Source organism: Parambassis ranga, chromosome 2 (genome assembly GCF_900634625.1).
Source record: "Parambassis ranga chromosome 2, fParRan2.1, whole genome shotgun sequence".
NCBI classification, from domain to species: domain Eukaryota; kingdom Metazoa; phylum Chordata; class Actinopteri; family Ambassidae; genus Parambassis; species Parambassis ranga.
In genome coordinates this window covers 27,221,558-27,293,646 of record NC_041023.1, presented here as the reverse complement: position 1 = coordinate 27,293,646, position 72,089 = coordinate 27,221,558, and the positions used below count along the sequence as shown (strand labels likewise).

The 72,089-nt window shown below is 40.4% G+C and overlaps 2 protein-coding genes across 3 annotated transcripts; one reads left to right on the top strand and one right to left on the bottom strand.

Moving 5' to 3' along the window:
* Positions 1–3,363: 3,363 nt before the first annotated feature.
* Positions 3,364–4,620, top strand: mgst1.2 (microsomal glutathione S-transferase 1.2). 2 transcript variants are annotated; one of them, XM_028399243.1, is made up of 4 exons: positions 3,364–3,436; positions 3,781–3,897; positions 3,988–4,079; positions 4,169–4,620. In XM_028399243.1, exons 2-4 carry the CDS (start codon positions 3,781–3,783, stop codon positions 4,413–4,415), a joined length of 456 nt encoding a protein of 151 aa, XP_028255044.1. In that variant the 5' UTR covers positions 3,364–3,436; the 3' UTR covers positions 4,416–4,620. The 2 variants fall into 2 exon arrangements, with proteins under 2 accessions (XP_028255044.1, XP_028255045.1); XM_028399244.1 differs by lacking the exon at positions 3,364–3,436 and adding an exon at positions 3,488–3,643.
* Positions 4,621–19,837: 15,217 nt separating this feature from the next.
* Positions 19,838–52,274, bottom strand: lmo3 (LIM domain only 3). The gene is made up of 5 exons (XM_028399219.1): positions 52,025–52,274; positions 49,531–49,636; positions 46,870–47,083; positions 29,235–29,360; positions 19,838–20,277 (listed from the first exon to the last, which is right to left on the bottom strand). The coding sequence occupies exons 2-5, from the start codon at positions 49,553–49,555 to the stop codon at positions 20,172–20,174; spliced, it is 471 nt and encodes a 156-aa protein (XP_028255020.1). The 5' UTR covers positions 49,556–49,636; positions 52,025–52,274; the 3' UTR covers positions 19,838–20,171.
* Positions 52,275–72,089: the final 19,815 nt, after the last annotated feature.

The window sequence follows — 72,089 nt, the reverse complement described above, 5'->3', positions numbered from 1 at the left end:
CTTTTCTTCTTCTAACCTCACACATGGCAGCAGTACTTTAATGCACATTAAACATAGTGACAGAAGGCTAACTAATGATTGTTTGCTTCCCTGTAAGTTCAATTTGATGTGAGCTTGATGCTCATATCAATTTAAAACAGATGTCTGGTGAAGTATGTATATGTGTGCACCTTTTACAATGGAGGGACCGATACAGTCATTATAGACGGAAAAAAGTTTCTCAGACTTTCTTTTTCTCTTTTTCTTTTTTCCCCTTCCCTGACACATAAATCTAGAGAGCAATCTGGGTGAGAAATTTTACATAGAAGAAGTTCTTTAATTTCATCAGCGCTCTTTGACTGACAAGCATCATTATGGATAAAATTATCTTGGTAATTATCCTGCCCAAAGGAGATTTATATTCCTTTGTGAAGGCTGAGAGGGAAAGCATGGGACATGAAGCTGTGGTAGCATGTCTCTCTGCAGCGAAAAGAGAGAAAGTGCTTTGTCAAAATAGTGCCCTAATGAGGCACACCCACCCCTCCTGCACAGAAGGCTCATCTGACTTGATCAACCAGTATGCAGTGGTTTTGTTCTGCACCGGATAGAAGATAGCAGATAACAGCTCCTGACTGCTCACTACACTGTACTGTATGCAATTATATCTGTAAAGGTGATTAATTATCCAGAATAGAAAAATGAAAAGGAAGATGCCGTAAGAGCTATATATTTGTATTTTTTCTTGTTTTTGGTTGTTTCCTGTTTTATTTTGAAAGTACTCTTGTGTTTCTCCATTTGTTTTACTTCCTCTTGTGTCTCCCTCCTTGATAACTGCTTTGCCCGCTGTAAGTGTTTCTTGGTTGGTTGGTTGGTTGGATGGATGGATGGATGGATGGATAGATGGTTGGATGGATGGATGGATGGATGGATGGTTGGATGGATGGATGGATGGATGGATGGATCCCGAGGCGTTCCCATAGTCATAGTCTCTCCACTGCATCCTGGGTCTCCCCCAGGTCTCCTCCGGGGCTGAACACCTCTCCAGGAAAGCGTCCAGGTGGCATCCTAAACAAATGCCCGAGCCACCTCAGCTGGCTCCTCTTGATATGGAGGAGCAATGGTTCTCTCTAAAGGAGCACCCAGCCACCCTTCTAAAAAGATCACATTCTTTCACTTTCTTTCACTGCACAGAGCCGATGATCATAGGTGAGAGTAGGAACGGAGATTGACCGGTAAATTGAGAGTTTAGCCTTTCAGCTCAGCTCCTTCTCCTACTTTAATAATAATAATAATACTAATAATAATAATGCATTGGCTTATATTGCGCTTTTGTGCTCTGTTGGACTGGCACTCAAAGCGCTTTACATTGAGATGCATTATTCAGTCATACCACATTCACACAGTGGCAGTGGTAAACTACAGATGCAGCCACAGCTCCTCAGGGGGAGACTGACAGAGACATGGCTGCCAAGGTGCACCTATGGCCTCTCTGACCACCACCGATTCAATCATACGCATTCAAACACAAACACTGTGCACTGGAGGCAATGTGGGTAACGTGCCTTGCCTAAAGACACACAACAATGACCAGGAGGAGCTGGTCATAACCTTCCGGTTATTGGACAACCCTGCTCTACCACTGAGCCACTGCTGCCCACTTTGATCGTATTACTGCAGAAGCTGCATCAATCCACATGTCAATCTTACATTCCGTCCTTCCCTCACACCTCAAGATCCACAAACTCCTCCACTTGGGGCAGGGGCTCACCTCTAACCCAGAGACAACAGGCCATCTTTTTCAGGTCGAGAACCATGTGCTCAGACTTGGAGGTGCTGATTCTCATCCCTGCCGCTTCACACAGCTGCAAACCATCCCAGTGCACATTAGAGGTCCTGGCTCGATGATGCCAACAGGACAACATCATCTGCAAAAAGCAAAGATGAAATCCTGTGGTCCCTCGCTGCACCTAGAAATTCTGTCCATAAACATTATGAACAGAACCTATGATGAAGGGTAGCCCTGTTGGAGTCCAGGATGCTCCGGGAAAAGGTCTGCCGGCAATGCGAACCTAACTCCTGCTCTAGTCATACAGGGACCAGACAGCCCTTAGCAAAGCCCTCCAGACTTTAGGTACTCAGGGCAGATCTCATCCACCCCCTGGTGCCTTGCTGCCGTGGAGCTTTTTAACTACTTCAACAACTTCAGCCTGGGTGTAGAATGAGTCTACCTCTGCTTCCTCAATGGAAGGCGTGTTGGTAGGAGGTCCTCAAAGTATTCCTTCCACCATCCAACAGCATCCCCAGTCGAGGTCAACAGCTCCCCCATCCACTGTAAACAGTGTTAGTGAAGTACTGTTTTCCCCTTTCTAAGGTGCTGAACAGTTTCCCAGAATCTTTTTGAGGCCGACCTCCTTCATGGCCTCTCCAAACTCCTCCCAGGTCCGGATTTTTGCCTCCACAACCACCCTAGCCGCAGCTTGCTTGGCCTGCTGATACTGCCGATCAACTGCTTCAAGAGCCGACCAGGCACTCACCATAATATACATAGATCTATAAGTGTAATGAACGATATAAATGTGATAAGTTATCTGCCACAGCATTTACCATTAGTCAAAAAATGTGTTTTTTGTTGTACCCCATTATGCAACTCATGCTCTCCTGCTGTCATCGATTGTGTGTAATCAAATATTGCTTCTGATCAATACAAATGTACAGCCAATAACTTGGGAGGCATTCTGTAAAAAATAAAATCAATAGTTGTGCTTAGCTTATGACACTATCATCATTGGCGAGGTTGTTATTTGGTCATTGTTGTGTGTTGTATTTAACCTGACTCTCTGTAATCAATGCCAGCAGATAACGCAGCCAGCATCCTAATTACTGACAGGTCTGACAAGGGATCAATGCAGCCCCCCCCCCCCCCCCCCCCCCCGCCAAAAAAAAAAACTCATTAAAATTAATGCATTGTACATCTGAAATATATAATATATTAAGTAGTATTAAGTTTTAAGATTGAAATTAAATATATGGATTATACACATATATGTGACTTTTTCAGATTAAACAAAGAAACCATCTTTCATCTATTTTTCCAATTGCAATCATATATTCACTTTATTTTGGACCAATATGCAATATTTTATAGACAAATAAATGTATTTGATGTGTTATCATATTTAGTAAATGATAATCTAAACAAAATGTCAGATCCTTATTATTCTTGAGAAATATTATAACTCAGAGAAACAAAAGGTCACAGGGACTTTTAAAATACTTAAAGAACTCTTAAAAATGTAGCTTTTAGCCCTGGCATGTATGTTCTGTTCAGTATGTTTATAAAATAAAGTTTTTTTAAAAAAAAAAGAAAAGAAAAAAAAGTTGCCACACCTCTTGAGCAAGCTTTAGATTTTTTTTTTTCATTCCAGTCTCACTCCACTTCTGCAGAGTCAACAGGAAAGTAAGTTGAGCTCTTTGACTGTGAATGATTGTTGTTGACACATTTGAAGCTTCCTTTCTGTTTTAGGCTGCTTTTTGAAACAGCCTCAGTTACTTTGCAGCAGCGTAACACATGTTGCGTGCACTTACAAAGCGAAAGTGATTTGATCTGTGAGACTCTGTAGCACAAATTCCTGTTTAACTGCTGCTGTTTGCACATACAGGTTTGGTGAGTTTATACTTCATACAGCACTATTATACACTGTATACTGACTCATATTGTACTTTGTGTAAATAATTTTTTATTTCGTATTGTGTGACATGTGAGTCATGTGAGATAACACATTGAACTGGATTTAAAACTAGATGGCGTCGCTTCTTGAAAATGAGGTATTTATGGCTTATACCACCTATGCTGCTGTGGTCACTCTGAAGATGATGCTGATGGGGCCAATGACTTCATACTTTCGAATAACCAGAAGTGTGAGTAACAAAAGTTCCCCCCACCCAACCCCCTCTGTAACCCATTGCATTATGATTGTCTTAGACTTCTTATGTTATCTCTCCTGTTAGTCTTTCTCCAATGAGGAGGATGTGCTTGGAAAATCTCCAGAGGAGAAGAAGAAATGTATGAAAAGCCATCCGGATGTGGAACGAGTTAAAAGGTGAGATGATGAAGGTGTGACTGCTGCTTTTTTCCCCTTAACCTGATGAATAATCACATGATTCTCAATGGATGGGTCTTTTTTTCCAGGTGTCACCAGAATGACCTGGAGAATGTTATTCCGTTTGTGGTCATTGGTCTGCTCTATGCTGCGACTTCACCCGAGCTATCCTCTGCTTTACTTCACTTCCGACTCTTTGCTGGAGCTCGTATTTTTCACACCATCGCCTATATCTGTGTTCTTCCTCAGCCCAGCAGGGCTCTTTCCTGGATGTTGGGCATGCTGGTCACCTTTTCCATGGCTTACAACGTGCTTACAGCAGCTGCCTATTTTTGATATAACACATGGCTTGTAGAGCCTGATGTCTTCATCTGTTACTCTGTGCTTTCAGTTAGTTTTACTACAATAGTTGCAAAATCAGGAAGGACATAGTGGTGGTGGTGGTTGGGCAATAAAGAATCTGACTATGCATTGCTTGACAACTTTTGCCCCACTGGAAATACAGATGAATATATACTATTAAAAAAAGACTTTACTCTCATTTCTGAGTGCTTATTCTTTGTTTTGAATGTTCTGGCTCCGCCCACTGTTTACCTAAGAATCAATAGAATTGTGACATGTGTTCACTGTGACTCTGAAAATTGCAAGGTGAGCGTCAGCTGTTGCACATTGATGGATCAGAATCAGTTGTGCTCTGTATATAGTGGGCAATAAAAAACATTTTTTGACACCATTAAAGGTGTAACCACATTATTATTATTAATTTCTGACTAATGTCAGAATGAATGACTTCTTATAATTTGGTGCCAATACAGCCAAGTGGAACATTTGGGAGTTATTACGAGAGCTACAGATTGTGTTCTGTATGTGTGCACGTCTGCCTTCCACTAGAGGGAGACATTTTAAAAGACACAACCAAGACACCCCTTGGTAGGACTCACTTATGGAGCAGCTTAAGGTGCAGCAGGTCCACAAATGGTATGTTTCACCTAAAGCAGTTAGCCTCATTGTTTTGCTGAAAGCATACCCACAATGCAGGTTTATGTTAATCCTTTTAACTCAGGCACTGCTGGTTTTTGATATTTAGCATTTTATGCAGAATTTAAACACACTACTAATTTCACATTTTGTCAACATCTGCCTCACATTTGTGAAGTGTCTGCTGATATGATGAATGCTGCATGTTGCACATGAAGGTGACTGGCTCCTACACAGAGCCGTGACACCCATGGGTGGGCACTGTAAATAGTTGAATGAAATTACCATGAAGGCTGCTTTGGGCGGCTGCTGGTCTGCATTGTGTCCCGTCCTTGTGTATTTAGAAAAGTTTTATGGGAGCTCATTTGTTTAGAACCCTTGGCCCGTCAGGGTCTCTCATTTCTCAGACAAGTCATGCATTTCGCAGTTTTAGGTGGAGGGGAAGGAAAGTTCTGACCATTGTTTGAAACTAACACTAACAAGTCTCAGGCACGCCTTACACTACATGCTGGACTTAAGTCTTTTGGCAATGTGTTTAAACAACTATTCTTAGATTTTTTTTTTATCTAAAAGTAATTCAAACATAGGCCTGTATATATTTAAAATTCAATATCTACTTAAAGTAAATGGAATAAGATGATATATATGTATATATGTATATACATATATATCCCTCCTAATTTTGTAAGTTTGCCCACAAACCTAACACATTTGAAGGGAACCAGATTTTAAAGCAGCTTCGTATTTAACTCTTTGTTTTGGTTGTTATTCTGGAACATCTGTCTTCCTTTTGTTTTTTTCCGGTCTTTTCCTGTTTTATTTTGAAAGTCTTCCCTGTGTATTCCCACATGTTTCTGTTTCCCCTCCTTGTTAATTACCTGCCCCACCCTTATCTGTTTCACCAGTGTCTTGTAATCCCTTATGTGCCCCCCTTGTCTTTGTCTGTTAGTTACTGTGTGACCCAGTGTTTCCTGGGTTGTTTCAGTTTGCTTTGGACTGTTTTGTCTGTACTTATCTTATTTTTTGGATCCCCCCCCCCCCCCCCCCCGTCTTCGTGTCCGCTTTTAGATCCCCTACTCTAACACACATAACAGGGAGAAACACAGCAATGTGATATATGCAGTCCAGTGCAGTGAGGAATGCTCTGATCTGTACATTAGAGAAACTAAACAACCACTTCACAGAAGAATGGCTCAGCACAGGAGAGCCTCAGGACAAGACTCAGCTGTTCACCTCCACCTCAAAGAGAAAGGACACTCCTTTGAGAACAACAATGTTAACAGCCAGATAATCACAGGTAATTATGGAAACATTTAGTGCTTTTGTTTGTAAGTTTTATCCAGACCCACCCACTGAGGTCTGTAACCACATATAAACCATGTTTCCCCACCAAACAGTAAGAACTGATGAAGCTGCTTGGATGAGCAGTGAAACGTCTTCAAGAAAACTCTACAAGTCCAGACGCCTTGCTTCAATCTTCTTGTTAGGATTCTGTGTTTCTCGATTTGTTTTCTGTTTAGTTTTCATTCCTGCCCTGAGTCTGTGTGTTTGCAGTTGTGTCTTGTGTTTTCTGTTTTATTTTGAAAGTCCATGTTTCCCCTTGTGTTCCTGTGTGTTTGACTTCCTTGTGTTTCCCACCTTTAGGATTGCTTGCCCCGCCCTGATGTTTTCTCACCTGTGTCTTGTTACCCTTCTGTATTTAAGTCCTGTGCTCCCCTTTGTTTTTGTGGGTCCGTCCGTTTATCCATGGTGTGTTACCATCCTCCCTTTTGGATCGCCGTTAGGTTTGGTTTGTTTTTTTACTAGTTTGTTCTTGTTGGATTAGTTAGTTGCTTTTTACACCTTTGATTTGTACTTGGTATTTTGGGATTTTATGTTTTTTGACCTTTTTGGCTTTATTAAAAGCTCACTTTTAGTTCACCTCAGCCTTTGTGTCTGCATTTGGGTCCAAACTCCCCCATAACACAACACTTCTCTACGTATTATGACCTGGATGACTGAGAATCTTCATCAACACATAACAGTTCATTTAACCTCTGATATCTGAGTAGAAGTTTTACTACTACTAGAGAGAAAACCCATAGTCTTTCTTTTCTCTGGTTTGCAGATTTTCAGATTATCTGGACTGTGTAGACACATTTATGTACATATAGATGTACAAATCTAGGTCACATCTACTTTATACATTTCAATCCATGGGAGAGAACGACTCGGGTCAGCAGAATGCTTATGCTGATCCCAGTGATTGGAGTGTTAGTAATTACCATAAGCAATTTAAATGTTATTGATTTTTAACCTCCCACATGCTGTAATTGAACACCTGGCTAAGCACCTTTTTTTATTTCATTGCAAGTCTTTCTTTTGGTTATTAATCCCCACCCCCCAACTCCTATAACTAAAGATCCTCTCTATCCTCAGACCCATAAATGTGGAAGTGGAATTATCAATACCCAATCAATAGGCAGAGTCTGTGATGGTAACAATAAGAATGTTCAATTAAAACCAAATGTGGACAATGTAGACTGTCATTGTTAGTACTTACAGAGGAGAGAGAGAGGGACAGTGTGTGTTGCATTCATAAGAATCATTTTCTGATAATTTCGCTTTTCAATAGACCATAATTACTAATCATTAAATTTAACACAAAAACCCAATTTCTTACTTAATTATAATTTTGCTGTTTTTAGATAACAATGACAGGGTGATTGTAAATTACAGAGTGGAATTGACAAAATAGATGATACTAGCAATTCTTTCATTAAAATATTCCCAAATCTGTTTCGTATCTCCTTCATTATGCTGAGCCATAATGAAAGACTAGATTCAGCAGCCAGATCAATTAATAAATGGACCAAACTCCACCTGGGAGTCACACACACACGCGCGCATTCTCCATTTTTCATCATGCACCGACTATTCCTCACGAGGGATCACTGCTTTCTTGTTTTAATATTTTAGTGTTCTAACTTAAGCTTCTCAATTCTCTCCAGGTAGCCCACTAGATCATCTTGGCATTTCAAAGTACAGAAACCTTTGAAATAAAGTGTTTTTTTTATTATTAAATTCTATTAATTCAATTTATGTATGTCAGGCACTCTACCTCAGAGGTGGTTTTGGGGGCTGTGAAGACACTCAAGTGCCATATTTCATTCTCGGGCCCTCTCAGATGCAGGTGGGGGGTGGCTGCTGTAAGACACATGACACAGTGGTGATGATTGGTGCAAGAGACAAACTGCCCAGAACGAAGTGTCATTTTTCACTTTTGTCATAAACCATAAGGATGGGTCTGGGGCGGGGGGGATTAATATGTAACTCTTACATATCACAAGAATTTATCAAAGACAGTCCAGCCATGAAGGAGTTAAACATCATTGTTCAAATTGCATAACCCAAAATGACGTTGAGTTCTGCAGATCTTGACCATACCTGTAAAACAGCATATGCTATGTTCAACCCACCAAGCTACAAATTCTTTTCAACTTTATTTATACCGCACTTTAAAAACAACACCGTTGCTGTCACCTCTCAGCTTCCTCTTTGTCTTTATAACAATGACTGATCTGCAGACGGCGGCGCGCATGCAGTGGTTAGCCTTACAGCAAGAAGGTTCCTGGTTCGATTCTGACTAGGGAGGAGTTTGCACGTTCTTCCTGTGCTTGCGTGGGTTTTCTCCAGGCACTCCGGCTTCCTCCCGCATTCTAAAAACATGCTTGTTAGGTCAATTGGTCACACTAAATTGCCCGTAGGTGTGCGTGTGAGTGTGAATGGTTGTTTGTCTGTATATGGCCCTGTGATGGGCAACTGGTGGCCTGTCCAGTGTGTACCCTGCCCTCTCACCCATAGATACCTGAGATAGGCTCCAGCCCCCTATGATCCTGCACTGCAGGATGAAGTGGGTTGAGATAATGGATGGATGAATGGATGGATGATCTGCCAACCAAAGAGAACCTGAGGGAACACACTACAAATTTTTTTACCCATGAAAGTCTGCAGCAGTCTGCGCTAGTTGGGGATCGTCATATGTGGTCAGCACAAAATCTGTTAGTATTTGAGGGGAACAGACCCGACCCTGACCTCAGCCGCAGTCAATCAAACATGTTCGAATTTTTCAGGCCGAGTCAGGACACAGTCGTCTAGTGTGAAATCGATCACTGATCCGACTACAAACCCGTGTTAAAAGGGCGGGACAGAGGAAATAGTGTCAGGAATGGTGGAACATTCTGTCTTGTTTCAAATGAAAACTACCTATCATCATTTAACACCTAAATAAAAATCTTAAGTGCATATGGATCAATGAGTTCTCAAAGTGCTTCATTAGAGCAGATTTTATTCATCCGTAACAAACTGTTGAACTCTGGTTTTAGATTTCAAACAGTCTCCTTCAGTATAACATGAGGTCAAGACATCACGATTGGAATCCTGATCTGACCCTGAACAGTCAAACCACTTTAAAGACACTGAGCCTTACAAATACAAATGTCTAGTTTCAAGTAGAAAGTAGACCGTCACCACAAATTTTTAGGTGAAAAATGCTAGGGGTGTTCACTAGTGATGTGTTGGTTGTGAACGAAACGGAAGCCAAAGATCGGAACCGGCTCCTGCCCGTGTACAGAAACAACACAAGCGCAAGTAAACTGACAACAACAGGAGGGGCAAATGATAAATCAGGACACTAGCTAGCAAACAAATCAGGACTCATCACTGGTGTTATGACTGTGAGGCCATTGAGTGTGATTAAAGGATTGTAAAAATTAAAGGGGAAGATCCATTTTTGACATCATATCTTTAAGCCGTTTAATTTCACTTCCCTGAACATTCTGTCTTACGTGACATACTGTCTGTCCTTTGTATTGAGGGGGAATTAGGAGACGGGCTGTGATGTAAAGCCACCCATGGGGTGCTAAGAATTTTTTCCCTCCATTACTTTTGGTCTCTCTTTCACTCTCATGTGGCTGAGGTGCTTCTGTATGAAATGCTGATGTGATCCCCCAACTGCCCCCCCCCAGGTTTTTCTTCTCCATCTCTTCCCTGTGGCAATAGATCAGATTTTCTCCTGGGAAATCATTACTTGGCATCATTACCATTCCCAACACTTTTATCTACTACCCCTTGTTTCCTCACTCCATCACCTGATTAAGTTTAGGAAGAAAGGTGCGGGTTGGGGGGGTGGGGGGCTTGCGGAGTGCAGATGTAGGAGGGGGGGTACTATACTTGATATGCAAGCCCCAATAAATGGGTCTTAGTGAAGTGTGTACCACTAACCCCACATTTACACCACAAGAGTAACGTAAGCATAGCGGCAACCGCTTACATTATAATCAGTGAGTCAGTATTCACACCAGACGCGTAGTGCGTTTCAAAAGCGTAGCTACGTGCTGCTCTGTTCTATTTTGGAGCTGTGTCATGCCAAAGACACGTCAATTTGCACCAACCACATCAAATAGACAGAAAGTCAAGCACCAAAACACCAGCGAGTTTCCAGTAGAGTTGCAAAATAAAACACAGTTTTAATTAACAGGACTCTTGCTGATGTGACATCGCAACCGGCAGAGAAAGACAGCCACAGCCATGTACGAGGAGAGATTCAGTTTGGAAGTGTCAGGTTTCCTCATGACTTTTGTTTTATTTTTAAAATGTTCAGTTTTCTTCACAGTTTCAGGTGTCATGTCTTCCCCTTCCTTGTGTGTCTCCACCCTCCACTGATTACCTGCCCCGCCCTAATGTGAGCCACCTGTCTAACCTACTTTTGGATTTTTACCTCAGCAATGCCCCCTTTGGATACCGTTGCCAGTGTGGTTGCATTTTTAGATCTTCAACTTTCACCTTTTCAGAGTGGAAGGTGAGAAGCTGCCCTGTAACGTGCTGTGTAACCTAGCCTGATACATGTAGAGAGGACATTTAACCATCAGTGCATGATTTTGTGAATCTCGCGGGAGTTTGGAACATACGCTACACTTCAGAAACGTGTCTGGTGGGAATTGATGTCGTATGTCGATGCAATAAAACTGCGCCGCTTACATTACGCTTTCATAATGCTTCTGGTGTAAATCCGGGGTTAGAATGCTCCTGTGGGACACCTCCATCCAAAATACTCAACAATAAAAGCAAAGCCAATTTCCTGCTAATGTTAAAGATGAACTGCAGCGGGGGATTTTGGTCAGCCTTAATTAACAAGGGTCATGAATTTAATATGCTGCTGACTAGGTAGACTTGGTGAAGAGAGTGAGTAACAGTAACTACAGTTTACAATGTGTTGTAATAGTATAATATGGGTCAGACATACAGTGCCAGCATTCTGCAGAATATTATTTAAAAAATACTGTAAGCGACATGATTGTCTGTCTTGCTCCACTCTTATATGGTTCCCCCTTTTGTGCCACATATATTCATAATTCATACTTACAGTTTTGGGGAGCTTGTCCCTGCAGGCAGTCCCAGTGCCTCAGTATTCTTGTAAAGGACTGGGGGGGAGGCCCTGGGGTAGCACCTTGGGAAATATCTTTTACCCCACCACTCTCTAGAAACAGTCCTGCTCTGATCTCTTTTTACACAAACTTCTCCACCAGCAGCCCTCTTTGCACTCTGTCACACTCTGCTAAGAGATTCACATGCTTTTTTTTTTACACCCTACAATGGTTATATATGTGGGGGGGGGGGGGGGGGGCTGCAGGCTCATAGTTGTTAGCCAGTTACACACACTTGACAGTCAGAATAACCAACACAGGTACGGACTGAGACATTTAGAGCTACTGTCGTCTGAGTTTTACACTGCTCCACCCACTGAGGTCTTCAACCAGTCAACATGTCAGTTGCCTCACACAAAGCTCTTTGAGTGGCCTGGATGAGTAACATTTTCTTTTACATCTCATGGTTAGTGTGGATAACTTACCTGGGATAATACACCAGGAGGCTCAATCTCAATCTTTGAAGGCGGTGGCCTTTTTCAGAATGATCATGTGCCTACAAAGCAAAAAATAATGGATCAGGAGAAGTCTGAAAGCCAGACAGTGATCTCAGGATCTTGACAATTTCTTTTTTAAGATGTTTCAATTTCTGTGAAATGACCACACTTCTGCAAGTCAAATCTGCAAGCCTCTGTGGGCCACCTTGACCTTTCAGGCTGGAGCTTGCCCTGGTATTAGGGGTTGTCAGGTTTTATGATGCACCAATGTCAGAGAGACAGCATGTGACTGGCAGGAGGAGCACTACAGTCTCCAGAGGACCCATTAGGAGGGAGGCCTAACGTTCTGATCAGGCCAACCTCTGTGCACTACCACTGCACGATTATAGTTTGGCAACGTCAATTTGCGGTGCTCGCACTCGTTCGCATCACCTCAGTCTACAGCCTCCCTAATAACGCACTGAGTAGTGAGAACTTGCAGACCAACAGTCCAGGAGGGTCAGACGTGAATGGTGAGTTAATGACGGTGGAGGGGTTGTTGTAGTTGTGCATTAAATGTGATTGGTATAGAGGTCCTGACCTTCTGGTGCACTGGAACTGAAAACATGTCTGCAGTCTTCATAATTGCTTTGGCTTTATATAGATTTGTCCAGTAAATCCCACTGTTTTACTGGAGAACAGAAGTTTCTGCTGAAAACTTGAGGCGTTATGTGTTTGCTTACATGGTTTCATATTAATTGCATTTGTTTACAATGATGCACTGTGTGGTGAAAACAATATATATAAGTACCCAAACTTACATTGCGGTTGCTCAAGGAATAATTGAAAAAGTCAGATAATTGAATGACAACGTAGGTAACTGCTTCTAAAAAATGTTGAAGATTTATGTTTAATGAAGCTTAGCGATAAAGAAGGAATGTTGTTACAAGCTTCTCTCTGTCCCTCTGTCTGTCTGTCTCTCTCTGTCTTACTCACTCGCTCTGGTCTCACTGCCATCCTCCTCCTGCTCTAGACACACATCATCACCAACTGTGTCCAGTCCCCCCTGTTCTCTCTGTGATCTATCCTGCACATGGTTTGTTCCTGTTAAAAGGGAGTTGTTCTTGCCACTGTCTGCGTTCTTAGGGGTTCAGGCTCTGGGTTTCTGTGAGGCACCTAGAGACAATTGTGATTTGTAAACGGTGGTATGTATAATAAAACTGAATTAAATTGAATTAATCATTAATCATTGCAACCGATTAATTAAACGGTTTCAAAAATATTCATCATCTGTGGAAGTGACACAGGCTTCAAACCGGCCTGTGTTCCTGTCTATCAAACGCTTATCCTGCTCTGCACGCACCAGAGGGTTTTGCGCACAGACGCGTGTGACCGACAACGCTGATTGAGGTCATTTACGCGGTCGCGCAGGTGTGAGCATCACCAGAACACACACACACTACAGAGAAGTCGTAAAAGAAAAACTGTTTACTGTTAAACTGTTAAAAGTAACTGCAAACAAGAGACAGAAGGATGCAAACCAAGAGCTGTTCCCGGTGCTGCTGTGCAAACTGCTGCACAGGTAAGCTAGCTGTGATTTTTATGAGTGTGATATCAGAGCTGCCAACTTTTCAGAAAACCTTGGAGAGAGATATGTGACACATGCAGCCACATATGCATTTTACTCATGTTGTGCCATGCATTCTGGCAGTTTATAAGGGCCAAAACCCATTGATAGGGGCGCGGCCTACTGGAGATGGACATTATTGGTTATATTCTGTGTCTGTACCCCAGGAACATTTGGATACAGTAGATGTGATTTCCTGCATTCAAGTGGATTTTGGGTGGTAGGCTAAAGGTGTGCAACACCTTATTCTGAGTCATGTTCATCTGATCAGGACTTGTAGGGCCTTCTAAACCTGAGCTGAACATTCAACCAGAAAACCCAATGTGACCCAACGATGTACCATACAGCCTTATTAAATGATAGACTTGTGTTTAAGATTTGACCAAGGTATTGACATTGCGATTACAATCAGTGGTATTCAATTCTTCACTGAAACCTAACCTATGTATACATATTGTTAATTATTGCATTCTTAAGAGCACTTAATTTTATGTTTAAAGCCATCCAAGATTTATGTTTAGCAAAAATAAAAGACCCTTAGTTATATTTTTCATTATTCAAACCCCACAAACAAAACAAATAATGTGCAGCAAATTAAGTGCTTTAAGTACTTAAACAACAGCCTTTACAATGGATCATAAACACATGAACAACATAACTAAAAATGACAGATCTTAAGATTTGTGGGTGATGTTGTACTGGTCTGTGGCATTCTTGGAGGAAACTTTCCACCGCAGTTGTCTCCTTGTAGCTTGTAGTGGGTTACAGTGGCGCTTCTTAGCGCCATCTACCGTTGCGGAGTTCAAAAGGTAAGAATGTGGCCCAAACGTCTCGGCTCAAATCAGATTTTTTTTAAGCATAAGAAATGCCCTTACCCTTGTTTGATGCCTGGGACTTGCAGCAATGTTGTATAAATAAGTTGGAGCTTTATTTTTAAAATCTGGCCCCCCTGCCGTGGTGCAAAAATTATGCCTGAACTGAAATCAAATGATATCATTTAGTTGTATACAGCTTCCATGGCCCAATGTCTTGTTAACATAAATATTTAAACTCAGCATGTTGTTTGGAATGTGATCGTAGTTAGAAAGCAGGAGCTTCAACGATACTGCTTACCTATAAAAATATTCAAGGATGTATGAAAGAATTTTGCTGCTGCTTGATAACTGTGTCATGATTCCAGTCTGGTCCTGGTCCTGAAAGAAGGCCACGTTTTAAAAGGCCGTGCAGATCACTAATTGACACAGAACGTCTAAACAATTCCACACAAATGAGACAGCAGAGCAGAATTTGTGTTGGTTACCAGTGCACAGAGAATGTAATGGTGTTATCGTGTGTCGTTACCATGGGCTAATCTTTGGGGGGGCTGTACTCGGTAGGGTAGAATGTTCAAATCAGACCAAAAATACAAAAGTCCGCTATCTCTGCAATAAAGAGCTAATGACCCAACAACAGGAGTATATTTGCCAGGCCGACCATCTCCTTGAAAGGGCCAAAGGATAAGGATTCATTAAAGCAGTGTTATCTGGTCTAGATAGCATTGGCATGTCTGTGAAGATCATTATTTTTGCCCCTGCAGCCATTTGGCAATGTAGAGCAGAGCTAACTGCACACCCAACTCTAACTCCAGGGTCATTTGTAACACAAGAATGAAGACGACAGCCTGGCAGCTAATGCTTTTTCTAAATTCTCTTAATGACTGCAAACCCTAATGTGGGAGAGCTGAGGCTCTGTATGCTTTCCTTCTTTTTGTTTTGTTTTTTTTCAGCTTGCTGCAGATGCCAGGGACATGGCAGAGTTGTTTGATTTAGTTTTTGAGGATTTCTAATAGATGGCATTGTAATAAAGTTTATTAAATAAAAGATTAAAAGATGGTCTTGTTGTGTTTTGCAGTTCAGCCTTTCTTTTTGGTAAAGCTGAGTGTGTCAGACAAATTTAAGGAAGCGTGAAGAGGCTGATGAGTGGTAACAGCAAGGCTGAGGGATATCAATATTGCCATTAATTGAAGCTTTTTCTACAAACAATATAAGCTGCGAGGTCTGACGATGCTGCAAAGTGACAGATTTTAGTTAGCTACCTTCTGTAGTTAGTACCTGTTAGTACCTGTTATTACTCTAATTAGTAAGGTGCTTCTAAAGGTGCCCTGTGAAGTTTGTCGAGCTCACATCACATTACATTCTGTAGTTAGTACATTTTTTGAGGAGACATTTAAACCCACTATGTTCCACAGTAGCTATGGGGGCCATATCTTTCACTGTGTAGTATGCAATAGCGCCAGATGTTTCTTTCCATCTTCGTGAATCCTTTGTATAGTTTGGCATTAGTTGTAGGCCGTCTGTCAATCTCCCTGTTTTTTTATTAGGTAACGTGTTTGTGCTGCAAATGACTACACATATTAGTGGTGTTACAGTTGCTCGCTACAATAATTTTTCTGCAGTATTACACTTGACGTCTTTCTGCTCTATGTCGTCTGCACTGAACCTAAAATGTCCCCAAACAATGGACACGGCGTTCTGTTTGGGTACAAGCTGCTCGAGTTGATTTGTTGGCTCAATGTGTGTACTCCTCTCCTCCATGTTTTCAGCTTTGCTTCGACCTAACACAGACTAGATGAAGGAGGCAGAGTCACGTGACTTAAACAGCATGTTTTTTAAATACCATAAAACTTAGCCCGGGCCTTTATTTGCCTAAATCGCAAAATTGTCCCTGCTTATAATTGGGACAGGCAGCTATTTGGGGCAGGCCTTTAATTATTCTGGCGAAAAAGCCATCCAGAACTAGCTGAAACGTTGTCCACATCCCTTCCATCATTAATGTCGTCGTACATTTCTTTAGCCTTGTTTATGTGTCTCCATGACAATGTCACCCGTTGGCATAAATTGTTGTTGTTTTTTATGTTATATTTATAGTTATATATTTGCTCCTTACCTTATGAGAAAATCTGACCCGGCTTATAATTGAGGCCGGCCTTTATATGTCCAAAACCATAATCGGACCGGGCCTGTAAACGGGACCAGCGTCAGTTCGGGACTCGGCTGGTGAACAACACAGGAGAGTACGCATTCACTGGCAACTACATTACAGGTACACCTGTTTGCAATCTCAAATTGGCCAATCATTGGTAACAACTTAATGCATAAAAGCATGTAGACATGGTGAAGACGAGCTGTTTCATGGTCAAAATGAGCATTAGGTGATTAAAGTGACTTTCATTTTTTTCCCCGATATTTAAATCACAGGCTTGGAGTTGGATCTAAACATTGGACAACAACTTGAAGGCATAGATCCATCTATGTATCAACCGTTTAGGCTCCTGCTGCACCTGTAATGGTGTGAGGAGAGATGGTCTTGGTACACTTTGGGGCCCCCTTACTACAAACAGTTCACTGCACTCAAGTGGCTTCCACAGTCAGCAGATTTCTGTCCAGCAGAGTATGTTTGGCTTTTGTGAAGTCTACTTCAGGGTTCCAATTTATGAATTTATCATGGAGCTCTAAACTCTTCTAAATCACAATCATCCAGTGAAGACTTTTTCAGAGCCAGTAATGCCGCAGTTCTATCAACAAGACCGTCATCTTTTGCCTGAGTTTAAATTTAGGTCTCTCCTCTTTGTTGTCCTGGCACATGATGCTGCAGGACATGATGTAGGCATTGCTTCCTAATTAACTTTGTGTTTTGATTAGGGGCGACAGTCCTGCAAGTAAGTGACCAAATAATGACATAATAAAGATGTCTTAAAACATGGTGATGATCCACATGATCAGCAGCAGGATACAGGGATTAATGATTGATTCCAGGGAAGATGAGCCATGCTAACCCATGACACATGTCTGCTATTAATGAGGATTCTCGCTATGGTTACCGCAATTTCTTTTAACTTGACCTGCCTGTAATCTCCACCTACTGAGGGTTTTCATCTACTAAAGGACTCTTAACAGCTTGAGCCTAATCTAAGCTCCTCTCTTTTCTTTGTGTCTCTAGATAAGGAAATTCAATTAGCTTAATTGGCTGGGATATTATGTTGTGGGTCTGTGTAATGTGATGTGAGCATCAGTGTCGACAAACTTCACAGGGCACCTTTAGAAGCACCTTACTAATTAGAGTAATAACTTTAATCCAAATGTTGCACTTTGACTCTGATGATTCTGGTCTGAAGTCCAGGTAATTAGATGGGAGAACCCACAAAGAAATAGCTGTTGCTGTAAAACAAAGCACCGGATTTGATGAAAGGGTATTATATTTTTAGAGCTAAACAAAAGATGGGTTTGAAACATACAATGTCTCATTTGAATGTAAGATTTAGAGTAAAGAACTGGTAACATTCTCTATTCCATTTAATGGGATCAGGGCTGTGCAAAAAAAAAATGATGTTCAGATATTAAATTAATATTAACCATAAAACACTGATATGTCAGCTCCTTATATCAATACTCCCTCCGCCCCCTAGGAGGTGGTGTAGCTTTCCTAGCCAGTACAATGTGCATCTTTTGTCTTTTCAGATCAAAAGTGATGAATGATTAAAATGTCAAAGAAGATTTTGTAAAGGACGTGCCATTGACATTGAATATTGCATAGGGCATTTAATGTTAGTAGTATATTAGTGTCAAATCGGATTATACCGTTCTGGACTGTAGTGAGGTATGTATCACAATACCCAGCCCTAGTTTGGATGTGGGGACCTTTGTAAAAACTGTATACATAAAGTAAGTGTAAGCTTTCTGCAAATATCAATGTTCAAAATTGTGAGAGAAAGAAGACACTATAATTACAGGTAACACAATAAAAGTGTATTACATTTGTGCTTAAAATTATTACAATTACAGTATTTACAAGCGTCCTAAAAATAAACATCTCATGCTGGATGACACATAAAAAGAAAAAAATTGTACAATCGCAAGCAAAAATTAGTATTTCTTTTATGTACACTGGCAATTTACAAATTAGAGAAGGTTTTCCTTTTCCAGCTAAGGAATGGTGCAGAGTGCTGCTGCACGTGCTCCAATGCTGATATTTAATGCAGGAAGATAACAAATTCTTTTTCCCCTCAGCCAAAATCGGATATGATTTTTCTGCAGCAAGTAGCCATTGTGACATAGATGACAGGGTCTTAGTCTGACAAAACTGCTGCAGAGTTAACTGAACCCAAAACCTGCGGTAAAACGTACGTTGTCATCCTCAACATAAGTTAAACAGTGCTCCAACAGTTGGTTAGCTTCAAGTACAATAATATCATGTCAAACAATGGCAAATTGTTGGACGACACATGATGCAGTGAATCAAATAAACAGTGTAGAAAAAGTAACCGACCCCCACCATCCCTACTTAAGTGATCCCCACACACCCCAATACCTCTATTACAACCTGCCTACACGGGCAGTTCTCATTTGTCGTTTTCACAACTGCGAAAGCAAGTTTTTAATAAATAGAAAAACGGTTCACACCATTTAAAAAACAAAAAAAACAAAAAAGGCAGGTTTCCTTCTCAGGAAGTCACAATTCAAATCTAAGCTGCCCATAAACATCTCATAGTAGCTCTGAAGAAATGCTTTTTAGGAGGCAAACTGACTTTTGTCACCATATCAACCATGTCACTAGGTCTCGACCACATACAGTGAATATAAGACTAAAAATTATTAGACTAAAATCTCATCTTTCTTCACTGGCCTGCTGTTTTTGTGTAATCTGTCTGAATGCTGTATGACACAGACCAAAGTAGGATGCTGAAAGTTGGATGATTTCACATTGAGAGTATAATTTTATCTGTTATATGCAGAAGTCGCTTACCTTGTCCAGTAAAGTCTTTAACAGCCAATCACACAAGATGATTGACAAGTGACGCTACCACGTGGGTATGAGACATGCTTGGGTCAAAAGTACATGTGACTCTTACATGTTCTCATATATGTATATACAATATATAAGTTTGAATTTATGCATCCATACAGCATTTATGTTTGTTTATTAGACAATGCAGCTGTGGAAAATTTCTGAAAGGACTGTATGGACCTCACTAAGCAAGACAGTGTGACAGATGTCCTCAGCACATGCTCACAGACAGTCAGACAGACACATACGCAGAGTTTTTTTTTGACACTCTTCCATTTACATTCACTGAAGCTTTTTAATCTTGCATACTAAAGTAAAAACATCCCTCAAATTAACATTGATTGACAAAAGCTTAGTGAATTTGTTTGTGTGAGATGCATTCAGGTGGACTGGATACTGTCTGTCTGTCTGTCTTTCAGGAAATGGTCTTTTTTTCCATAACCAGGATCAACTGTTTAGAAATTTCTTTTGAGGCCAGTGATTTTGGTGACAAGTGGAAAGAGGCAGCATCTGTCAGTCACAAAGTAATATACAAACATTTTTTGGGGGGATTTGTGGTTTGTCGTGGTCTACCAGAGCCTTTTTCCTGCCACACCGTCTCTATGGCTATTCTGTACAGCAGAGGTGTCCCTTCTCAGGCAGTCTTGCTTAGATATGTACATATGGAGGACAGGAGCTGGGTAGGAGGCAATAGTGCTTTTTCTTGTCTGATTGCAAGCCCTCCTTCAGTCTCTTTCTCCCACTTCTCCTTTTCCTCCTCCTCTTCTCTGTTGGTCTGTGATAGTCAGCGGACCTGGGGAGCGTAGCCTTCCTTCATTAGCCCCTCCTCATAGTCTGTCTGGCAAAGAATCATGTTGTTCTTCAGGAAAAACTTGTCTCCGACACAAAACCTGCACCACAAGAAGAGAGAGAAGAGTGTTTACACAGGCTACAGACAACAATCTGTGACTAGGTAGCAGCCTAGCAGGCTATGCTATGACTATATTAAAATCATTGGCTTAGATACTGGTAGTTCACTGGTCCCAACACTTCCTTTTTAAAGAAACCATCAACTTCCTCAGCCCTGCCCTGCTCCAGACAGGTGGACCAGGAGTGTACCTGACTTTTCAGAACGGTGTACAATATGACCCTGGGTCACATTTTGTGGTACTGTAAGACCCCGTTCAGACTTGTGTATTAATCCCAATTGAGCGGGACTGGAGCCATATCCCACTCTAGCCTGATCTGTGGAGGTGTGAATTATAGGATGCGACAGCAAAGCCACCGGATTGAGCTAGATTGAGCTGAATTAGGCGCGGAGGCATGTGTGCAATATCCGTATTTGAAAATAGGTCTGAATATCCATATTCAGTCTTAAAACAATCTGGATTCAATCCCACTCTAGCTGGATTGACTTGAAGAGGGAGCCTTTTTAAGCCATCTCTCTCTCTCTCTCTCTCTCGCTCCATTTCTCGCTCCACCTTTGTAAATAGCACTGTTAATAATTTGTCGCCAGAAGCCGAAGAAGGTCTTTTTTTGCTTGTTGCTGTTTTTTTCCTGTTTTGGTGCCAGGAGTTTTAGGTTAGTTTTTGTCCACTGATTTCCTTTAACTTGGGCTTGGGTCATACCAGGTGCCAATTGGAGATTATAATGTTGAACATCATGCCAGAGCACTTATTCTCATTATATTGTCCTGCAGGCCGCTTATTTCCCATATTGTGCAGGTAAGACAAGGGAGGTGTTGTGTGTGTGTTGTACACAGTGTTTATTCAGGTCGGCTGAGCAGATCAAGTGCATTATTTTTTTCATGATTGCTTCAACCATTTGAGACCATTAAGAGAATTCAAATACCCTGCCTTCACTATTAGAAAATGTTTTGGGTAGATATTATCAGAATGATTATTTAATATTCTTCAAATTACAGAAAACATTAAAAAGCTCTATGCTGTATATTATACGTCTTTCTGCCTTTTCGAATGACCTTTTTGTAAAGAAATATTATTACATTGTTATATATTACTTTATAAAACAAAGATTGTATTTTTAATGGTACATTTTCTCTAGGAATCAAATTATTTTACTAAATACTGTATTAGGTTCCTCACACACCAAGCTGACTCCCACTTTATATGTACTTTCCTTTTAAATTTTGAAATCCTTTTTTAACCAGTGGTACTGTATGGTATCATTTAGCTATCATAATTATGAGAGCGCATAGACAATTTAAACTTGTGGAATTATAAGCCCCTTCTAACCTTGCAAAGTCAGTTTCTGTTGCTTCTGTCTTCTCTACCTGTGCTGCCTTCACTTTCTTCCTTCCATCCTTACTCAGAGGTGACTTTGACTAATGAGTCTTCGGAGACCTCTTGTTGTAGGAGGAAGAGAAAGAATCATTTCCACAGGCACGCAGTTAAAAGATGTATTGCAATGCCTGCTGTTTGCCTTGGAGGCCCATGTTAACTAGCGTATTCACTTTCCACTGAAATGAAGAATTGTAGAGATTGTCAAAGACTGAAAATAGTCTCGACTGCACCAAATCTAATTACTGTTAAGGCGCATACCTTTTAGAAACACTTTGCCCTCTGACATCATTGCCTAATTGTAACAACATGCTGCAAATCTGCTGTTGGGCAACAGACTGCAGATACACAAGGACACACTGAAGATGAGTTTTTCTTTGGGGATTGTGATACAGAGATATATAATATATATATAATTTTATATATAATTTGGGGAATTCTGTGGGGAATCACACCTATGAATGAAGCCCAAATGCATAAGACAAAGAAAAATAGGTTATTTTTGACCAACTGCTCACCATCACAGCCATCACTTATTGCATATTAGGCTGCCATCTGACAAGCCTAATTTGTGACATACAAGGTACTAGTGACTGAGTTTAGGTTGTGCTGAAAACAACCGGTGTCAGTCACCCCTTCAAAACTCCAGTATAGCGCCACCTCCCTTATCAGTGCTGACCTTCCCTCTGCACTGTCACCCATCCTGCTCTCTACTGCTCCCTTCTACTCTAACCTGCCTCCAGATTCCCTAGACTGTGGCCCCTAGCTCATCAAGGGAAAATTGGGCCAACAGTGGCTAGATGATGAGGCTGGACGACAGCTCCATCGATTAGCTGTCCCCCAGGGCTGATCTGTGGCTAACTGCTTGCTGAATGGAGTCTCATATCTCCTTCCTTACTTCTAACACCTTACCACTGATGCGAGAAGGGATTCTGGCTTTTGAGAATATAGTATTTTCTCCTTTTTCAGGAAAAGAAAAGGACTTGCTGTTGGGATAGTTTACAAGGGTACATTTATGTCCAGTTAAACAGAGTTTGCAAACATGGGCCTTTGAATTTGGTTTAAAAATCTATATTTCTGCTGATAGACCAGGGACAAGGATTTTTCATTCTCTGATACTTTTAAAGTTGGCAACAAAGACCTATGCTGTGTGGCAGATAAGTTACTGGTAATTGCTTTAATGGCTTTTCTTATGAGGTGTATATTTTGAAGCAAATTAACCTCTAAATGCTTTTTTCATGTTACATTTTCATTGCTAAGCTCATGACACCCAGCTGTAGCTATCTATGCAGCCAGAGGAAACAGCTCAGTCAAATCTCAACCCTAGGGACATCAAAGTCTGTATGATATTTTTTGTTACTAATTACTGACAAAAAATTACGTTATTGTCTTTGGTCCCTAACACATTCGGAGCAGATTAGCTGACAATGTTTTTCTAGATCACATTACTTTGTTCTTCAGCAGGACTGAATGGAGGAACCTAAGAGCCATCTTTGGTACAGTGGAATATTATGTGTGGGAAAAAAAAATAAAAAAATAAAAAACAAAATAACCCATGAACTACCAACATGTCTCTTGTTGATAAAGCATGGTGTGTTTCAACTGCAGGGTATCACACTCCTCAGCCTACCCTCTTGAGAGGAGATTTCGGCCTATAGTCAAATCTTTGATCCAGGAGGAACAATGAAGTTTTTGTACTGCTCATAGAACAGTGGACTAGCTTTATACCCTCCATAGGGTGCTTGAAGGTTCATGGGTGTTTGCCAACCAGTCCACATGTGTTTTGTGGATTTGGAATGGCTTTTGACTGAGAGGTAGATTGGCCACAGAAAAGCGGTCAATTTACCGCTCAGTTGTGCTGAAGAAACAGAAGACAGGACAGAGTCCTGCGCAAAAATGAATTACACCTGCAGAAAAGACCTCTCCAAACCAGACTAAAGTATGCTAGGGACAGCCTGGACTGGAAAGCATGTCATTTGGTCAGATGCAACAAAAATTGGCATCTTTTGAAGGAGGAGATACAGCCAACCAACAGAACATGGTTCCTAAAAACATGGCCGTGGCAGTATAATTCTGTGGGGATGCTTCAGTGTGTCGGGGGGGGGGGGATTGGAGCTGATGTAGTCGGCAGCAAAACTGGGTCTTGGTCATCATATTCTCTCAACTAAACAGGGTGAAAAAAGCTCCATAAATAATACTATATAATACTATAGTAATTAGTGTTAAAATGTCTTTGCTGTATTACAGGGGATATATGAAAAATGATGTCTTCAGCAGTGCATATAAAATTGAATTGAAAAAAACATTGCTACCAATTCGATGGTGACGATAACAAAGAGCAAGTATGTAGTCACAGGCCACAAATGCAGTGACATCCCTGTTCTTTGCAAACAGGCCAGTTTTCCATCCTTGCTTGACATTAAATGGTATCTCTTAAGCAAGGTCCCTTATAGCTGAGCATGACAGTGGCCATTGGAGCCCTGCAGTGAATCCCTGATGAAATCAGAATAATCATTGGCTTTGAGTTTGCTGTCCTCAATCTGTGGGATACAGTAGGGTGGGTGTACCCACTAAGCAACTGATGACGTGAATACATGCATAAGTGAACGGACGTGTGAATGGGGGTAACGGCATGTTCATACTTAATTGTAGCAATTCAACCTTCAAACATAGGCTGTGGCTGACCTGCAGGGAGTGATAGATAATTATACTGTGTGACCCCTACTAACCTCACGATTGCCTGCTCTGTCAGATTTCACATTGTCTGACAATGTTCCACAGAGAAATCTGTGGGCCATTTGTGAGATGGATTAGATTGCTTTATTGAAGGGCCCATGGGGGGAGGGGGTCAATGAGGGCTTTCATGTTTGTTTGACGCTGGGAAATAAAGAAGGACAGAGCTAGTACAGATCAACAAGGCGGCAGATCGGTATGCCAGACAAGGAGCAGGAATCTATTTCCAGATGCTGAGAACCTGCTCAGGGATTCTTCAGAGAGATCACAGGATAGATCTCAGTAAATACAAGGGGGCTGCCAGTAGACTGACTCGATGGTAGCCTAATTACAGAGGCAGTGATAATTTGTGCATCAGAGATGGCTTCAGTAGCAGCAGAAAGCAGGAGTGATCAAGCTCTTGCACCTTTGTGGTGCAGTACAGCTAGTTTGTTTTCATTTTTATGTGTCTTGAAAGCAGTTAAATGAGACTACAGTCACTGTCATGACATGGCATTGTTTTGTGGTGCTTTACATACTTTACAATAACAGACTTTTAAAGGGCACAATTTAACCCTCATGCATTGTTCGCAAACACTACCCTAATGTGTTGTTCGGGGACAAAAACGTCCCCTAACTTTAACGGTTTTAAAAATATATTAGATAAATATTTTTTTTTGAAAATGTTTTTTGCATAGACCTTTTAATGAACTTCAGTTCTAATCAACAGTTATTCAGTTCTAATCAACAGTAGTGAAAAAATCATTTTCCCCCAGGATTTTACCCTTTAATCACCAATTTTATGAGGGGTGGTGCTGAAAATTGAAAAAAAAAAAACACAAAATGGCTCATTTTTAATAGAAAAGGTGAATGTGGACTGGATTCTTTTGAACCTTTATTACAGTCTTGGTCATGTCAAACATCAGTAAAAAAATTGACTTGATTGCATTATTAGTTTTTGCACAGCACTGGATTTTCTTTTTTTCTCCCTAATGTGTTGTTCGGGGACAAAAACGTCCCCTAACTTTAACGGTTTTAAAAATATATTAGATAAATATATTTTTGAATTTTTTTTGCATAGACCTTTTCATTAACTTCAGTTCTAATCAACAGTAGTGAAAAAATCATTTTCCCCCAGGATTTTAACCCTTTAATCACCAATTTTATAAGGGGTGGTGCTGAAGATTGAAAAAAAAACACACAAAATGGCTCATTTTTAATAGAAAAGGTGAATGTGGACTGGATTCTTTTGAACCTTTATTACAGTCTTGGTCATGTCAAACATCAGTAAAAAAATTGACTTGATTGCATTATTAGTTTTTGCACAGCACTGGATTTTCTTTTTTTCTCCCTAATGTGTTGTTCGGGGACAAAAACGTCCCCTAACTTTAACGGTTTTAAAAATATATTAGATAAATATATTTTTGAAATTTTTTTGCATAGACCTTTTAATTAACTTCAGTTCTAATCAACAGTAGTGAAAAAATCATTTTCCCCCAGGATTTTAACCCTTTAATCACCAATTTTATAAGGGGTGGTGCTGAAAATTGAAAAAAAAACACACAAAATGGCTCATTTTTAATAGAAAAGGTGAATGTGGACTGGATTCTTTTGAACCTTTATTACAGTCTTGGTCATGTCAAACATCAGTAAAAAAATTGACTTGATTGCATTATTAGTTTTTGCACAGCACTGGATTTTCTTTTTTTCTCCCATTTTGTCCCATAGACTTACATTATAAACACACTTTTTTTGACTGCACAGCCATGGCACTACATAATCATGCATTCTTGATTGTTGGTGGTTTACCCTGTTGGTAGGAGGTAACATTTGTGATTTTTACAGTTAACAACTTAATTACCATATTAACCCTTTACCTGCAGGCCTGTGCTCATGTAGTGTAGTTTCTGGCTTGTATATGGAGTTATAGGGAGTATTTTAGCACATAATTGTGTGTCTACACACTGTGTGTGTATGTTAGAGAGGAAGAGAGCCATTTGCACACTGATCTTGTTGTCTGTGAGTACACACAACCACAGAGTCTTCATAGTAAACAAAAACAAAGAAAGTGTTGCTATGCACGTGTGGCCCTTTGATGTCTACAGGTGCAGACTAAACAAAACAAAAAGGCAAGTGGTCTTACATGTGACCTTGTGGTCATTTGATGGTGAGAAGAGCAGAAAGCAACATGAAGAGAGGATTCACTTGTGCACAATCTCTGGAAATGATTGTGCAGCCTGGCTCTATGAAGGGCCAGGCTGTGAAGCTGTGAAGGCTGCACAAGTAGATCCGTCACTTGTTCACAAGCGAATCCTTCATTCGTTCACAAGTGAATCCTTCACTCATGCACAGGTGAATCCTCTCTTCATGCTGCTTGCTGCTCTTGTCACCATTAAATGACCAGGAGGATGCATGCAAGTCCACTAGTGTTTTTGTTTTGTTTAGTCTGAACCTCTCAGCATCAAAGGGCCCGGCACTTACTTTTAGGGCTGCAACAAATTTACTTTACTTTACTTTACTAAACTACTTTTAATACTAATTTTAGTAGGGGACTAAACTGTAGATTAGATTTGGTTAGTCAATGATTATTTATTATGTTATCAAGTTATCTATCTATGGTGTCTATTTAGTAACATGCACATGTACGTATGGTCGTGTGGAGCGCAACACACCATGGAAAAGGGGCACTTAGACCTCACTTAGACTAATTCAGTGATCTCAACTGAGACACTAACCTAAAAGTAAAGTCACTCTACTGGAGGACGTGTTTTCCGAAAGCTAAAAAAAAAAAAAAAAACAGCTATTTTACCCATCCACAACTTCAGACGCCAGAACTCCTGGATGTTTTCATTTTACATGCTTATGCATTGCCGTTGTACGTCTGAATTAGGTACACTTCACTTACTTAGTAACTTTATTTTCCTGACTTTCCTTCCCTGACAGTGTGCAAATGGCTCTCTTCCTCTCTAACATACACACACAGTGTGTAGACACACAATTATGTGCTAAAATACTCCCTATAACTCCATATACTTAAGCCAGAAACTACAGTACATGAGCACAGGCCTGCAGGTAAAGGGTTAATATGGTAATTAAGTTGTTAACTGTAAAAATCACAAATGTTACCTCCTACCAACAGGGTAAACCACCAACAATCAAGAATGCATGATTATTTAGTGCCATGGCTGTGCAGTCAAAAAAAGTGTGTTTATAATGTAAGTCTATGGGACAAAATGGGAGAAAAAAAGAAAATCCAGTGCTGTGCAAAAACTAATAATGCAATAAAGTCAATTTTTTTACTGATGTTTGACATGACCAAGACTATAATAAAGGTTAAAAAGAATCCAGTCCACATTCACCTTTTCTATTAAAAATGAGCCATTTTGTGTGTTTTTTTTTTCAATTTTCAGCACCACCCCTTATAAAATTGGTGATTAAAGGGTTAAAATCCTGGGGGAAAATGATTTTTTCACTACTGTTGATTAGAACTGAAGTTAATTAAAAGGTCTATGCAAAAAAATTTCAAAAAAATATTTATCTAATATATTTTTAAAACCGTTAAAGTTAGGGGACGTTTTTGTCCCCGAACAACACATTAGGGGGTAAAATTTGCCCACAGTGTACCGTTGACCTATGAAAAATTTTAAAATCATATTAACAAAATTTATGTAAAATTAAGCTTATTGAGGAAAAATGATTCAATTTGTCCACATATTGACAAAGTTATGGCCAAAATAAACAGAAAAATTTCTCTCAGAGGACAAAAATGTCCCGAACAACGCATGAGGGTTAAAATGTGATATAAGAATAATCAACATGCATAAATCTTGGCCTTAGTAAAATCATGATGGGAACACTGAACACTGCTTCCAATGCCACAGTGGACCATTTGAAACACACTAATATCTGTGTTGCTCAATAGTACATCAGCTGGCCTAATGTAAAAAGAAAGATTTGCTCATGCTTAAATGGGTTTTAATGGTTGTAAGCAAAGCTGGCTTGCCTAGGCCTGGCTGATGAAAATTAGCTGACTTCTTCCATTAGGAGAGGCTGTCTGGTGCAGCTGGCTGGAGTGACAAGACAATAACTGAGTGCTAATTGTGCGTAACCAGGCTCTTTGGGTTTAGCATGGTGAGTGTTTCTGCTATGTGGGTGCATGAAGTGCTATGGTTGGGGGATAGGCATCGTATGCAGCATAGACAAAGCCTAAGTGGACCTGGGGAGCTTGGGATCCTCTTCCACCAGGAAAGGTCTGGAGGTCTCTGGTTTCTCTCTTGCTCCCTGATCCTGGTGGACTAGATGGTTTGGACAATGGATGGATGGAAGTTATATAATTGCATGCGAGTGCTTGAGCAGTAACTTGCCACATTTGTAAGGATGTAAGGGATGCATAATATAAAAGTATTGGTCACCCCATTTTTATTGTGATTTGATTCAGCATTTATTTTTTTGTGCACCAATGTCTATAACACAGAGTTTCAGTGAAAATGACACCCTCTTTAAACTGATTTTTAATAACTCCAAGCTTCTTCCCTGGCCATGTAGTAAGAAGGTGTATTCTGAAATTGCCCGCTTATGAAAATGGATAGAAAGGATGTGTAACTGTACCTATAGCACTGTAGTGAAACTGTATAGTAGCAGTGCAGAATTATGATCACTGTTATGATCATCCAGTAGGTCTTCCTAGACCCTGGATGTGTCTACATTGGTTTCCAGTTAGGGTGATGAATCTCATATGTAGAATCTTTCTACAGCTATCGGCTGCATTCTCTGTGCCCCCAATCTTGCTTCCCTTAGCAGCCATCTGCTTGGATACAGGTATGAGAAAGGAGCAGAAATGTGGTCCCATCACTCACCTTTGATTGCAGAGCTGACATGCAAAGCAGTCCAGGTGGTAGACATTCTCCTTGGCTCTCATGACCATTTCAAAGGCTGGGATTAACTTGCTACAGGCTGCGCAGTTCCCCGTAACACCAAACAACCTAAGCCACACAGAAAAACAAAATGTATTCATGTAACTTCACAATCCAAAGCGATATTAAACCACCAGAGAAACAAACAACTTTGTAATAACTAAGTGGCAGGCTTTTGCCATAGCTCTCATACAAGGAGAACTGCTCACTCCCAAACCTACAGGTAGGACATATTCGGGGGTACACGGGCAGTGCCTTGAGTCCCTAGTGAATGAGATAGATGAGCGTCAGGTGTACAAGGACACAGAAGGTATATGTTTAACTGAGACATGGCTGCAGAAACACCCAGTCACCCAACTTTAAAGTGTACAGGCAGACAGAGAGTCTACACAAAGTAAAAAGTTATAATTATACGCACCAACCCTACTGTTTATACACACGTTTTCGCTTCCTTATATATCACATGACCAGTGGCAGTTATTGTATTTTTTCCCTTTATGACGCTAAACTAAATTACAAAAGTACAACTGCTTCTACTACTTTTTGGTCACTCTGAGGACAAGTGTGACATCAATCAAAATTAGGCTGGACAGAGCTGGGGTACGGGAGAACTAACACACACACATACACACACATACACACACAGGACCATAGCTTGTGTCAAAAGAAAGAAAAAACAAATGGGACATGGCTAGCACTACAGCCCGAGAAAGATCTTATTATTTCGATGCCCACTCCAGGGACATTAATGTGAGGATTCATTAGGGATTCAGGGCTGTTACTACACAGCGACCTAGACCAGGCTAGCAAAGAAAATCTGATAACAAAATCATATAACAAAATAACCCATTAGGCAGACTTCTTGAGGCACTTTTAGCCGTCGTTAAAATGATAAAATGGCATGCCACTCTTAGAGTCTGTTAGAGATCGCAATCTGATAAATGATCTCAGGGCTCAGGATATGCAGGGTTGTTTATTAACCTTCAGAAAGTATGTTTCCCAGAGGCAGAAAAGCAGATAAATTGTGCCCTCATGAATACCTACAGAATTAAGGGCCACTGTCAACACACCTTGGGACAATAAAAAATATTCTTGAAACATGGTAGCTTGGTGAAAACAAAGAGGTTCTATTGGATGGATTAGTGTTGACTTAATTAAAATTATTATGCCTTTTCCTGTGAAAAATCTAAATATAGGGTACCTTATATATATTTTGTTTTTTCCTGCACAAAAAGTGAATAGCAAGACGTCCACTGATGGCACACCTCCTCCAAAGCAGATCCGAAGTAGATATAGTTTAGCATGAAACAATAAGTGTTTAAGCATAACGGCAGCATTTATTTTTTTAATGGCAACTCATAATTCTGAAGTCACAATGCCACGTCCTCTCAGTGTGTGGGGCCAAATGTCCTTGTCTTCCAGTAACCTGACTGAATCATTTTCAGAGAGCATGCACTCAAGGCTCCGGACTATAAATGATGGAGGGTATTTGCGTAAAAATGTGATGTTTCAAGCTTTTCGCCTGACAGCTTGAAGCAAAATTGTGTTCTGTTTCACTGTTTGCTTTGTCTGTCTGTACTTTTCTCTCATCTCTTACAAATGTAAAGTGGCCTGCCCTGTTAGAAAAGATGGTCATGCTGCTTTGCTTGGAAAGATTTGGTGATGTCTCTGCTCTGGTATCCCTGAACATTTATTGATTGTGCGTGTCTCCCTTCTGGTTGCAACCTTAATCGATCAATAAAAAAAGTAAAACTAACCAAAACATCACAAAACCTTGCTTCATGCTCACATGCTAAATTAAATATATAAAAAAACACAGAAATAGTGTTTCAAATTCCAATCCTTTTCGCATCAGGTCAGACAGTCTGACTGAATCTAATCTAAACTGAAGAAGATATAGCAATATTGTGCTGATTGCCAGTAGTATGAATAAATTCACACAGTCAGAAGCCAAACAATCTTTACATCACAAATGTTTGTTATTGTTATTGTGACAACTGTGAAAATACTACAGTACATAAGTTTGGCGTAACAGTGATAATGGGCTGAGTCTGAGAGTTAAGGGTGTCTATTTCAGAATATATATATATATATATATATATATATATATATTGATTTTACCCACTACGCACACTACACAACAACGCTCACTATGAAACTAAATTAAATTAATATAAAATATTATTCAGTACAAAAATGAATGAAGCAAAACATTCATGTGACTTTCCAGGTTCCAAATTAGAATATCTAAATTACTGATATCTACTAAACTAAAATTGCAAAAACAATACACAGCATGTCCTGCAGGCTGAGCCAAAGAAGCAGAATTGTTGATATTTAGAGGTTTACCTAAACTGCAGCACCCCACCAGCCAGGGTTGCTGGACTTTTGTGTGTGGCTAATGTTCTTCACACTAGCACCACATAAGAAGCCCGAGCTCACCCTGCAGAGAGAGAAGATGGATGAAGTGTACCTGCCACTCGTCTCTCACCGCTCTGCCAGTTTGATGCCATAGACACTAATGGCTCTCAAGGGAGCAGGCAAATTAAGTGTGGCTGATTGTAATGAATTCAAAGCCCAAAGGCTCCAACAAAAGCGGAGGACGTGTGCAAGACTGGAGCCTGTGAGCTTGTCACACTGGACTATGATTGCTAATAAATATATGAACACTGGTACAACTGTCTGCCATGCACTGATCCACTACAGCAATAAAACCACTCAATGCTATGAATTTTTGGACTGTTGGCACACATGAAAGACAATGTGATTTGCTCTTTGATCCAGTTCTGATGTTAGCATTATAGGTGGTTTTGGAAGGGGACAAAGGTTAGCACAGGCATTTATCTATTTGTGGGCCCCACAGGGACAGCCCTCCTCTAACCATGCATACATTAAATAGTCTTTTTGAGGATGACATTAACATCAAGAAATGACTTGTTGACTGAGCTAGTCCCCACCCCTGAAATGGTAATGAGGTTTACTATATATTATGTCAGCGTTTTATCGTTGTGTCTGATTGGCTCAGTGGGGAAAAAATACATTGACATATGTGGACTGGAATATCTGACACACACTTTGTATATATCACAAAATACAAATGTTGAAGAAACAGTTCAGTCATTTCAGCTGAAATGCATTCAGTGTAGATGAGCTTGGCATGGCTCAAGTGGTACTCATTTAATAAGAGAAAATCAGACGTCGATCACATTATTCCACAACCTTTAGGTCAGGAGAGGAGAGAAGAGAGGAGTTATTTTTTCTCTCAACGGCCCAAAAGAAATCCCAGGAAGTAAAGTAATAAGTAGAGTACGGTAGCCAAATGTTTATAAACTAAGAGGATAAGTGGTAAAGTGGGCCCCCCAATAAACTGAGGCTACACTAAGGCTGATTATTACATTTTAACATATCAGGGAGTTATGCCAAATGACATGTCATCATGTTTTTACATTGCTAACCCTCTGGAAGAATCAGCTTTTACCCCTCAGCTCTCCAAGAACTTTATATATATATCTCAGAGTTACATCTAGAGAATCAAACAGCTTATCCATCATTTAAACAATCATCAATTAAAGCTTTTTTAGGTTAATATTTTTTGGTGACTGGGGAATCCTCTGATAGCACCAGTGTTTCCAGTAGGCATTTGAAATTCCAGTGGTGACTTTGCTTTCTCCCAACCCCCCCATCTCTTTTATCCCTCTCACCACATCAATTGCTCCATTGCTGCATGCATTCATCAGCGGCCGGATTAGAATTTGTTTCCTCACAAACCATTGATCATCGGCCTATTACTAGGCAAATGACAGTTAATTACCCACTACATTAACCACCGGGACCCGGGGACCGACTCCCTGTGCCATCAGTCAACATGATGAATGTGGCAAGTTCAGTGATGCACGACCGTTCTCTCGTCCGCCTGCCATGAGAACAACCCCTAGATCTCACTTCCAGGCACCCAGGGAAAATCTATGGCAATCTGCATAATTACAGGCTCAGGGTTAATAACAGACAAATGATTTGTTGCATCTAAGCATAGGCTTTTTAATGGGACTGTTCTTTGTCCATTTAATGATCAATTCTGGTTAGAGTGACACAGGTGTTCCACTTGAAAAGCCAAAAGCAAAATTTTAATTCTGTCTGCACATAAAAGGGACAAAAAAAAGACAGAATCAACTCACTTTTTCTGTCATCACGTAAAAATTTTGACATAAGCAGAAGAGAATAACAAGAAAGAAGGAAGGTGTTGGTGTGTGTGTGTGTGTGTGTGTGTGGGGGGGGGGGGTGATTGTCACTGATTAAAGAACTCTAGGGACAAAATTATTTCAATTACAGTGGGAATGATCTGGGAATTGTCCCTGGGATAAGATTTTCCTCCTTGAGTGCCCTGACTTGCTTGGCTGCCATATCTATCAGTTCTCATCTGCACCCAGACTCTGATATTCTAATGATGAATTATGTTCTAAGAGACTGCAGGCCCTTTGGAGAAACATTCCCCTTTACTGTCTTTTGTACTTTAGTACAGATAAACACACATAAACATCTTTTGTCTAATGTTACAATTTTATAAGTAAGTGTGCTAAACTGCCTTGGTCCATCAATATGTTATACCCTCCTTAAGCATCTACCATAAAACAATTCCTTTGAATTCTTCTAAAAAAAGAAACCAGCAGAAACTGTTCTGGCTGTGTAGTATTTAGTTCCATTTTTGAATGGGCATTATAAATGATGTTGACCTTTCAGGAACCAGATGTGCAGTTTGATAGGCACCTTCACCATGGCAACCCACCTGCAACCCCAAGCCGTGTGCCAGGCTGTGCGACGCTATCCCTGCAATTATCTACACCAAACATGCACAGTTTTACAAGTCCAAAAAAACAGTGTGCTGATACAGCTACATTGTTTGGGTCATTGTTTTCCATAAACCCTCTTTACAGACACCAAAGTCACATTCTCTTGGAATGGAATATGGACCGACGACTCTTTGCTAGCTTTGTTTAATAGTTCCACTAGTTAATATATTATTGTACTTCAGATCCAGGCCTGTCATTTTTCCGTCAAATTGCAATTCAATTTGTGTTTTTATAAAAACAAAACAAAAGCACCTCACTCTTGATCTCTCCCATGGGAAATGTGACCCCTCTCATCAGGACAATTAAATGCTGGATGGAAACAGACCCTGCAGTGTGCGTGACCCTCCTCCTGACCCAATCACTAGTGATTACCGACACCCAGTTTGACCCCTTAGCATTTTCAGATTACAAGTGAAAAGCCCAATCTAATTACAGGAACTTCAGAACACACACATTTACATGTGGGAGCATTATGTAGGGAAGTAATTGCTAGACATGTGAAGTGAATTGTAGTGTGGGGAGGTTAATGGCAGCCAACCTTTCCTAAGCACAACATAACAATTATGGGATGCTTTCGAAGCTTTAAACATCTATGTGAACTGAGGTGGAAGCTGCCACACATGCAAACAAACACAATTTTTTTTACTTTAATCCTTCGGGAGACAGAAAAATAGAAGGCAACACGAACTCCTGTCATGATTTGTGTCTTGTAGTAGTAGTAGTAGTAGTTATATCAAATTTGATTCACTTTTTATTATTGATTTATTTCTATTTAAAATACAGTTGACAGAAAATGAAGCTTTTCATTACTCTTCCAAATCAGCATTGGGAAGATGGGCATGACGCATAACCCATCAGGTGAAATCTGATTGAGTGACATGTTGTTGAAACACTGACATGGATAGGAGTATTATAAATATTCACACTGCTGCCTTCAAGCAAAGTGTCACAAGCTGTCAGCAGCCATACATTTCCATATACACCGCACTGTCTAATTATATCAAAGAAAATATATGCAATCAAAAAAGGTCAACATTTCTTCCTGCCAGATAAGCAGTGTGGATTATTTTCTCCATACAGGAAAATGACAAGAAGTTCAAAACATCTCACCTTCAAATCAATTTTCCACATCTGTTTATTCACACGTTTTTACAGCTTATCCTCGCCAGGATAGTGTAAAAAGAGGTTAATATTTCCAGGCCTTTAAAATGAACAGTGTTTACATAAAATGTTGTTCAAATCATCCAAATGAACATACAGTGACGATGGCAGTAATTTTGTTACTAAATTGTGAATGGTTGCCTTTTCATGAAACCCTCTCTTATCTCATCTGGATTATAGTGGTTTAGCAGTGAGGCCACCAATAGGAGACGATTTAGGAGCAAATAAATGTAGAAGGGAGATCTGATGATGAAATTCATATTATTATACAACTATAATTTATTCATTAAAGGTGAAATATGTGGTAAATCTAGTTTAATGAAAGTTTTTTTTTTTAAAAAAGGAAACTAAGGTCATCCACAGCATGTGAAGAAATATGACAATGACATTCTGTCAAAGAAATCTATGTATTACATAGAAACATGAGCATCTAGTCAGTGTTGTCTGCTCTAATGGCAATGGCAGTCTATGGATTGGTCTATGCCAGAGGGTCGGCAACCTTCAGCATTTAAAGAGCCATTTGGGCCCATTTCCCACTGCATAAAATACACTCGGAGCCCCAGAACCTATTTGACCACTAAACTGAAGATAACATGACATCATAACACATTATTTATTATTATTATTAAAGGGATTCTTAATCCTATTTTAATGTCACAAGAGCTCTGTGATCTCCAAAGAAATAACTATTACAATTGGAAGAAAAACTAAATAAATGAAATAAAATAATTTAAATCAAATGGCCATTATTTAGTTACTATTTGTCTCAATGTATCTTAACTAGCCTCTCTTTCCTTCAGATGTGCAGTGTGTTCAGATGACAAATGTCCCGTACTGTTTACTGTTGTCTTAAAAAAATCTAATATGTTTTTTAATAAAATGACCCAGACATAACTTTAACTAGATAGATATATAAAGAGAGAACTGTTTCTTAGCAGACTATATCATGTAATATGCCATACAAGAGGTAAGACTGACATTTTATAACCCCAAAATCCATTATTGATTGGGTGTACTCCCAATAATAAGTCTTTATTTGAATCTTCCCTGACTGATCTCACTTTCCAGAATCTTGGCTTCAACAAACATTCTAAGATGTTTTTTTTTCTGGTAATTTATGTTTAGTAGATAACTCCTGCTTCAGCATGCACACAAAGTGATGCAGAGCAGGATGTACTGTTGCTGTCAGGTAATTTAATGGAGTTGTTAATTCCTTTTCTGAGTGACTTGTTTCTCGAAGTGCCCTGGCCAAGGGCATAAGCAGCGTGCAGCATTAGCATTCCACACTTTCTTTTGGCTTCCTCATGAATAAATCAGGCTGTTAAAATTGCCACATTTACATCTTATTTTACAAGAGCACAGCCCAGGCAACTAGAACTGGCTTAGTTTTGGTTACGCAAGACTCTTTCCTCTTTGTGGCATCTCTCTGCTATCACAGAGATTCAGGTTTGACCAATGGCAGAACATCACAGTGCTCCATTATGAGCTTGGTAGTTATCATAAGGGAGAGCACATCAAGAATATTATGTCTGCAAAGATTTCACACAGTGAAAACAAAAAAAAAGGCTGAGAAGTGCTTTTTTTAGTGCTCTCCCACATAGTGCTTTACAAAAGACTTTTATTCTAGCATGTTCTTTTGATGTCAGCGCAGATTACTTGACCAGCACTGATCACCACAAAGACCTGGCTGCTGAGAAGCCTTGTAGGCAGGCTAGCTGGATCAAGGTGTTGTGTATCTGTATGTGTGTGCGTGTGTTTGTGGGTGGGGGCACAACAGTGTCTGGCAGTTCTGCTAGGCTGCCCACTAATTGAAGGTTTCAGTGCAGGACTCTGCAGCTCTGCCTAAATAATAGCTGTAAGTAGGACTGACACCAACCAATCAGCATCTCCTCTCTCTGTTCTAACAGCTGCAGTCAGCTCCGTTCTCCCTGACTAGCACTCGTCTCTACATCATCCTCTCCTACATCCCTACTTCACCTCCATAAAAGCCTCATTAACCAGGGGTGCCACAGAAGGCCTGGCTGAGGCCTGCCACATTGACACTCGCAGGCACACTAATTGCTAGCAAGATGAGCTGGTATCTCACGTTCAGTGTAATATGTACAGCCATGTTGCTTCTATAATATAAGGCCTATAGGTTGACTGCCTCACGTGCTTCTATTAACAGCATAAGGTGACCTCCCCAATGTGGAACACTGCATGATGACTGCGCCGGTGGAAAATGTTACACCACACTGAATGTTACTTTTAGCATCATTGGTAACGGTGGTCATCTAAAGCCTACAGTGAAATCACTGAGGAAGCAGGAGGTGCAGTCATACTGACCATCATACCAAGGTTCAAGTCATGTCAGGTGCTATTTAGATTTCTTAGGCACGACTACTTTTAGAAAAGGGGGAGGAGTGTCTTACTCGCAGGTGCTACATTTTTCTCTCTTCTTTTGTCCTCCACCTCTCTGCATCATTCCCTTGTCTGCTCCATCTTCTCGTTGCTGGGCCCATAGCCAGACCCTCGTCTCTCATCTGCTCCGGCAGCCTACATTAATTATGCATGAATGTATTTGATGCCACATGCCACAGCACATCTGCTTTTGTCACTTGGAGCTATGCTCAACTTTCTTTCTGAGGTTGATTTTTTTTTTTAATTTTATTATTTTATGATGTTGTTGTTTACTGGATGAAAAAATGTGTATGACTTACAAACACATAGCCGTGAAAAAGAAATATATATAAATGTACTAAAGCCTGTGGGGTTGTTGTGGGGTGGGTGCTGGAGATTACTGTGTAGGGCTGTTACACTGTTATCATGTTCTCACATGCCCGCAGAGGAGGAGGACCTGCCAAATATGTGGTGGCACTGTAGCTACCATGGGCAAGCCTAGGCTAGGCAAGACTGTGCTGCACAGGCAACATCTGCAGAGGGCCTATACCCACACACAGCATTAAATATGACCAAAAATAAATCAATACATCAATAAAATAAACAAAGCCACAGCTGCTATAGCTCTGGAAGGGTAAAGCAGTTCTTCAACGTGAAACACTACAAACCAAAAGGTCTTTTTTTAAAGATTGTGCTTACAAAATCAAGTCATTGCACAATTTATGTGTGCCAGGATACATTTGTTTGTCTTCTCAACAAGGCTTTGTGAAATTATTTTAAACTAATGAAAAAGAAACTGAATAGGAAGTGTTCGGGAGGTTTATCACTTAACATTTTTAACTTAAACCTAAAAAAAATGTTCCTTCTTTCTATCTTCTTCTATCAAAGAACTTCAGCACAGCAGATTAAAAATGGGCCATACTCAAGACCGAAACCCCTCCCTAATCTGTAAAGCCTTAAGGATCATTGCCTAAGAGGAAAAGGGAGGAGGGTGAGCCATTAATATATGCATGAAAATGACCTACGGCACTCCCTATAAAAAGGGGGCAGCAAAGGTCAAATAGCCTCCAAACTGCACTTGAGTTTAATTAAAAAGACAAAGAAGAGCATAATTTGAGAGTGGACAGGCATCACTGTTCGGTGAGAAGGGGAGATGGGCTCAGGCACTTTCAGCAGGCCTATGTTCTCCTTCCCATAAGGCGCAGCTCCATCTTCCCTTCCCTTTGATGTCAATAGAGAGCATTTATTAGGGCCATAAAGGTTAATCTGGAAGGAAAGAGGATATCAAATAGTTGGGATGAGAAGTAGAAGAAAAACACATGATCTACGCTGGGAAGGGAAGTTAAATTTAGTCATGTCAGCAAGTAAAGGAGCATATACACTTTGGCGTTTTAGCAACTAAAGTGGAGCACTGCAGGTTTCATGCAAGATATTTTTACAAAATGAAACGATGTATCAGTGATTGATGTAAGTGAGCGAATAACTGAACACACCTCAGATTCAAATATTTGGGATTTAAATACATCCACTGATAAACAGTACTTGCAAACTTGTCTCACTCCTAACATAAGAAGAGCCAGCAGTAACCTTATTGTGCTTTTGATTAGTGCCTCGCTAAATATACACACATCGTTTTTTTAAAACTTGTCTTTTTGACGACGAACATGATCATGGACAACAAGGATAATCAACAAAAAAACATAGCAACATACACTCTCTCTTGGTTGCCATTTTTCACTGAAACAGGAAGTGCCATTTAATGGAACAAACTTGCCCCTACTCTAGTGGTGAAGTGCTGTAAAGAAGGAAACCGACGCAGAATTTCCAAGGGTTCATGACGACATCGGGACATTTGTGGGTGTACGCCATCAATTGCAGAAGTTTAAACGAAGCTTAAGGCGCATCAGCAGTCCCCTGCAGTGTTTTAAACTGGGTTGAAGCTACTAGTAGTTGTAGAAGTAGGAGTAGTTCTTTCAAATCAATAGATTCATTCACTGCAGCTTGGGTCTGGTTTTCTATTAACTAACCTGATATATGGCTAAACAATACTTCTATACTTCTGCAGAGAAAAGACAGAGAGTAACGGCACTGAAAGACATACAACATATTCATATTCTAATAAGTTCAACTCAGTGGTAAAGGTATGCTTAAAAGCACCAGGTGGTGACATCTTAATGTTTCACGGCAGAGAAACGTAGCTGTGCTGCTCCCCTCTTTCTCCCCAATGCATTATTCTTGCTTTAAGCAGCATGACTCCTCAGGGGTAAGGAGGGTATTGTTTTACAACACACCCAGCTGCGGCCTACTTGCTTAGCCCGAGGTTCATTTCAAGGAGTTGTCCTGGGTGACCCCTCTCTCTGGCAGTTATTAATAATAACATGTGCCAGGGAATAGTTCAGCTTGTAGCAATGTATGTCTAGCCTCATACAGAGAAGTCTCTGGGGTGTGTGTGTGTCTGTGTGTGTGTGGGTAAAGGAGTCAGAAGGACAGAGAGAAAAATACACAAAAGATATCAAGCTTGTATTAAATTATTAGCTGTTTTCTCATGTGAACATATCTGACACGAATAATCCTCTGATGATGTTGATTGTGTAGCAGGCCATCTCTGGACAATGGCCGTTACACAGTGTAAACACAGGTCTGTGCACTGATTTGGACATTTGTGTCCACCTTATTTTGTAATGTCAACATAGTCATTGCAGTAGTACGTGTGTTAAAACGGCTTATGGCTCCTCTACAGTGATGGAGAGCCTGATTAGCAGCATAAAGGAAGGGCATAAGGGCTGAGACTTAAGAGGGAGATGTGTGTGTGTTTGTTATATGTGTTTGATGTAGGAAAAAGAAGGTAAAGTGGCAAGGCCGATAGACTAAGTGCTGCATTCTTCACCTAGGAGTCCCATTAAAAGCTTGAACAGAAGAGGCCCTTTAAGCATGCCGAGTGCTCTATTGTAATAACAAGCAGTGGAGACAGAATTCAATCTGAGACCTGAATGAACAGATGAAGCCCCCCCCCCCTTCACTCATGGGACTCAAAGCTGAAGCTTCTTTTTGTGATCTTCTTTTTGTGGTTCATCCACACAAAGATCCGGATTTTTTGGGGGGCTTGAATACACTCCCAGACTGGACAAATTTCATGTGTCCATATTTACACCCTAAACACAACTTTTATGAAACAATGATGTCACATCCTCTCTTCTCCCTTCATCCACATGTGCCCATGCGCCATGTATACTTCCCTGTTTTTGCCATGTTTCTGTGGTAACATTACAGCACCACTAACAGGCCTGGCATATATACTGCAGTGTTTTCAGTGGTTTTACGTGGATACATGTGGACACAAACATTTATTGAAAACAAAAATGATTTTGTCTGTGTGTGGATGTAGCCTAACCCTGCATTCACACCAGGAGCGACTAAAGCCACTAATAGCCGTAACTCATTCACTTTCTATGGGCAACAGCAACAAGTTGAGGACAGTTTAACTTTATGCTAATTAGCTATGATTTTTAGTTTCGGCAGTAAAACGCTGCCAACTGATCGGAACGTCGACTTTCTTCTTCACTACTGACATCCATTTCCAGACCAACTTCACAATATGTGAAATTCTTGGAAGACACTACTGTTGTGAGACAGTTAAATTCAAATTAAACACTTTATAGCACCATCTCAAATGATAATAATATTAATAAAAGGCAATTATAACTGCACCAACTCAAACCAAGCAGACAGACACCTTTGTGTATTTTGAACAAAAACTTCCCCAATAACCACATTATTCTCTAGTTGTTGCATAGATGGTGAGTTACTTGACCTCAGACAACTTTCCACAGTTCACATTGATAGAACAGAAATTCAAATCTCATAAAACATCCATCCATTCTAGCCTATTTTCTTTTTTTTTTTTTAAAAATCACTGATGCTCCACCTACAGTTTAGCACTTAATCACATAATATGACCACATTTAGAAGTTCACCAACACCGTTGCTACTTGAACTCAAATAAAACGATAAAATCAGTATTGCCTTGGTATATGACTGCCTTGACTTTTAGATTTAAACTGCAGCTCTTAACGGCTGTGCTGCTGTCAGGCTAAAGAAAAACAAGAACATGGCAAGGCACAAGGACAGCGAAAGTAATGATGGTGGCATTCACTAGCGCAGCACACTCTGTGACCTTTTAGAGACCCACGTATTTCAAAAACTAAATAACAATAAAGCCCTATCCTTTCAAAGAAAAGACAGAAGGGAGCGGAAGATTATGTTGTTATGGAAAGATTGCATGACACGTGCGCACTAACACAAACGTTAACAGCATTTCTTCTGGCTGGGTATTATGAATTAAACCTCATTCAAGCATTTTATATTTGTTTTTATGGCCCAGCATTATTAAGATTATCTTTCATAAGGGGAAAAGTGCATTTTAAAAGCTTGCTTTTCAAAATGTTTGTCAGCGAACAATATATATTGTATATTATACTGTATATTGCCTTAGATGACAGATTAAGACACACTGCCATCTTCGACTCTTGTTGCGTAATCAGTCAATATTAGTTAATTCCTAGAAAGCCTGGGTAAACCATAGGTTTAGGGAAAAGATAAACACTTCATAAAAACTTCAAGACTCAGGATTAACATTGCAGTACTCTCAGGACCAAGGACACCGAACCCTTGTGTCACTGACCACTGGCCTAGCTGCAGAAGTCCTTGTGCCCTTCAGTGTTAGCTGAGAGAACAGCTGAACATCTGTGCAAGTCATTAGAGAAAGAGGAGCTGGCCTGAATCTTTTAGCCTGCAGAGAATCAGGGAGGTGAGAGCTGATGACAAACTACACCCAGCTTCTTACAAATCTCTCAGGAGCACTGCTATATTCAAGTGAGCAGGATGGTAGAGGTTACACTGAAAGCACAGGCTATCCGCTCTTTGTAAGCTTGTTTCATACTTGCTGCATATAATGTATGTGATATGAGGGAATTAATGTGGAATGATGTATAGAGTTTTTGTACCGATAACTCCTTTATCAGGCAAGACCACATTATTACTTTCTGGATTGGTATATGTGGTCAACATGTGGTGGGGGAAGTACTGAAGCTTGGTACTAAGTAAAAGTACAGTTACCCCTTAAGTAGGTTAGCTGCAAAGGACAGGAGGCCAGTGACAGTCTAGCAGTGGCAGCTGCCAGTCTTTCAAACAGGGGAAGCTCATTTTAGGTGTACATTATAAAATCTATCCAAAATGTAATGGAGTAAAATAAAGTATACTCTACTATCTTAAGCAAAGTATAAGTACGTAAAAACTTACTTACGTACAGTAATGAAGTACAAATACTTAGTTACATTCCACCACTGGTGGTCAGGGAAACTATATGAGCAAGCTCACTTTCACATGTCAAGTGCAACAACTAATGTCTTTTGTCCAGTTATAATACATATATTTTCACAGTAGTAAATAGTGTTACAGAATGACAGTGAATTAATTTAACTCATAAAACTAGATGGTAAAAAGACATCCAAACACTCACTCACACACACACATACTGTATGTATATGTATATTGTGTGCAAACAGTAAGAGAATATATAGATGAAATTAATGAATCGGCAGGTTGTAGCACGCAGGTAAATAAAGGAGGCAAGTGGATCTATGACTCAGCAGAGTGGACAGAGTGCCACAGCTCTGTGTGTGTGTGTCTGAGCTCATAACACTCCATTTTGCTACGTAGTGAATATCCCTTTTAAATTTGTTTTTTTTTCTCTTTTTTTTAAAGGTATGACGTGCATGTAAGAAGCTTGTATCTAAATGAGATTTCTGAAAAGAAAAGATGGATTTCAGACAGCTGGAGTCTTTTTCTCTTTCCTCCCTGCTGGTCCCTGGAGATAAAGCTTCACTTGATGTCACAGTCATGGCTGATGCCAACATGCAAACTGACAACATGTCACAAATCCAATGTGAGATGAAAAAAAAGATACATTTTTTTCATTTACATTTACATATGTGCTTATATGAGGTGGCTGTGGATAACAAAGTTGATTCTGAAGGAGGAAAAAAAACAAGTTATTACAGTAAACCGTGCTCTACATGTTGGTTATCTCTCACTGATAGCAAGCTTCCCAAAACATTAATAAATCCAGCCATGTTGACGACTCCGAGACTTTGCTTGCATTTATAATCTTAGTAAAACCACTGTAGAGGAAAATTGAAGTTGGATTAAAAAAATGAATGAATAGATAGATAAATAAATAAGTGTTCTCCTGGTGCTGTCTTTAAATGGATGTTTGGAATTTACAGTTTTCCATTAACTGATGCCCAACAGCTTTTACTAGCCTGCAACCCAGCCTTGAAGCTATTGCTGGTGTTTTGTGTGTGTGTGTGTGTGTGTGTGAGAGAGAGAGAGGGGGGGGGGAGCAGGGGCACTCAGCAGGCCGCTGTGCAATCTTCATTTTCTCAGCATATTTTAACTTAAATTTGTCAGTCTGTCTGCTCTCCTCTCTCCTCTGGGCTTTTTAAACATTATCGCTCTGTGCTGTGAAAATCACACATCAGCATAAACAGTGGCATTGCACTATTACCAGTATCATCAGTGGAGCTTTGGTTTCAAAGGGATCATTTGTTGATAAAATGTTCTCGCTGTATTCCTCCATATTCAGAGAGACCAAAGCACAAATCAACCTCTAGGAGATAATACCTGTAATTATGTTTGCAGCGCAGGTTTATGAAGGGACAAGTTAAGTTACACACACACACACATCATATTTGATAGCAAGTTTTTTTTTCTGCCAGAAGTTTTTTTTTCTTTTATGAATGTTTTGCAACAGAGGATTATTATTTAGTAGGATCGCATTGCTGGTGGTTGTAGACCCCTGAAGAATTCTATTAACCCTGGTCATGTCAGGCCTAATAACATGCCACCCTGCTAAGCAGAATGAGATTGGTTCGGAGAATAGGATGTGTGTGTATAATGAAAGCTCACATAATATACTTTAAGCCAATGGAATATAAAAATGAACTTTCCTTTTCCTGTAGCTAACCTGGGCTGACAAACTGAGATAAATGTAAGTAGAAATTTAGGGTTGCTTTTGACTGTGTGTGTGTGAGTGTATGTGTGTAAAACTGTATTTCTTTGTGATGTTGCAGCCATTGATTGCCTCAGTGATGGAGCCTGGCCTTCCTTGCTGCTCTGTAGATCAAATGTGGAGTGCTGCAGTTTGCTATATTTGCCATTCATTAGCCAGCAGTGAGGAGATGTCAGGGCGCATTCGCAAGCAGGCCACTCGCATGATAGCGAGCGTCAAATCAATTCAGTCACCTTGAACTTTGAAGATGAAAGAATAACGTGTTAAAATTCATCTCCCTCTTGGCCTGCATGCCTCGCCTGGCCTGGCCTCACTGCTGTTTCATGCACCGGAGCCTGTTGACCTCCACTGAATGGACAGTTGATAGTGCAAATATTTGCAAAACAACCCCAACAAATACATGGTTTGAATTGCCCGGTACAGCCGGTGACTGTAACGTTTAACTAAAAGACTTGAAACTGAAGGCAGTGCAGATGTTATTTAATGTAATGTCCTGGTGTGTGTGTGTGTGTGTGTGCGTGCATGTGTGTGTGTGTGTGTGTGTGCGCCTACAGTGAATGTGCACCTCTCACTCTCCCGTCTCACTCACTCGCACAGTTGTTTCATTTTACAACATGTACAGCTGTCTTAACATTCCAGGTAGTGCATTTATTTTTCACCCGGTCTTATTGCTTGTTTGTTGCCACTTGCTGTGTTTGCACTCACAGGCACTACTTAATTTTTAGAAGAACTGAAACAGGGACTGAACTAATCAATGAAAATATACTATAAGTAAAACATTTCTCAGAGGCTGTTCATGACTGCAGTAGGTGAAAGTTCAGGCCTAGTCCATGGGCCTGACTGATCATCCCACAGCACAGTCACTTAGAACACAGAACAGCAAGTTCTCCAAATTGTTTTTTTTTCCAGAATTTTCCAGAAACAGGTGCTTCTCATTCTTGTTAGAAGAAAATGAAGCAGATAAAGCCCTTCACCTGGCACACAAGACAGACGGACACATAGATATCCATTAGCCATAGTTTGACTGCATGTACAGAAACATGACCTAAAAGCAGCCAAGTACCGATGCAACACTGAAATGATATATTTTTTTTTTTACATATATTAATATGTTAAGGTAACACCTGTAAATATCTGTGATTAATATTACTGAGCTTTTTTGATGAAAAAAAAATTCTGGGATAAAAAGAATATATATATATAGATATGACTGTCTTAGTGAACCTATCAATCAAATGAAGAAGTAAAAGATTCTGGCGTTGCACTTTAGTATTCAAATGTTTAAAGAATAAAACCTTTGATATCTGCACATTTAAAACAAGATAAATGAAAAAGCTTAGTGAGTTAATATTAAATAAATGTGAAATTCAAATGGCAGCAGTTCTACTGTTATTCCCAGACACAGAAAGAAAGGGAGGTTCGGTTCCTTTAAATAACAACGTGTTTATGTGTGTTATGTCAGAACGCCGGGCTGACTTGCTCCATGTGTAAGCGGATCCATACCGCTTGTTTTATATATTTCTAATGATACCGTTATTTCCGACTGCTTTATAGTGACTGTGGAGACACAGGACTGGGTCCAGGCTGGATTTGAACCTGCAGCCGTAATACAACTCACCCCAGGTGAACTTCAGAGTGATTTATATATTTCCTATAGCTACATAATCACTAAAAAAATATTAGAATATAGACAGATTTTTAAAGAGAAAACAAATTCTACATTTAGATGATTAGTGACAGTTCAACCGCAACTTTCATCAAATGTTTTTCCACTATCAAATGGGCACTATCTGTGGAAGCTTCCTAGAGTCTTTGGAAACACACCACCACCAGACGCTATACTTGCTTAAAAAACAATAATAAAACACAGTTAAAAACACAAACACAATACAAATTTAGCTAACCATCATTTGGAAATGGCAAATTGCACCCATTGAATTCACATCACATTGGCTGCTTCCTAATTTAAGATATTTTGGAGCCTTTCTGTAAATACAAAGTTTAAGCCGCTGTGTGAATTTCCTCCGTGCAGTCTGTGACCACACTGTGTGTTATCTAGATGCAGTGTTTGTGCCGAAATGTCACACACAGGTGCCGTGGAGATGTACGCTGTCTGTCTTACCGTAGGTAGTCTCTTCGGCACAGGATGAGATTGGCTTTGGTGTAGAGCGTGGAGCCAACCTCGCCCAGCCTGCAGTCACAGCAGGCACACTTGAGGCAGTCCTCATGCCAGTACTTATCGAGGGCCTTCAGCAGGTAACGGTCCTTGATCTTCCGGTTGCAGCCGGCACAGCCTTTTGGCTTGGTGTCCGGCTGGACAGAGAGCATTTGTATACCTGGAAAGGAACAGAGAGAGAGAGAGAGGTTTTGAACACTCATCAAACAGCAGTGCATGGACTGAGGAGAAGACAAATATTCTTTTAATTACAATGTCCTTGGAGTGAGTGCAAAAGAAAGAGCTAAATAATCAGGCTAGGAGATAGATTCATTGATCATTTTTAAAAGCTTTATTTGGGTAATACAGTGTATACTTATTGTCAATACTCCAGTCTTTAAGCTGCAAACGATGTATGAGTGCAATATAGCTTAGAAATATATTTAAAGTATAAAGGGGTAATGTGTACAAAAATGCAGATTTGAGTTGAAATCATGCAGCAGAGCTTTGCACAGACAACAGATCTCTGTGGATTTTTTGTTTATGTGTACTCAAACAGTTACAGTAATAAGCAAATAGTTCTAATAGGGCTGTCAAAGTACACAGCTTTGTGACATTAAAGAAAACAATTACTATAATTTAAATTAAAGCATTATTAGTGTGCTATCCAGACAAGTGTTAAAGATAAAGGAACATTATAACTGTGGAAACACAAATTATTGTGTACAACACACACTCCACTCTGCATGAATGATGGCTTTAAGGAGACTCAATACACACACAGGTGTGTTGTTTAACATAACATAGTTTTTTTTTTTATTGAATTTTACTGTTTGGTGTTAATTAATAAAGAGCAGCCAGAGGAACCAATAGCAGCCTGGAAACTGACAGCAAACGGATCAAATTTACTACCAGCAACAAGCAGCCCACTGGACACAAAGCCACAGTTTCACATGTCTTCCTGGACACTTTCTTTCTTTCTTTTTTTACGTTGACCTCCTGTGTGTATGAAGGGGCGTGGCTACAGGCGTAGGAGATTTGCAGCGGTCTGTATTGTTTGGTCTGAGCTGATTGTGAAGAGCCTTTGTTGGCCCACTGGGGGACAGGAGGCAAAGGGGGTGGGTGGGGTACAATGAGGCTTAGCACCGGGCTGGAATTAGTATTCTCCTACCATTCCCTGAGGAGAGGCACAGCCCCACTCCCCTTTGTCCCCCCCATTCACAACACACACGCGCACACACAGTATATTTCTTCAGGCAGCCACTATGTCTGTGGTCAGTTTAAACTTTGTGTGCAGGGTGGGTGTAACATTTACTCATAATTGTACTCTTCCTGGGTTTTGACAAAAAAGTTACCTTTTTGAGTGTATGTAGCTATATATGTATTTATTTAATGTGATTTTTACCACTTTCACTATACAGAAACTTGAAAGTTCACTGTTCAGTAGAGTGTTTGAACCTGTTCACTTATCAAGTGTATTTTAATGATGCACATGTGCAAATGGAAAAGGCCTGACAGAAATGTAATCCACCTGACTTGAGTTAAATGGGTTAAAAAACATGTGTGGTCCTCTAATTGAAAGAAAAAAAAGTAATTGTAAATTCTAAAAAAAACAAAGGTATATTTCAGGAAATGATTTGCAAAACAGCAGGCTGTCAAACAGGTTGCATGCGGTGCGCAGCTCAGCTCATTTGTTCCAGAGCTTTGGGGGCTGTTGATTTGTTAATTGGCTGGTTTAAAAGAGCCGTGCGCACGGCTGCTCGACCTGCTGCTCTCCGCCGCGCCTGTTCAGCCTGCACTGATCCGTCTAGCCTTGTTAACACTATAAAGTCCCCGCTACTCATTAACAAACCAAAAAGAAAAAAAAAGAAAGAGTTTCGGCTCCCGTTTTACTGTGCAATCAACTCGGGAGGGAGAGAGAGAGGGAGAGGGGAGAAGCATGGCAGGAATTTGGCCACTTCGCTCTCTCTATTGCTGGGAGAAGTGCTTAACAAAAGCTCCGTTTTCCATAAAGGAAAGGAAATCGCAGCTGCTCGGTGCCCTAATGATATCTGTTTTATTTGCTCGCTGGCTCGTATCCTCCCTTCCCTCTACCCCTCTCTCATTGTGGGGGGCTCCAGGCTGCTGCTGGTGCTGCTGCTGCTGCGCGTCCCCCCCGGCCACATGTAGACTATCATCCTCCGAACCCATAGCGGATGAGGAAGGTGATGGAGTGGATGGAGAGGAGAATAACAGGCTATTTCAGTCCCAGTTTATCGGCAACGAGATTCTGACATTTCACCCTATCAGTTTAATTACTGTTGCCATGGCAGCGCGCTGCCGCTAAAGGCCAATAATGGATTTAACACAGACTCTATTTGCCACATAGGGTTCACGACAGAGACTAAAACTGTTATTAACTAATGCGTATATCAGCTGTATGGTCATTATTATGATATCAGAACACATGACTCTAATGTCCAAATGGAAGTTTTAAGTGGAGTAACACTGGTGATGGATCAGGTTAGAGTAGAACAGGGTCAGACCTAAGACACGTCGCCCTCGACGCAGAGAGATGCTGTAAGTTGTCGTCGTAGAACACACTAAACACACATGAAACGTGGCGCTCATACAAAGAAAGCGTCTTACCGAAACTTTTCTCCCTTTTCTGCATTTGTTGAGCAGCTGGAGCCCCCGAAGCACCACCATGCAACCCGTAGCCGCCTGGTCCGGAGAGCAGTTGTCTGCAGGCAGACTGAGATCAGGCTTTGTTAGAGGAAGAACAATCCAACACGGCGACCAGAGAGGCAATGAACAGAAAAGGGGGAGAACATCGGAGAAAAAAACGCAGGCGGAGGAAGCTACAACGAGAACTGATCGCTGCCGTCGGGCGTCAGACTGCGTGTGAGAGCACGTTTAAAAAAAATAGAAAACCGATCGGAGCTCTCGGTCTTGTGCAGAGAAATGCAGGCAGCGGAATGACAGAACGACAAAGAGATGCTACCCCCTCAGCGGCGCAGCGACCATAATCCTAGTGGCCGTCTAATCACAGCGGCTCCTGCTACACGCTGCTGCGCTAATCAGCGCCTTGACGTGCCACTGGCTACACATCGGCTCCCTCCCCAGCCCGCATTTACAACATCATCACATTCAGCGAGCACTTCACCACAGTCTGCAACGCTGCCTACATTTAAATACAACTGCATACCTATTACAGCTGTTTTGATTTTATTTTTAGGAAATGCGAGCCGCAGCAAATAAATAATAATGCACAGAGTAGAGCTTAATGCATGGCTCCTGCGCACTCACCTTTCTCAGTAAGTTAGGTAGAAGCCTGAACTCCAGATTCCAGCTACAGATCCCTTCTGAGCTGTAAAAGTTTACCAAACTGACATCCCGCGGTCCACCACATTGATCTTCAGGTTACAAATGACCTCCTAATAATAGATCAGAGCGAACACTGTAAGAAATTACCCAGCTACAGGTGTTCATCCGCGCACACAGGGAGTGTTGTATAGGGCTTAGGCCGGCGACTTGAATGGGGAAGAGATGGAGAAGCCAAGGTTTTATTATCACCAAACTCGCTATAAGCAGTGAGGCATTACACCGCCACGATAAGGTCATTCACTTATTACCAGTCACCCCACTATAACGGGAAGACATGCATCGCATGCGCGTTCCCCGGAACGCCCACTATACACACGTCCTTCAATCTCGGAACCGCGGGTGCGCAGGCGCTCATTATATAAATGGGGGGAAAAAAACCCGCTAAACTGTATGAATTTTATTTTTTCAATTAAGAGATGATTTATTTAATGAGGCTTTGACACCTGTTAGGCTACACACTAACACAACAGCAGCATTTCAGGTCTATACTGTGCAGAGGGGGCCAAACAGTGCAGCTTCCTGTAACAACAACAGCAGCATGGCATACAGCACCATAACGCATTCATGTGGTTTACACTTGCACGACAACAGCAGTGCACAATAAATCAACTTTGAAACAATGTGTAGCCTATCTATGCATCTTTCATTTTATTGGCATGTGAGCTAGACACATACCCCCCCCCCCCAACCAAGACTTGTCAAATCAAAAGACTACAATGACCACATAAGACGTAGACGTATGAGAACATCTCCAAGGTCGCTCATTCCTGTAGCATCCCTTCTCTTTGAAGGGGCCACTGCTCTCATTATCACCTCACCACCGTCTTTATTTAAATCATTCTTGTAATTAAAGGACGGAATTATTCCTCGCATGTTATTGCGCCAGTCCACATCAATTAGCGGCCTTCTTTGGACTCGCTATATAGGCAGAGATTAGGCCCGCATTGCCCACGGTGCCCACCACCCCCCACCCCATACACCCCCCTCCATCACATCATGACCCCCTGTTGTATACACACCACGCACTATTCCAACACAGTCTGACAAGTTACTATCTTAAATATGCTGATAGGGGGACGGGAGGGGAGAAGAGGGGAGGGAGAGGCAGCAAGAGGAGGAGACACAAGTCAATAGTTGGCATGCGGCTCCAGCCTAAAATGCAGCGATAATGAGATGGGTCATAAAATGCTCTCCGCGCCATTATGAGTGATGAGATGCATTAAAGCTGACAGGGTATTACCTGCCAGTAATTAGGTTTTGTCATGGATTGAATTATTTCAAGGCGGCCTGTCTTGGTAATCATGCAATTTGCTGTAGAGTGTGAGGCTGCGGGTGTCCTTCCACCCTCCTTTCAGTCGAGCTACGTTCTGCTAATTATTCATCCCCCCCGTACGAATAGAAGATGGACAGAAGAGCAGGAGGGCAGGTGGAGACAGGACGGCTCAAACGGAGAAAAAAAGCGTAAGCATGACACACACCTTCGTTTTTATCTCTACAAAATACAATAATAATGACAACAACAACAACAACAAACACACCGACACCGCGTCCCTGGAAGTCTAGCAGCATCTTTGTTTCACACAGGATGAAGACAGACAGTCTGAATGTCCACAGCGCTTGTGTCCTGTCCGTGCACTAATAGCCTATATGTTGCGACCCCTGCGCGCAGCTCTCGCTCTGCGGGAAGCGTTCCACCCACAACTCTCTCACACACACACACACACACACACACACACATAGATGACGGAACACGTACCTTGAAGTGTAGCCAGGTATGCCCAAAAACAAAACTCTGCGCGCGTCGCAGCTCCTTTTGACTTTCAATCAAACTGTCCACAAGGCAATCCCGAGCTCCTTAACCCCTGATGTTCTAAAAAATAAATGAATAAACTTAAGGATGGAAGTAAGAGGAGTAGTTGACAACAGTTGGAATGTCAGATCGCCTCAAACTTTCTTCAACCCCTGATGGTTGGTGCAGGTTCGCGGACTTTGCTCTCAGCGCTCACCCTTCCTCTTTGGTTCTGTGATAGGCAAAAGCGGCGCGGAGTTGAGCCTCCTCTCTTATTTAAGCCCCTCCACCAGGTCCCCAGTCAGCAGCACACTCCAGCTCATCCAAGAAGCTGACAAGCACCGTTAGGGAAGGCAGCGCATGTTGCTCTAATGGACCTCATTAAGCTCTACTTACAGATGTTCTCTTAACATAATTGATCTGCAGCGAGTTGAGAGGACGGCAACCTATTCCCCAGCCCCCAATTATGGCCCGGTAATTAGATCCCCAACCTCCAGTTCTCCACATTCACCCTTCTTACATTCCGAAATATCAAAGTATCTCTTTCTCTCAAAGCGACCGCCCCTCCCTCTACACCCTCACCTCCATACCCCCCCCCCCCCCCACACACACACACACACTCTTCTCCCCACCCACAAGACACTATTGACAGTCAGATCTGCTAACCTTTGTAGTGTAGCCAGACTTAGCACTGCACTCACACTCCAATTGACAGAGCTCACTCACTTTTCTAGTCCTCCTTTCTTTCTCCTTGCCCCCCCCCCTCTCCCAGTTGGTAGACAGAGAGAGAGTGAGTGGAACAGAAAGAGAAAAGTTAGAACAGTCCATATAGGCTTGTAATGATAATATCTGTCAGGGGAGTATGCCTCCCCATCCAACCACCGGTTGTTTTCTTTTATCTTAAATAATTCTTGTGATGGCATTGGCAACAAAAAGTGGATAGGGGTCGGGAGTGCTGTGAACTGATGAGAAATTGATAGTGCAGCTTTTATAATGCAGATCTGTGCCACTCTTTCGCTCATATAATTAGGTCGGAGTGTGCTGTAACAGAGAATACACAGGGAGATGGTAATGTCACTTTTTTTGCACTTTAAAAAGAAGACGACAATACACTGAAATCTCAATAAACTGTGTGTGTGTGTGCATGTGTTGGGTAATCAAGAGTCTTCTGAGCTTGCAGAGTCTGATATCTTAAACCTTTATCTTGACACAAGCATGAGTTTTCTGGATATCTGCAGGACATGAATATGATTGTGTTTAGTAAATATGGCTGAAATAACATTGTCATCAATATGTAGAGCGTAACTAGTTTTATTAATCAACATTTATGTTTAATCTCTAAACTTGACACAATGGTTGATTCAGCTTCCTACCGCTTTTAATATTTTGTAGAAAAGGTACAGTCTGATATATCCAACAGCTGTGTGTGCATTTTTATTTCTTTCTTTCAGGGTTTATTTTCTATTTTGCATTTGTTTATTTTTTATAATTTTGAGTAATATGTATTTCCATATGCACGTTTATTCCCTTCTCAGACTCTCCCTCTTCAGAGCTGTTTGACTGCTGGTGCTGTTCTGGTTTTATATTCTTACTACATGAAGGCACTTGAATTAAGTAATCTCCATTAAGTCTCAGTGGAGTAATAAGAAGGGTCAGTACTCTTTGGCCTAGCTATTCTTTGGCTTTAGAGGACTCCCTTCTGACCTATTACCTAAGGTGATTCTCCAGACTTTTACAGGGAGGTGGCTCCGGAACTTAGCTTTGCTACTCTTGTTTTTGCCAAAAAAAAACAAAACTGGCTTGTAGGTGTGAGGCTGAAATGATAGATCCTTTGACCCTATTTGAAGGTCACACACTGGCTTCAATTACAGTGTGTGTCTTTAACGATAGGATCTGCAGGTCATTAGTGTAGACAGACCGATGACTTTTCACCCTAGGGGAAGTGTGTGTGTGTGTGTGTGTGAGAGCGAGAAAAGCCACTTTTGCACCACTATTGCTTTAATGTGGCTTTAAAAAACATGGTGATGTAGGCTACTGGCTTGTAACTGCATAACAGGCTTTCCCTCTTACCACGGAGATGGTCTCAAGGAAGAATTTTCAATTCAGATGACAGAAGTATCATGTTATTGTTTTGAGTGGTGGTGTAATATTGTGTGATCATGTAAGAAAATAAGGTTATTTCAGGAAACACAGCCACAAGTTTAAGTATATAGAAAGGTAGCAAATACACATATATTGACCACATGTAACAAAGCTTTGAATAATATTGCTTCAAACCTGTAAAGATGGCCTTGAACAATGCTCATATCTGCTATGTAATATAGATCCAGTGCAATTTCCTTGATTTTCTTGGGCAGAAATTACTTGCATGTCAGAAATGAGCATTTCAAACAGACTGCCGTATACCTCAGCAGCAATCAATCAGCCTTAATCCAAAACCAATTTACTCCGCCTGAAGAGGAAAATATCTTTTAATCTCTTGCCGACAATCCCTGATAGCACTGCTGAGCATCAGTTGACAGTCAAACTGTGGGGTTTAGAATGGGGCATGTATGCTGGATATACGTGTTGCCATTTTTATAAACACGAATAGTCAATTGAAAACAGTCTGAGTAATGATTTCCCGGACACCACACATGTACACCCACATCTCGCACACACTGACAGAGTTGAGGATTCAAAGGCACAAGGTGGATGAGATATACCCTCATGTGATTACTTACTTACTTTACGCTCTCTCTCTCTCTCTCTCTCTCTCTCTCTCTCTCTCTGTGTGTGTGAACCCCAGGGCTGAGGGAAAAGAAGAGCTGTGACAAACAAAGGAATGCCTGAAATGAGATTGAGATTGAGAAATGAGAGGACCTGAATTTCTTTGGGGGACAGTTACATAAGCTTGACTAGAAAGGTTGTCCTAAATAAATTAGTGGAGTTCAACAAAATGTTCAACAGTAGCTATTATACAGCACAGGATAGCAGAAAGGACACACAGTATCCAGCCTCCACCTTCAACACCCAAACTGTCTTGCTGTTTCTTCCAAGAACAGGAATGGTTGATTAAGAGGACGCTTGTGGGTGGCTGTTGTTTTACTCCCTATTGATCCTTGAAGCACAACTTTCCATCATGCAGAGAAGGCCAGGGCCAAAGACGACAGCTAATTAAGATGGCTAATCACTTCATTTCGCAATGGCTGCAGGCTCTGTCACTCTTCTTTCCAGCACCTGTTGTTTAGAATCAGCGACTGACAAAAAAAAATCCCAAAAATAAACCCAACAAGCAAGAACCTTCTAACTAATCTGTTGAGGCTAAACGGTGAAAGAAGGCTGTTGAATGTCAAAATGTCAAACTACACTCTGCACCAAGAGGAAACTGTTCAAATGGATTTACAGTTTATTTTTTTATAATAATAATAGACTTTTTATCTAGGGTTACAATCAAATATTTGTAAAAGTACGGTAACATTCCTAGCAGCCTTGTCTTTAGTGCCAGTCATTGCAAAGCCTGAATTTGTTAGCTTCTTAACTTTACATGTAATATTTTTAAAATGAACAAATATAAAGTCTGTGTATGAACAATTACATACAGAAATGTAAACCTCTCCAAAATCCAACTTGACCTGATGGATATATTGTATTGCATTATCTATCATCATTCTTTGTTTTTACCATAAACTCTGAATTAGTTTGATTTCACACTTGATGCTACAGGGGCTAACCAAATGGTCTACCAGATGGTGAAATATGCTAATAGTTGTCAATTATGTACAAATTTATTTGTATTTTCAATCGTACATACAACTATTATTAGGAATAATAAACACTAATGTGATCTTCTGGTATATACGGAGCCCCTCTGATGACATGGTCAAAAAGTAAATAAATAAAATAAAATGGTGGTATTTCGTGCACACTTCATGCGCACTTTATACACATTTCATGGCCACGATTTATTTATTTTTTGTCAATGAGGGGCTCTGTAGGTATATACATTACCTGGTCAAACAAAAGTCACCATCTGGATTAAATTAAATGAATATATAAGAACCTTCTATTACTGCAGCAATTCAATATGATTCATCTGGCAACAAGTCATTTAACCCTAAAAGACCCAGATTAAATTTTAAAAAGACATGAAAATGTGTTCATGTGATTATATGTGTTTTTCTTAAGGGTCAAGGTGTTAGCAAGCAGGATTCAGGCCAAATCTGGCCTGAACAGCGCAAATCCCATTAAAGCCGGATTGGTTTCAGTCCGACTATATCCACCTTTCGGAGGTTGGTTGAGCCAGATTTTAAGCTAAGGTCTAAACTCAAATGCAGCTAGCGACGCCATACTTCTGGCGCCATGAGACAGTATCCGGGTTGCAACAGCTGTGTGTAAATATCCATCAAGCTATGAAATCTTTGCTCGGAGTGTATTTTCGACATGGCTGCAAAGAAATGACCACCGAGGAAACAGAAAGAACAAATGCAATGAAAGAAACCGCACCCTGTCCTCCATTTTCATAATAGCCAGATTTGAAAATAGGTCTGAACATATCCATTTTAAAAGCAAACCGGATTCAGGTACTAAAATTCGCCATGTCAAGATTGGGACTAAATAGCTGCAACAAGGTCATGAGAAGCAATGAGCGGATGAGGGTGAGAAGAGATACTGTGTCAGCCTGTGGGGGCATTGCTTTGGCTAGAATTGCTTCAGTTAGTCACGTTTAGGTTCATAATATGAGGTGCCTAAAATTGATGTCAGCTGAATACCTGCATATGCTGAATGACCAGGTTTTTCTACCAGTGGATTTCTTTCTTCCGTGATGGCATGGCCGTATTTTAAAATGCCAGAGCTGGATTTCATCAGGCTCAAAATGTGGTTGGGAACATGAGACATCATTTTTACACCTCCATAAAGTCTAGACCTTAACCCCACTCAGAGTCTGTGGAACGTTCTGGAGAAGACTTTAAGCAGCAGTCCGACGTCAACCACCAATATCTTGGCAAAAAAATGCTTTATTGCTGGGCAGAAATAAATGCTGTGACACCGTATAAGCATAAATTATACCACAATTAATGTGCGTCACAATCAAGACCTTTTTTTGCCAGACAGTGTGTAAAAAGCTTTTATGGTATATTTAGTGTGTAGCTGCTTTGACAGATACATACAGTAGGTGACATATTTGATCTGCAAGAAATCTTTTTTTTTCACACCTCTTTGCATTTGACAACTCTTTTTCAACATATTTATCTTCTTATTCTAATGCACTGCTCTATTGTTGCACTGTGAAACCTTGCACAAGTCTGTTCATCACTATGTGATTATTACACCCCAAATCCAGCCTCTGAAGGAGTGTCAAAACTTGCATCCCACACCATACATATGCTGGTTACAAGTCTTCCTCCAATATCAAAACACATCGAAACACATTGCAATATGACTGCATCTTATACAGTAAGAATCCAGGTGAAAGAAAGTCACCTCACTCCTTTTCAGAATCATTCTCTGTGAGGTATTAGATGCCGGTCTGTGTGTCAAGCAGACTTATTCTTAGGGAAAGGGGTAGTAAATATTACTCAATGAATCTGAAGTGTATTTACACATGGCAGCTAGAATATCACCAAGTGCTACTTGTTTTTTTTTTGTTTTTTTTTCCACTAAAGCAATATTGATAACGGGGAACTCCATCTGGAAAGCCGACCTCAGCCTTGGTGTCACTCCCATCATTTATTTGCTCTTTTGACCATTCCGAAAAAGTGATTTGTGCACTGGGACAAACACAATGGAGCAAAGCCCCACCAGTGCTTATGAAAGAAAACTGTTAGGAAATGATTTCCCATTTGGATTCAGCTTGGATAAGCAGTTTGAAACTGCAGCTGTTTGTATGCCATTGACTGCATTACTCTCTCTCTCTCTCTCTCTTTGTGTGTGTGTGTGAGTCCACATTATTTAATTACTATCTATTGAGGTCTGGGTGCCACTACACTATGGCTCAAATGGTAAATAAAAAAAAGCTGCATATACATCTGTAAGAAGTTAAGATCAATCATGCAAAGTTGCATGCAAACTTATAAATGGAGCTGCATCACATCATGCAGATCCACCTGGGAGTTCATAGAGGAGGAAGTGCTGTCTTTCTCTTGCTCTTATTCATATGTGGGTTTGACATGCAAAAAGAAAAAGAAATCAGAAGGGACAGTTATTGTGCTATTTTACTTACTTAAAAATTGAATCATATTGGGGAAAGATGAGTGAGGGAATCAGGTTTGTGAAGTATAAAATAGTTGATTGGTTAAAAAAAAGCTCAGTTCCGCTCCTCTTTATGTTTTAAATTATTAAATAAACAACAAATTTGAGTGGTATTTTTCCAAAAGTGACAAGTGGCTTCAGCCTGATGAACACAGAGTAAACAAATAGTAAAACAATAATAATCCTAATAAGCTATTTATATAGAACCTTTTGCATAACTCAGTGCCCATGCTCCGACTGAGATATTTCCCACAAAGGTTTCCATCCTGGCAGTGTAGAAAAGTGTAGTTGTGCATGTACTGTATATTTCCATTGATATAGAGAGTAATTCCCTGTGTGTTGCTAGGAGGGCAGGCTACTCAGCTTCAATTATGTATCCGCTTTTATTCAATCATTGCTTTGTTCTATAGCTGACATCTGCTCAATACTGCAATCTTCTGTAATCAGAATATGCCATCTTAACAGAATTCCATTAGACTTGCCTTCAGACTGATGGACTAAAACAAGATATTGAGTGAGAACAGCCACTTTAGTTAGTGTCTCCTATACCTTTAAAATAACATTTCTTAACATACATTCCTAAATGTTTGGCATAATTTGGCTCTTACAAAAGGTGCTTAACTTGTAACACACACAAAATTGATTTAAAACAGTTGATGTATCCACTATTATCAAATCTTGTTAGATGCTCAGACCTCCTTGTCCCTGGTATCATCCCCTGGTCCCTTCTGGGGGACCCCCAGCTCCTTATATCATGAATAAATTGTCAGAACATGTATTGAACAGCAAAAGTTCATGCAGTGTGCATGCACAGATTTGAATGTTGTCGGGCTGTAAATGGGTACCGCCTTTTAAAAAGCTGTTGAATCAAAATCACTTAAGCACTTGTCAGGCTCGGGCTGTAATCGGACCTAAGACCCAATTACAGCTCTAGCGCTGATGCAGTGAATGTGCTAACAGTTGTAGCTAATTAGCATTGAAGTGCCTGCTAGTACGCAGCTAAATTAGCATCTAAAGGTTTGCTAGCATGCATTTAATTTAGTTAATTAATAATTATGTTTTTTGACAAGGACCCTGAGACAAACTGGCTCTAAATAACTGACCTGGGTTAACACAGTTTTGTTTGTTTATTTTCTATATTGAAAATGTGTTTTTTATTCTGGGCCCCACCTAACTGTAACAACAGACCAATATATGCTTTTAAATCCCTTCTCTGTGATGTGTGCTTCCCTTTTCCCTGAGATCATCTTTACTCTTGAACTCCAGGTGTTCCTAACATCTTCTGACTGGTCCTGTTCTTGTTGTTAGTGGTTCATGCTATTATTAATACCTCCATTATTATCATCATCCTTCTCCGACATATGAGGCAGTCTTGTAGACTTCAGTGTAAATCCCTCATCATCACTTATAGACAAAAAGGAAAGGACATCAATCAATAGGTCATAGTGCCACCCTGTCCCTTCTCTATCTTTTATTCATCCTATCACAGTATACAATCTGCCCTCTTGTTTCGTCAAGTCCCATTCAGTGACTTGATTCAGTTCACTTCTTGGGCAAAGTTTTTTTTTATTGAAGATGACTTTCTTTAAAAAGACTTGTGTCACCACAGTAAATGCCAGGTTGTCCTCATAGGCACCTGTTTCTCTGCTGTCCTGTTGAGTTTCCACATCTTCACCTCGGTGGACCATCTTGTCTGAGTAGGGTCCTAGCTCTGTGGCACTCCGACGTCCCCGAGCTCTCCTTCTACTTCCGGGGTCCCTGCAAGAAAAATCTTGTCCTTGCACAACCTCACTCACTTTGGTCATGACCCCACATCTGTGTAGCTCAGCTCTGGTGTTTATTCATCATCAGAGACAACAAAGCATCGGCATTAATGTCTGTTTTAGTCATCACATGCCTGTCGTGTTTCCTGTGGGAGCAAATATTTCTCTCCCTTCATCACAAATAGCTGTCACTTTTAGGGTACACTGACCTAAGCAGTATATCAGGACTAGTTTTAAAAAGATGAAGCTCCCAGGCTTATGGAACTGCTGAGATATGTTGATGATTATTTTTTGACTTATTTAATTATTAAATGCCTCGCCTCACTTTTCTTTGGCTGTGAGTCGCCTCATCTATTGCTCCTGAGACAGAATGTGTGTCTCCATTGATTGCCACATTGTGAATATTTAAAGGAAATGGCATAAATAAATCAATGCCCTACAACTAGATGTACTTATCAGCAGCCAGAGCTTGTGACAGACAACTGGATCAGACCCCAAACAGCCTCTGCTTCAGACACTTCTCTGGGATTCAAATACTGTATGTTCTGCAGAAATCCTGGAAAAAAAGGGGGAACCTGCCTGACGGTATTTGGAAAAACAGCATTTTATATTTATGTAGTATTTAATTGCATAATGCTGAACATAAATACTAGGGCAATTGCAGAGTTTTTAGGATACCATTGTTAGAGTGAAAAATATGAAAATAAAACTGTTTGAGTGTCTAATTTACTATATAATCGTTAGCATGTACTTACACCACAACTCCTGATGTATACCAGCCACCAATCAACTATCAGGACTGTCACATGGGTCAATGGGTCTTTTCAATGGGACAGTGGTTCTGCTTTTTTCTGAAGCAAAAAATCAGTTTTAAATATTTTATGTAGTGTTGTCAAGCCCGCAGACCATTGGCTAACTGAAGATTTATCATTTTAATTAGTCATATAATAAGAAATTATTGAATAATATTAGTATATCCCTGGTGTCAATGTCAGCACCTCTGCATATGTGGCCAGTCATGCAGTTTAATTTATTCTACAATCATTTTTTTTTCTTTTTGTAGTATACAGTTGTTTTCCTGGCTCCATATAATAGCCTGACTCATACACAGATGCTCCTCACACATTCTCCTCTGTTTTCCTGGCAGACTGGATTAGGTTTAGTATATATGCACACACTGTAAAATGTAATTGTAACATTACTTAAAAATATCAAGTGGTCTTAACTGATATATGCTTACTTTGTAGACTCTAAGTTACATTTAGTAATTCTAATGAAGAAAGTATTAATCTCATCAGCCACGAGTAACCTTAACTGAAAAACTGTGAGTGATGAAGACGATGCACAAGACACGTCATGATTTGCACCATCAGTGAGGAGGGCTGTTAGGGGGTGTAAATATGTGTATTTGCGAAGGTCTGGGTGGTTGAGCGTCCATCATCATACCATCTATGATCCCATTCTCAGTAACTGCATAGAATTTATATAATATCAGAATGTCAAAAATAATCTAAAATAATAATAATGTATTAAACAATCACATAGTTTAGGCTGATGACAAAAAATTGGTTTAACACCATAGAGGGTGTGTTGTTTTACAAGCAACAACACATAATAGGAAATTCTGGCTAAGCAGAAAAAGTGGGTAAACTGTCATCATTTTAACAGAATTAATCTTAGAATGTCAGGATCAGTGTGGGAGGCGGACACAAGTGCGAAGACACAGGGTGGTGACTAATCAAAAATAAGGTATTTTATTAAAGGAAAACTCAGGTAAAACAGAACTAAGGTTCACTGGGAAAATCCACAGGCAAAAGTTCACTAAGAAAACTAATAAGCAAAATAACAAAACTCTGGAAAACTAACCATAGGAAACTAAAGGTCACTGGGCCAAACGGGCCACAGGTAAAAACTAGACAAACAAAGGACTAAGGCAAGGAACACAGGAATTCTAAGACAGAACACAGGTAAGTTAAAACTACAGAAAGGTACTCTGGAAATACTATGCCAGGTTACAGGTATGAACTACGGAGCAGGGAGCAGCAGACAATGAGACACAGGTAGCACACATTATGGCAGGGCAGGTAATCGCACAAGGATGGAAAACACAGGAAGTAAAACGCAAGACAATACACAGAAAGCACACGACAAGTCAAGACAAACACTACGAGGACAACAAGAAACCAGAACTAAACAAAAACCCAAAACAAGGACACAAACAACGAAAGAACACAGGATCATGACATAGAAGGACTTAATGTATGTAGTAGCCAAGGGAATAGCAGCAGCACACTGAGCTCACTGATTATACGGGAGAGGGGACCGTTCCTGTCGCTGTCCTGCAACAGAGCAAGGACCTCTTCTAGAGCAGAATGAAGCGACTGGTACCCTGATGCCAAAACTAATGCATAACTACACATACACCTTACCAGAGCTAATGGCTGACATCTAGGACCTTTCTTGACCATGTCATTCTGCCAGTGTTCAGAAAATCAACTTGGGCGGTAAACATTGGAAAGATAGTGTCAGGTTGGACTCATAAGCAGTTTACAAAAACAGTACTCAAAGTAAAAGTCCAAAGTTTATTACAAAAACCAGTCAGTACAGCAAAATCACTCCAAACAGGAGCATGACCGAGGCAATTTCGTAGTCGTAGTAGGGTTCCGCAACGTGAAGGCAATTCCCCAAGTAAAAGTACAAACAAGGGCTAGGCAAGGGCTTAAACAGGATCAGTCAGTAAGTCCGTCCATACAGGCAAAGGTACAAAATGGGCTAGGCAAAAGGCAAACAACCAGGAAACAACAACGGTCATACCCAAGGACCAGATAGCACAGGACAAAAAAGGCTGGAATGCTCCGAAAAATCAGGCGGAGGCAGAGTGAGGGGAATTACACGGGGAAGGAAGGACAATCAGACACAGGCGGAGCACACAAGATGTAATGTTTTCTGGCAAATTGTCCCAAAGAAAGAAGTGAAGCCCTTGTGTGTCATAATCTAATCATCTTGTAGACAGATGTGGCCCACGGGCCACCAGTTGACGTTCACTGCAGTAAAGTGCCCGGGTGGCGCTGCACATTGCACAGTAAAGTTTAATGCTCTGTCTATTCTATTAACATAAAATAATTGATTTAAAATCGTCCACTGTGTAGTTTAAGATGATGATATTGCCAAGGAAGTGGCATTCAAAATGCTGCTTTTAGGAAGTCCACAGCAAGACAAGCAGAAAAGTTGCACACAAACAACACAATGCAATCAAAGTCAAATAAAACAGATAGGAAAGTAAAAATTTCCCAACATATCTGTGCATCTTTGCCATCTATGTGGATCTAATAACGAGGGAGTGGGTATTGTCTGGCTAGTAATCCACAGTAGCAGTCAGAGTGAGTCAATCAGAGCTTATTCCACCGGGGGGAGGACACAAAGACCTCATTTCTAGGTAGAGGCTTGGCATTATCATTCATATTAAACAATAGTCCAATGGCATTTATTTTCAGGGAACAATGTCAGTGGTTAATCAATAATGTATCTAAGGCTAAAATTGATATTGTTCTTGCAGTTAATATCATGCAGCTGCGCTGATACAGCCCTTTGTCTATGAAGGTATTACCTGGTCAAATAATCAAATACTACAGTGTCAGTGGCTGCTACACAGCAGATATTTATCTCCTGGGCAGACAGTTAATATTGCAGGAAACATTATATAAGAGGAGGATAAGCAAATACTTGTGGAGATAAGATGAGTATTATCAAGCAGCTAAACGATTTTTGACTATACCACGTGTCAATAAAACGAAAGCTCATGCATTTGTAAAAGTTCTGCTTTATTGGCGATTTACATAGAAATTGCCTTATTTTATACTAAATAAGGACTTATTTCATTCACTTGCAATAGTGCTTTATCTGAGGGCAGGGAAATGATATGGTATTGATTTGAGGCTGCTTCTATGTTAGTGCACTGCACGGATGGAGCAATTTTCAGGACTTAATAATGGTCTTCCATTCACATGGTTGTTTATTGAGAGGGGGCAAAAAAAACAGAAATACAGTTGGTACAGTCCTCTTGAACTTTTAGGCATAACGATGATATTCATGATGACATCATCCAATTATCAAGCACAGTAATCCTAGTAAAGGGGGTCGTTTCTGTTCTTCGCATTGTGTCATGGCCTCCAAGACATAGTTAGTTAACCTTTTGTATCATGATTGGAGGTAGATTGCTGAAGAACTATGTGCTTAAAGGATAGCTGTGTGTGTGTGTGTTGGGGGGGTGGTCTGGGTAGGCTTAAGCCTCTGCTTTGAGCAAAGCAGAGGATGCACTGAAGATGGGTCAAGTTTAAAACAAAAATTAAATGTAGGTTCTGATATATGGCTTAGCCAATAAGAGGTTCCCTTATGTGATGTTGGCTCAACAAAAAAACAGGATCTCAGACACTCAGAACCATTAAATAATAAAAGCTATTTTTCAATATAATCCATCAAGAGTCCATAAGGTAAGTAAAATACTCCATGGCAGGAGATATGTTAACTGTGTAAACAGTGAGGCTGGCGACATGCATGAAAAACAGCTGCCTCCATAGACCCCCACAAATGGTTATTGATGAAAACATAATGGTGGATCGTGCTTTCCCTCTGTGGCTTAGTGTTTGGCACACAAAGACCAAGAATAATAAGAATAATTATTATTTCAAGAGAACAAATATACCCCTTGGGTTCCAATTATTTTCATGCACTGGCTCCTTCAGTGTCTGACTAGTTTGTTTTTAGTGTTTTTTTTAAAGGTTTTGCTTCCAACCTGTATGTAAACATCAACAAATGTATCACTTAGTCTAATGTTTACCATGCTGTCATGCAAGTAGTGCAAGTTTTCTAGAAATTTGGAATTTTAAATTTTGCGCATCCAATATATCTCACGAAAACTCAACTGGTCAGTCAAGGAAATATCAACAACATGGGAACATGTTCAAATAATTTTAATGAGAGATTGTCCTCACATACGAATCAGTGCTTGACAAAAGTAACGAGTGTTACTAATAGCTACACATAAAACAACATTTCCTCCATGTTTAATTTACGTCAAACAATAACAAGCTGTGTTCTTATTAAGGGGTGAGACTTTACAGGTACCTCCACAGTTCGATTCGATTATGCTTCAGGATTGAACGATTCGATCATAATTGATAATTAATACAGCTTATAACAATTTGATTACGTTAAATTAAACAAAAAGAACATGTACATCTTTATTTACAACATATTATCAGAATTTTTAGTCACAATTCTTCCAACAGTTAGTTTAAAAGTGCTTTGGCAACTTTAGAAAACAAAAATATCTGCCCCTAGTCAGTTTCAAATAAATAAGACACTAAATATCCATGAAAGAAAATAATGATAAAAATGCAGCTTTCAGTGGGTTGTGATGCCAGGAGAAAAAAAAAAAAGATAACATGCAAGAAAGAAATTATTCCACTGTGTTGGAAAGTAAAGCTGCTTAGCTGGTAAGTGTGGTGCAAATTTGCATGTTCTTGTGTAAGAACAGGAGTTGAGCCATCATGTTGTTTTTGGTCTCGTAGTTCAATATCGGGATTCCCGTGTCCGTGAAATACCATCCAGATAGGATGTTGTATCTCGGCTCTGGTGTGTGTGTGTGTGTGTGTGTGTGTGTGTAGCAGAACTCAACAATGTTCTCAACAATGGAATATAGTGCAAATCCTCAGCCAGAAATGTTGCAATAGATCTGGGGATTCTCTTAGCCTTTGCTGAAGAGGGTGGAAGCTTCACCATTACTTGCTTGATCGTATAAGCGATCACCCAAGTGAGGGCTGTTCCCCCTCCTTTAGATGGAAGCATGTAACATGGTTGCGCATGTTGGTTGTATTACCTACATGATATGATCTTTGTCTGACACAGCTTGCATACAGCATGGCTCTTGTCAAGTTCATTCGCACCATCAACTAGTCATATTAAGATTTTACAAAATTATTATTTTTTTTGTTCTGTTTTTTTTTTTGCTCTTTGTAATCCCTTCCAGGGCTCCATAGTTTTTTTTGATACCCACTACTGAGAGAAAAGGCTTTACTATGTTCTAGGGATGGCACGATACCAGTTTTTAATGTCCGATACCACAAAATTTAGTACCTGCCAATACCCGATTCCAATCCAATACCTTTTTCTAGATTTTTAAACAGGTGTTAAATAATGTATTTGTATGGATTCCTACACACCAGCATGGGCCTCCAAGTTAGGCTAAACATTTACATGATATTAGGATAGGATTGTTTTTTTTTAACGTTTCAGGGGACCAGTTGCCTAGATTTAAACTCCTGGAAATGAGTCTGACCTGGATGAAAGAGACATCCACAGACCATTTACATGATAGTTTATGCCAATCAATCGTATCAGATGATATAGGTTTTATTGTCCGATATCCAATCCTAAAATTTTGCACAGTATCGGTCTGATACCGATGCCGGATATCGGATAGTTACATCCCTACTATGTTCTCTATATGTGTGGGTCTTTCCCTCTACCCACTACTAATGAACAAAAATCTTGATGAACGTTTGTTTGCATTGAATTCATTCAATTATCTGATTTTATTAAGTTATAGGCTATATAATCGATATGGGTTTCTCTTGGCTACTAACTCTGTAACAGACAAACATGTTCTTACTGAAACACCTGAATCTGCGATTGACCCATTTATTTCAAACTAACTCAAGCCAACATTTGCACCATACAAGGATTGGTATCATCAAAGACGGAGTAAAGTTTATTCTAACTAATTGGCAGCAACATAAAAGGGAGATTGAGCAGCATTGGAAGATAGAGAAAGTGTTTTTTTTAATTTGTCTGTGTCTTTCAAACAGAAAAAAAAACAAAATACAAAAACAAAGCATTTGCTTGTTAATGATGAAAGAGCTCCATAAGTCCCATGTTGATTGACGATCACTGAGATGTATGACACCTCTCAACTTGTCATAGGAGGAGTTATTTGTACTCTGCTGCGATCCATTCTGTGAGGAAAGACCAGATGTCCCATCTTAATTAGGCCGGCAGTGATGTTTTTAATGACTTCTAGCCCATTACAGGCGACAGAAGAGTTTTCAGATCTTCCTCCTGTTACTCCAGTGGGCCTGCTGCTCTTTGTCTCAGATTGAATGTGAGTTTTGACACATTTTAATCCTCTAAAGACAGTGAAGGAGAGAGAGAGAGAGAGAGAGCACACTCACATTTGTGAGACGAACGAGCCGGAGACAAAGAGTTGCGATATCGAAGAATGAGAGCAACTTTCTTCAACGTGCCCCCATGTTGTTCGTTTATCACGCACACTTCATGCACGTATTGTAAGATATATTTAATTCATGGTATGTAAAGTTGAAAAACTAGGCCATCATAGTTGATGCAGGATTTGCTGTGTGTGCTGCTTAAATAATAGTGCAAAGGAATTGAAAAAGCCCTCCAAGGAATCTGTGTAGTTCTCTCTCTCTCTCTCTAAGGTTTTGAGTCAGACAACACCTTCTTTTCCTTTCTTCTTCTTGTGTTTGGTTACTCCTACTTTTTTTTTTTGGAAGACTAGTCACCAGAGTACTTGTCAGGGAATGCCTCTTCTCTCACTCATTTTCATCTAGATCATGGCTCAAAAATGCTCACAATGAAAAATCATCAAAATAGACAGCTCATTCTGGAGCTGCAGATCAAATATAAGTATGGACTATTTGCAGTGATATTCTCCCTGTGCTTTGTTAAAGGACAAACATGAGTGCTTTGTAGGGGTATGAGGTGAACCAAACTATCCATGGCACATAAAACACCTTAAGGTAAAGACAGAAATAAGTTTCTTAACAAATGTTATTGCTTGCTGTAATGAGGGTATAAAATGTTATTAATATTTTAGAACAAGCCCTATTTTTCATTTCTGAAACCCACTGTGGGGCTTCTTTTCAAAGGGTTTCAGTCAAAACCCAATGGGAGATTCAATTGACTTTAATCTTGCATTCGTTTGAAAATTTGAGCCCATTAGTTAACTTTGCCTTCTCTGTGCAGTTTTCATCGCATTTCAATGAAGCCGCTTTTCCTGTGGTGTTAAAACACTAATAGTTGCTTCAAATGGCAAATGAGAGAGAGAGGGAATATGAGCATAAGAGAGAATTAGAAAGGAAGGAAAGTGAGGCAGAGAGAGGAGGAAATGGTTAAAATCTGCAAAAAACATTACTGCAAAACATCTATATTTTCTCAATATACAGTCCATGACTAAAAGGGTCACAGAAATACACACAGCTGCTGTATATTACACTTATCATGTACAATATTCTGCACTGGACCTCATAAGCAGGACTTTTAATTGAAATGGCTTTGCAATGTTTTATTCCTCTTTCCACTCTCCCTAGGCATTGTTCCCTTGTCTCTCTTTCACCTGCTGTGGCTGCAGTCACCCTAAACCAAACACTGAGATATCTCCATCTTAGGCCAGCTCATCTCCACTCAGTATGATAGATGTATATGCTCTTCTTCATACAGTATATTGCCCCTTTAGACTTTAAGTTCCAAGCATCTCAGAAATTGCCTTTTTTGGATTCATGAGCAAAGGCATTGAAAACCTCCCAGCAGTGCTTTCATCAAACACTTTTCAAAAGTTGTTTGTGTCACCAAGCTCATCTTGCTCTTCATTCAGCCAACCCATCCAACCAGCAGCCTTATCCAATCACAATAACCAAGAAGATGCCCAAGGGGGGTCAGTGGATGATACTGCATCCTCTCTGTCCACTGCCTTAAACCCAAATGTCATTATGCTTTTCATCACAAGCTAAACAACTCTATTTTCTACCCAGAATCCCCATTAATAAAAAAAAGTAGGTCAAGTGCAGTACTCCAAAAGGAATGCCAAAATCTCCCACCCCTGCACTACCCCAACTGCCGGCCCGACCCTGTGGAAAAACATGCAGAGAAGAAACTCTCTCCAGCGATTTGTCATGCTTCTCAGCCTTCTCTGGCTCACGTTAAATGTATGTATACATCAAAGGAAATGATGAGAATGCCTATTTCGCTAGCACACACTGTGTTGTTAGACTGTTTAAATAACTCTGGGTGGAGGGCTAGACTGTGTCAAAGCAAAATGAGTCAACAGATTTTTATGTCTAAGTATCCCATGGATTTTTATAGATTCAGCCTCAGTGCCTCGGCGAGATCCCTCCATCCTCAGTGCAGTCCCTCCTCATGTTGTTGTCTCTGCTGCTAATCAAGCAGCACCATCCCCCTTCCCTGCATCATCACAAGCTACTGGCATGATGCCTGACTAATCCTGCTCCTAGCTTTGGGATATGACACCCACATATCAAATGAGCAAACAAAGAAGCTTAAGTCCTCTATACTGGATTAAAGAGGTATAAAAAATGATGGGACATGGATAAATAGTGAGTGGCCATGTCTGCATTTGGCTAACCCTGGGCACCTTGGTACACCAAACCAGGTGTCTCAGACTGTCTGAGCTGAATACATCTGTCATGACACCAGTCCTGAGCATAATTTGACCATTATCAGTCTGATTTATATGTATCACTTAGTTCAGACCTGGGCAAAGCACGGCCCGCAGGCCACACCCAGCCCGCTTGCGTCGTCAATGCGGCCCACGGACCGTGCGCACAATATTAAACAAAGGCAGCAAAAGTCAGCTGTTGAGCACGGCATTACCGGTAACGTCTTTCCAACCCTCCTTGTCTCTTCTACGCTGCTGTACTGCGTCATCCCATCTACTCTCTGGAGAGACACGGTTGCACTTTGTACACTTTAAAAATGCTGCGCGACTATGCTGAAATGTACGGTAAAGCACACAGAAACTCTACGGCGCATTCAGATGTAGCCGCGGTGCTGCAGCCGACATATTTCCTCATCATCTACTCTTAAAAAGCACAGATCTTGCCCGACTTTCAGAACTCTGGGATTTGCTACTTTAACTTTGACTTTAACTTTAATGGTTTTCTTCTGTAAAAATATCTTTACATCATATGTGCTGCTCTGCACTGTGTGTGTGTTTCAACATACAACCAGCACACACTCAAAGTGGACATGGACACACACCAAGAGGACAGAGGAGTAACCAGTAAATGACAGCAAAAGATTCTTACAATGATGAAAATGTAACAGGAGCATATTTATAAAGGATACTGTGCCAGTGGTCTCCAATTTATGTTATTATTTATGAAAAAATGTGGCCCTTTGCTTTTTTTATGGAAGTCTATGTGGCCCTCGCAAAAAAAATAATTGCCCACCCCTGACCTAGTTGGTTCACCTGCCCAATGAGCCTGACATTAACTTAGCTAGGTACCCACCATGTCTTGGTGCATGTGGTCAGTACTCCACATTACTTCCACCTTTTCCCTATGGTGACCCTCTGCTGTAGTCTACACAAGCCGCCTATACTGTGAGCATTTATACAGGGAAACATGACTTCATCTGGACTTACTGTAACACACAATAGTGAGACATTGGCGGTGAGATTGTATGTGTTTGTTTAACCACAAGGAAGTAGAAATATTGAACGCCAGCAGGTAAATGTGAGGACATGTTATCTTCTATTTGCTCCATAATGGAGCTTGTTAACAAAGGAATTCCATACTACAAAGTAGTCTCATACAGTCTGTGAGCAGACCGTTGACAGGTGTAGATGTCATAGCAATGTGTAGTAATATTTCTGCCACAGAGTAGATTTGACATAGAAGACGCAAATCACACTTAAGGACTGTACACTCTCTGCCTAGGTCTATGCTGGAGGCAATGTACGGGAAACATCCTCGTGTTTTATAGTCTTTTGTTTGGAGTGAAAACATGCATGCAGGAGACACTGAATGTGCTGCTCTTCATCAGCTGTTACTGTGACTGGCAAATAAATTAAGTGCATCCTCTATACCAGAGGTTTTCAACCTTTTGTCAAGCTTGGTCTGGGGCTAATCAGAGTCAGGACTTAGATCTTTAATACACAATTAACATTTTTTCAGACAATACAGATTTTATTTTATGTCTTGACATTTGTAGTCCTTTGTGAGTGTTTGTGTGTTGGTTATGTGGTATTTGTGTTGTGAGCAGTAAACAGCAGCCTTAAAAAATAACTGGTTAAGGCTGAGATGGGGATAGGCTTTAAAAAGACTGTTCAGGTTTTTAAAGTAAATAAATTGCTAGCAAGATACAGCACAAACAAACTTGGCAAGAGAACTAGTTTATATAAAACATAATAATAGTAAAGCTAATGCTAATGGTGTGGGAAAAGTCACTATTTTTGTTGGTGTTTGGTGGTCATTCATATTTCTTTTACATGGCCATGATGCAAAATGATGCCATTGGTATGTATTCATGTAAAAAACTATTCTTTCTTGTCTTTTAACAAGGAAACATGGAAGTCATAATCTCCGTTCAATGGATGTTCTGCAATTATTAGTCCCCAAAGTTCGAACTGAACTGGGCAAGAAGGCATTTAGATTTTCAGCACCCAATGCCTGGAATAACTTACAATCCCAACTACGACTGCAAACACTTGTTACATTGAACGAGATTAAGGCTTTGGTGAAATCTCGGCAGAGTACCTTGTCTGTGTGCAATTGTTTTATGTGAGCATGTCTTGTTGTTAATTTTATCTGTTATTGTTTGTTTTAATGTAACTAAGGCTGCCCTCTTGGCCAGGTCTCCCTTGTAAAAGAGATCGTTGATGTCAATGGGACAAACCTGGTTAAATAAAGGCTGAATAAAAAAAAGTGAGAAATCAAGAGATCTCCGTTACTAGCAGGATCCAACAGCTAGTTAAAAAAAAGTTCAAATGTAAAATTGCAGTGATGTTTGTGGAAAGGTCAGGATGTCACTCTAAATTGACTAGTAATTCCAACAAGTCAGCTGTCAGTGGTTGTGTTCCAGACTATAAATCTGGCATGGTTACCCAGATTAAATCAGAATTATCAGCCTTTCGTGTGCAACTCATACCGTAATCACAGGTATTGCTCAGCACGTATGAATGAATGAATATTGGTTGAGCGGTGATGGGAGGCAGTTTGTGC

Excerpts from the sequence above, each read along its gene's own strand:
- mgst1.2 (XM_028399243.1), top strand. The coding sequence starts at position 3,781 with ATGGCGTCGCTTCTTGAAAATGAGGTATTTATGGCTTATACCACCTAT. Across the intron at positions 3,898-3,987 it reads ACTTTCGAATAACCAGAAGT|TCTTTCTCCAATGAGGAGGA; the intron begins GTGAGTAACAAA and ends CTCTCCTGTTAG. Across the intron at positions 4,080-4,168 it reads GATGTGGAACGAGTTAAAAG|GTGTCACCAGAATGACCTGG; the intron begins GTGAGATGATGA and ends CTTTTTTTCCAG.
- lmo3 (XM_028399219.1), bottom strand. The coding sequence starts at position 49,555 with ATGCAGAAAAGGGAGAAAAGTTTCG. Across the intron at positions 47,084-49,530 it reads GAAAAGGGAGAAAAGTTTCG|GTATACAAATGCTCTCTGTC; the intron begins GTAAGACGCTTT and ends GTTCCTTTCCAG. Across the intron at positions 20,278-29,234 it reads TGTCAGCTCTGCAATCAAAG|GTTTTGTGTCGGAGACAAGT; the intron begins GTGAGTGATGGG and ends CTTGTGGTGCAG.